The sequence below is a fragment of the Alosa alosa genome, chromosome 24 (genome assembly GCF_017589495.1).
Source record: "Alosa alosa isolate M-15738 ecotype Scorff River chromosome 24, AALO_Geno_1.1, whole genome shotgun sequence".
Classification (NCBI taxonomy): domain Eukaryota; kingdom Metazoa; phylum Chordata; class Actinopteri; order Clupeiformes; family Clupeidae; genus Alosa; species Alosa alosa.
This window is the reverse complement of record NC_063212.1, coordinates 17225546-17297634: the sequence shown is the minus strand read 5'-3', so window position 1 is coordinate 17297634 and position 72089 is coordinate 17225546. Positions and strand designations below refer to the sequence as shown.

The 72089-nt window shown below is 40.2% G+C and overlaps 2 protein-coding genes and 2 long non-coding RNA genes across 4 annotated transcripts; 1 reads left to right on the top strand and 3 right to left on the bottom strand.

The window, feature by feature from the left end:
• Positions 1-16353: 16353 nt before the first annotated feature.
• On the bottom strand, positions 16354-19939 carry LOC125289693. Its single transcript, XR_007192676.1, has 5 exons — positions 19694-19939; positions 17826-17921; positions 17492-17627; positions 16733-16863; positions 16354-16552 (listed from the first exon to the last, which is right to left on the bottom strand). It is a non-coding gene; the product is annotated as an uncharacterized LOC125289693 (long non-coding RNA).
• A 10202-nt stretch (positions 19940-30141) lies between these two features.
• On the bottom strand, positions 30142-31248 carry LOC125289754. Its single transcript, XR_007192692.1, has 4 exons — positions 31191-31248; positions 30694-30747; positions 30525-30608; positions 30142-30376 (listed from the first exon to the last, which is right to left on the bottom strand). It is a non-coding gene; the product is annotated as an uncharacterized LOC125289754 (long non-coding RNA).
• A 4096-nt stretch (positions 31249-35344) lies between these two features.
• Positions 35345-36939, top strand: LOC125289110. The gene is made up of 2 exons (XM_048235795.1): positions 35345-35671; positions 35893-36939. Exons 1-2 carry the CDS (start codon positions 35345-35347, stop codon positions 36751-36753), a joined length of 1188 nt encoding a protein of 395 aa, XP_048091752.1. The 3' UTR covers positions 36754-36939.
• Positions 36940-58404: 21465 nt separating this feature from the next.
• On the bottom strand, positions 58405-67559 carry LOC125289153. Its single transcript, XM_048235855.1, has 5 exons — positions 67386-67559; positions 66471-66522; positions 65587-65952; positions 63728-63787; positions 58405-59165 (listed from the first exon to the last, which is right to left on the bottom strand). Exons 2-5 carry the CDS (start codon positions 66520-66522, stop codon positions 58981-58983), a joined length of 663 nt encoding a protein of 220 aa, XP_048091812.1. The 5' UTR covers positions 67386-67559; the 3' UTR covers positions 58405-58980.
• Between the last annotated feature and the right edge of the window lie 4530 nt (positions 67560-72089).

The following is a 72089-nucleotide window of genomic DNA, read 5'->3' as shown; positions in this document are numbered from 1 at the left end:
AGTGCAGTTTCTTAAAACCTAACAAGAATATGCATCTACAAGCACCCCTCTTTCTTCCTTTGTCAAATCCAAATGGATCACCAAAAAAGCTTTTTAAGGCTCTCAAGGTAAATTATATTCAAATTATCTCTAATAAATCTACTAAATAGCACAATGTAAAATATGCAATACTATGGCAGGGCAGATGACTAAAATGTTTCATCATGCCTTTTAGGAAATTGTACCAGATTGTGCACTCTTTTCCACCATGTGTGACAGCAGTGAGACTGATACAGCCTCAGAGTCAGGCAGTCAGGGAGATCAAGATGTGCAGACAGCTGAAGCTGTTGTGTTCAGAAGCTTAGCTGAGCCCCACAGTGAGCATGGCAGTACTTTGAGCTGTTCTAAGTGCAAAACATTTTATGATGCCTTCATTAAAATGCGCCCAGATAAAGTGCTGGTTCTAGAGAGAAACACTAGGAGGCAGAGCCACTCTGGCATGATGCACGCAAGATCCGTGTAACAGCAAGCACAGCTGGTAAGGTGCCCCAGCGGGAAAAAAGTTTCTTGCTGAGCACCTATACCCAAAGTTCCAGGGAAGTGTGGCCACAAGGTATGGGAAGGGAAGTGAGGAACTTGCCAAGGAGCACATTAGGGAGAGGGGCTGCACAGTATTTGAAAAAGGTTTGGTGGTGTGTGCAGAATAACCATGGCTGGCAGCAAGCCCTGATGGTCTAATCATGCTGTTAGAGATTAAATGTCCCATCACCCTCAGTGGTTGCCGTTCTCTTACTGATGCATTCACAGCAAAAGCAAAAAACCAAGACATTACAATGGAAGGAGGGCAGTACATTTTAAACCCAAAAGGCCCCAAAGGCTATTACAGGCAGGTACAGTTAGGGATGCACTGTCTCAAACTGCACACAGCCCGTTTAGTTATCTGGACTCCAGCACAGCACCTGGAGTTGGATGTACCTTATTATGTAAATAACAGCAATCTGTAATTTACACAACAAAAAAAGTAGGCTAGTTGTTTCTCAACCAGGTTTATTTTGGGACCAGTGGCTTTCCCAAATTTGTCAGTGCAGCACACACAATCAATATTTTGTCAATGGTACAAAGAGTTGTATCATTTTTTTCGTCTAATCATACTGACTGGCAAAATGTTTTGCAAAATCCTGAAATTTTTCAGTTGGCTTATGGCCCTTTCAACATGGATTCTCAGCCTTGACATTTTCCTTGAGTGTGTGACCTCTAATCCAGAGAGTTGTTTCCGACCTTTTGTGGATGCTGGTATATGAAGGTGTACACATTTGTTGGCAAAATATTCAGGAAAATTGAATCCTCGATCAGCCATCACATGGTCGCCTTGTTCCAAAAGATCAATAAGTCCTGAATGTTTTGTTATTACTTTGTCACTAGCTCGACCATCCCAGAACTTGGACAAGCTGTTAAAATAATTTGACCTGCTTTTTTGTCTATTTGTTTATTTTCTTTAAAGTTCTCAAGAAACTTGAGGGTGGTATGAAGGAGTGTATTGTGTATGTGATCAATTTCATCGTCCTAAATCTCAATATTATGATCACAACAAGTGTGGGCAAATTATTATGACCGCCCGGCACCTTCCGGCGGTCATATATAGGTTTTAGTCAGATTTTTTTCTTTTTTTTTTTTTTTTTTTTTTTCTTTTTTTTTCCAAATTTCCGTCAATGATTCCCGGGACACTGAAAGACCGGGGTACCGCGAAACTTGGTGGGCATGTAACCCCATATGGATAGCATGGAACCATCGTTTTTCGTTTTGATCTGTAGCCCCCAGCTGGACTGGACCCCGAAGGAGGAGGGTAGGGCGAACACAGTTTTCTGTGAACATCTCGAAAACCGTAAGGTTTAGGAGGACCACCTTTTTTTTGTATGTTGATCTCAAGGGGCCATGTCAGCCCATTCCATAACCACTCATTTCATGTATAGCGCCACCTAGTTAAACACAAAAAGTAAAAATGAGGTGTTGTAATTGAAGGTATCTGTGACCTAACATAGTCAAAACTGCACGAAATTGGAAGTGTAGGATCATTATGACACCCTCTGTATGCACGCCAAGTTTTGTGGAATTCCGTTCATGGGGGGCCACACAATAAATTAATTTATGTTACTATACACCAACTGGCCTGTAGGTGGCGGAGACAGTTTTCTGTGAATATCTCGAGAACCGTAGGGCCTAGGAGGTCCACCTTTTTTTTATGTATGTTGGTCTTAAGGGGGCATGTCAGCCCATCCCATTACCACTTATTTCATGTATAGCGCCACCTAGTTAAAATTAAAAAGCAAAAAATTAGGTGTTTTTTCATCACAATATCTCTGGCTGACAAGGTCAAAACTGCACGAAATTAAAAGTGTAGGATCATTATGACACCCTCGAATGCATGCCAAGTTTTGTGTACTTTCGTTCATGGGGGCCTTACAATAAAATAATTTATGTGTACATTTAGTGGCGATACACCAACAAAAGGATTCCCGGACACTGAAAGACCGGGGTACACAAAACTTGGTGGGCATGTACCCCCACATGGATAGCATGGAACCGTCATTCTTAGTTTTGATCTGTAGCCCCCCCCCTGGACATGGACCCGAAGGAGGGTAGGGCAGACACAGTTCTCTGTGAATATCTTGAGAACTGTAGGGCCTAGGATGACCAATTTTTTCCGTATGTTTGCCTCCAGGGTCATGTTAGCCCATTCCATGTGCACACATGTGCATAAACAGATACACACGCACACACATACATTTACAGTAATCATCATTATGACACATACTCACACAGTAGACATATGTGCGCATGCATGCACATGCACAAACACATCATGCAGGCAAACACACAAGCAACGCACATACACACACACACACACACCCACACACATAAACATAAATTTGTACACGCACACATGCACACAATTCAAGAATTTTTCCGTCATCTACTCCCTGAATTTTTGGTCATTGATACCGGGACACCCGAACCACGGGGTACATGAAATTTGGTGGGTATGTAGCCCACTAGACTTTTCTGGGAAAAATTTAATTTAAGTCCCCAGCTGGGCCCCTGAACCGCAAAAAAAAAAACAGTTTTTCCTAAATAAATACCTGAACCGTGGCACTGAGGGATGAAGAATCTTTTATGGTATGTTGGTCTCAAGGGCCCACATCAACCTGGCTCATAATCACTCATGTGATTTGCACCCCACCCGGTAAAAATGAAAATGCAATATTATTCTGCTTTAATCGCCCCTATCTTCAGTTAAGATGTTCAGAACTGCACCAAATTTTATGTGTATGATTGACCTGGCATTCTCTGGGGGTATGCCCAGTTTAAGTAGAATTTCATCCATGGGGGGTCTAATAAAATTAGGTTATGTGTACATTTAGTGACTGTACACTCATTGGCCTGTAAATGGCGGTGCACACATATACACATGCACACACACAGGCACCCACATACTATCGGTATTAGAGCGGCCGATACATAATTACAAATTCAGTAGGATTAAAAAGAAAGCCAAAATAAATATTCATCATCATCATGGCTGCATTTTCAGTATTGGCGAGTAGTCGTTTGTCCACTAGATGGCGCATCGTTGCAGTGGGCGTAATTTTGTTGGAAGTTAAAAGTGGGTTGGAAAAACAATGGGCGCTTCCTACAAGGACTGTAATTTACATGAACATCTAATAAGGATAGGACGATGTTCACATGAAGTGTAATTCCCATTTCTTCTTGAAGCGAAATAAATCTGAGGATGTTTATCGGACATGCTTGGTTTTACTGCAGGTACGTTAATCTTGTAATATCAATAAGGACCTAGGTAATGTTACCGTTAGCGTTGGTTGAGTGATGGAGGCATTTGATTGATTGCATTTGTAGAAAACTATAAATGCGGTTATACCAAACAAATGTATAGCAGCACTGTTTGTATCTTTCGACTGTCATTTATTGCCGTGCTACAAAATCATTCTGTGCAATGGAAGATTTACCAACGTTACACCCGGTCTGATACAGTTTTGCCTATACATCGCGTGAGACTGAGGCGCCTGTTTATTTTTGTTTTAAGTGCGTGCAGGGGTGTGAGAGGGGAATCGATGTGCTTTGATTACAGCTTGGTAGTTGTAGTCTGTGAAATTAAAAAGCACGTGTGTGTGAAGTATCCAAACAATGACACCTTCATTTCATTATGGCTGCTTTAGCAAAACACCTTAAGCTACTGTGTAGTGGGTCCCATTTAGAAGTGGCTACTTCATTCAAGCTTTCCTTGACTCATGGAGCTGCATGAATGTTATTACAACTTTTAAGCCCGATATGACAGTTTAAGTCCGCTTGATACTGTAAAGGCGTAAACCATTGGTTTCCAAAGGAGATTTTATTTGTGTCGCCAGCATAGCCTATTGACAATTGATGTTGTAAATAGGCCTACCTTATAATCCTACCTGTAGCTTAGGGAAGCTAACAGCTTTCTATTAGGATCTAGTTTGTTAGTTACCGTTTTGTCATAACTCCCTGATGCATTTTGCATTTAGAATAGCCAGGCGTGTATATCTCAATCGGAAAATTAAACAATATCGGTGCCTATGGACTAGGCTGGGTGAACCCAGCCTGATCTGCCCGCTATTTATTTTTTGATTTCTTAAAAGATTGAGCTTGGTCTGATGAAAGCCAGACTAGCCATGGACCTCAGTTAAACAATGCAAGGGAACATGAATCAGCCTATATTTACACGAACAATAACGGACAAAAAGCTCTTCAACTTTGGCCCGTTAAAATGTGTATGAACAGTCTAGCGGCGCATTTCATCAAGGCCCATTTGGACATGTCAGTTATTTGCACCACTGGTTAGATGTAAAACAGCATTTCGTTTCAGACTAGGCTACTGTTACTTAATTTGTGCATTAACAATAACGTTTCAGACTACTGTTACTTAATTGGTGCATTGACAATAAAAGTATTACATGAACTAAAGATGACTAAAATCTTATGTAGAAGAAGAAACATTCACAAAAAATCCATCCATCCAAAAATGACCTTTGTTTTTGATAGCTGTTGAAAACGACATGGAACTGACAGAGATGTTTTTGTTTATAAATACACATAAAAAAAAAAAAAATAACATTATGCTGATACCTTTTGCTTTTCCCCAAATACAATGTAGCCTACAGGTGTAAGTGACCTTTCATCAATCCAGTTGCAATGGATGAACTGTGATGAACTGCCCTACTTGTGATTGTTTAGAGATTTTAAAGGTTTTATAACAATGCTACATCTTCTTTGGCTATTCTACAATCTATTCACCTTTTCAGCACCAGTAGGCTACTTTCTGTGCAGCCGCAGCACACACTCAGGCATGCCAAACAAGCATACACAAAAGTTTCAAGAGTGGGGATGGAGTAAAATATGGAGACAAATTGAAGTGTGATTTATTTTTTCGCGGAGCGGATGTACAGGACTGGCGGCGGTCATATTTTGTACCGCTATGCGGTACATCTAGTTAATTACATTTTCACGTGGGGTAACTTGTTGCAGGGCAACCACATAACCGGTTCCATGTCTTCCGATTGATTAATGATCAGTAAAGTTGGTATGAAGGAGTGTATTGTGTATGTGAGCAAACATTGTTAACGTTGCACATGGGGCAACTTGTTGCAGGGCAACCACATAACCGGTTCCATGTGTTCGAATTGGATGACTAAAGTTCTCAAGAAACTTGAGGTTGGGATGAGTGTGTGAGCAACCTACCCAGATGTTACTTATCTGCCTGAATCTCAATATTCTGATCACAACAACTGTGGGCAAATTACAAGTCAGCACCAGTGCTGCATTCATTGTTTTTCACTTTTATGATCACATCACCAAAAGTAGGTTATTGGTTTTACCAAAAGTATTTGGCAGTATTTTTAAACTACAAACCTATAAAGTATTTTGATACAAAATACGATGCCATTTTTTTCCAACTAAATAAAATACAAATTTGTATTTTAAATACATCAGACATGCCTATCCCTGGCTGTTGGCTGCAGTAACTCAAGCTAGGTAGTACTTATTGTTTTGTGTTTATGTTAGTTTTGATCCAATTTGACAGCTTTGCTATGTTGCCCACCCAAAATTTCTACCAGCCCACCCAAATATAGTAGCCTAGCCTAGGTTAGAACCAGCCCTGCCCTGCATGGAGACATATTTTCACGATAATAATGGAGAAAAAATGTAGGTTTTGTTAACGGAATCTCCCTCCCTCATTCATCTATTTGCGCAACAGCCCACATTCTTCGTTCAATCCAGAGAGACAAGTGAAATAATTTTTTTTTTTTTTTCTTTTAAGCTATGACATCGCCAGCTAAGACATCGCCATAGGCACGATATTTAGGCTACCTCTGTTAGGCCTACAAAAAGTTGCAAATTAGGCCATCCTTAAAATATTTTTTAGTTTGCCGTAACCCGACCGACCCTGTCAATTTAGAACCGACCCAAATATATTTTTTTTTTTTTTTTAGTCCGACCGACTTGCGGTTGTAAACTTGCGTTAATACCGACCGATTGTTTTTACTCTAAACAACCAATACAAATGCAATAAAATAATATTTCTTTTAGTAGGCCCAAGTATTGTGAATATAAATTGCCTACATGCAAGCGTGGCACACTTAAAAAAAAACCTGTGGCGTCATCTCTACACCATTGGTTTTACGTAATCACACTATGGCCTACGCTTCCGTTTCATTCACACAAACTGATAACGCTTTTACTTGGCGCGAAGTTCTGGAAGAACTGTGGCCAGATCTTTCTCATCCCTTCTCCCCTAGTCTAACGGTGACCGTGTCGGAGTATTGAAATTGGTTGTGGTCTATTCAGCATTTCTCAAAATATGGGTCCATAACATGGAGACTGCTGATCCGCGGAGTCGTGGAGGTGAAATTAGGCCCGGTGCTTCATCTGATAATTTGCTGCGCAGTTGATCAAGAAACCGCGGATCGACGAAAAAAAAAAAAACAAACGTTTCTGCTATCGATGTCATTAAACATGGAGCCCCTACAATTAAGTGGTGGTATGAGCATTCATTCAATGCGCGTCTGCAAACTGAAACTGAAACTAATCGATAACGTTGGTATCAAAGCTCCGCTTCAACCTGTTGGAAGGCTATTTATTTATTTAACGAAACTTAATAGAACGGCGTTGTTTTTGGAACTTCCTTAGAAACAGAGCAGAGACTGTATAATACACTGTATAACATTGAGTATTGTATACTCAAATTTCAATATAACGTGGCCAAGAGCTATCGTAGCCTTCTTTCTGGGTACATGTAGATGAGCCCTATGACCCAAAAGTCTGCCATGACCGGGCCTCAGGTCAAAGACGTTTGAGAAAGGCTGGTCTATATAACCTGCATCAGAATGAGGTTTGCAATGGTGCGCCTGAAGGCACGGGTTGAAGACCCAGTCAGTTACGTCACGATATGCACATTTGTGTAAATTCATTCCCTCGTAATCACCATGACCAAAATTGTACTTTTTTTTACTTTGAATCTTGAAAAAAAAAATATTGACCTACCTACCGACCCATTTTTTTTTTTTTTTGGCTGTTACTGCAAACAAAAATATTTTTAAGGATGGCCTTAAGGAGTATTTCCTGATCGGGGAAACCTTTCGGTCCGCGGTTCTATAATATCATTAAATTGTGCCGCAAATTAACAGACAGAAGTGGGGCGTAATTTAAATTCATGGCTCCGTAGACCAGCAATCTACTTGTCGAGGAGGCTCATAATTTGAGAAACGCTGCAGATCATAGACAGAGAAAGCTCTGGGAACAGAACGCAGGCATATGATTTTGTTGTCACGCGCTACTATGGAAAATGAACTTTATAAAGACAGGAAAAAGTATGCCAGATGGCCAGTCCAGCCCTGCGTTCAGGAATTATTTAATTATTATAAGCAAAAGTGGAACGTGCACAATGTTTCATTTATCCCTCCTGATCGGGACGAATAAAACAGGTATTGGGGACGAAATAAGCATACAGTTTAGCCTAAGCTATGTAAACTTCCAATAATTTCAATATTTTACAACAAATGCTTGACTGGTTGAATGGTCATACATGTCATCAGAATATCGCTACCTGTAGCCTAGATGCGACGAGTGTTTAGTGAGTAGGCCTAAGCTTGATGAACCATAAATGAAAAGTGTTCTTAACATTACATTAGGACATTATTACCATTAAACACTTTTACAAAAGTATAGGCCTAGCCTACAGTTAACACTTAATGATCTATCAAATGTCGGCGACTTAAGTGTGTGATTAGATAAATAGGCACTGGCAGATGCAATAGGTAAATAGATATCTTTGCGTGTTAGCACAAGCAGTAGCCTGTAGGCCAATAAAGACAAGCGTGTTTGCCACTTACATTTCTGACGTCTGATACTTCAAACTGCTGCAAGTGCATCAAGAAAGGTCCTGCCTTAGACCATGTTAATGGCCAATTGTAGACTAAGATTTGGGGGTGGCCAATCGAATTTCAAGGGTGGCCTGTGCCACCCGGAGCCGCCCCTCTGACTCCGCCCCTGCAGAGGTGGTGGCAAAATGTAATTATATGATATTTCCTGTGGGGGCGTGGGCTTCGATAATCTCACTCCTTTTTGACCATACCTCTGTTTGCATCCCTGGTAATGCCATTAGGCTACTTCTTTCTTCCGTTTATTTAAAGTAGCACAAGCCATTTGAATGATGGTAGGGTATACTCAACTAAGCTGCAGCCATGCTATCTCTTTCAGGAAATTAGCTGGCTATAGTTAAGAATATAAATCAGGGCTGTAAGGCAACAGTTGCCACTGATATCGGTAATCAAAATTATCCTTATTAAAATATGAATAGAATATTGCACGTCGTAAATAGCTAATATATAGGATCTGCTAGCTTAGCTAGCTGTTCTGCTAATTCTGCAAGTTCAACATCAGGCAAGATGCATTAAGTTAACTGATGATTATATCAACCAAAAACTCCGATATTGTTTGCACCTGAAGTGATCTGTGACGTAGTTTGTGTGAAATAATTTGTAAAGATGATAACATAATTCAATCAAACTGGTATGCAGCATGACCAGTTGTCTGCCACTATCTGAAGATATGATGACCTGATTTACCCTACTGTTATAGTTGCTGTAATGTAGAATTAATTTGGGTTACTGATCAATTTAATGATTTTCGTCATGTGACATGCATGCTATGAGGGTGAAAGAAGTAGCCTACTAAAATGATAGGCCTATTGCGTAATTTGTGTTTTACACGGTGCAGATAATTGTTACCAGAATCACGTTCATCATAAATTGTAACAGTGCAGCCTATCAACATTTGGCTACTAACTTACATCGCGGCGTTGGCTATTTAGATCTAGTCACTTTGGGGGATAGGCCTACAACATCAACTTGGGCTTGTTTATGGTCAGCTGTTTGCACTTATGTATCTGAAGAGTTTCTTACCTGACACAAAATGTGTGCTGCGTATTCTTGAATTTTTTCCGGGCTGCCATGCCTCTCTTTTTACTGCCGTAATCCAGGCTTTCCTTCTCCTCTCTTCTTTCGGGAATCGGAACATTTTAATCTTGGAAATGGCATTTGTTCCGGACGTGAGGTTGCACCCCACAGCACAGCAACCCGAGGCCAACTTCCTTCTGTTCATTAGGCTTAATTGTATTTTGCTGGTTGTAGGTGCCATTGTATATATTGTTGCCAGTGGTACAGTAAAAGATACACAAACCCAATAAAACGGAAGTTAATTTAGGGCCAGACGCATTAGCAACGCCCGAACGTTCCATAAAACTGTCTATAAAGGTAGAGTTGCGACAATGGGTGTTCAAAATTCGTTCCCGAAGTGATTGACAATGGATTAGAATGCATTAAAGGAGTACTTGGCAACTATTTCAACGTAATAAACCCGTTTAGAAATCATTTGGATGGTTAAATGACCTGTTCCGGTGAAAATTGTGACTTTCACCGCTGCGCCTAGCGTCCCCAGGCGGAAAACCAACCTTGCAACATTGAGACTACCGTCCCGGAAAGAGAAGTGAGAAACAATAAACTCGTGTTTCTTACCTTGTAACATCCACATAGTTATGCCAAACGTATGCTAGCCGTTCGCTAGGTGGGTCATTCTACGAAACCGGTGCCTTTTGACTTTGACATTTTTTTAAAAAATCATATAGGACAAGCCATATGATATAAGAGATATATGACCTGCATAAAAACATATTTTCCCACCTCAGGCATAAATCCCTATTAATATTTTCCTTTTTATTGTGGCCCAGGTGTTTTTTTTTTTTACCACCCCGTAACGGACAAGATGCGCTCCATTTTAGACATAATGCATAAATTGAATTCAGAACATTTCATGTTTTCCTGTCAAAAAAATGTCCTTAATTTGATATTAAAAGTTATAGATTTGTTTTTTAATGGATATTTGCAGAGTTTAGATTCTAATCTTCAAACTATGAATTCCGCATGCCCATTGGTTGGTGTTTTGAACAATATTGGCTATTTTACTCCCTATTGTCAAATTAAAGTTACATGTGTAAATAGGCCCACTTCATCACACTATGATCAAACATTTATTTATGGGCTATTTCACTCCCTCTCTAGTATTTTTTTTTAAAAAAACACACGTTATGGGGTGGTAAGTCATGTTACAGGGTGGTAAATCCTGTTATGGGGTGGTTCATTTTGTTTGTTTGCATAATTTAACAATAATTTGATTAATTCTGGACATATGTGTGGACAGTTAATGTAGTAATAAGGCAAGATCCAAAGTATATATAAACATATTTATTGATATAAAGTTTAAAATGCAAAATGATGTCATGAAATACTGGGTACATTCAACATGGATAGATTTAAGAAGATTGAGTACATTCAATTTTGAAATATAATGATCATACAATTGGGTACATTAAAAAAGATAAAAGTACATTTTAGTTTTGAAATGTTCATAACCATTGACAAGAAATCAATTGTATTTATCACATATCATTGCACATTTGACAATGCCAACATTTGTAGGAACAGGCTCAACATATTAAAAAACGCAAACACATGGGACATTTGAGAATCATTGAAAAAGATAAAGTACATTTTAGTTTTGAAATGTTCATAACCATTGACAAGAAAACAATTGTATTTATCACATATCATTGCACATTTGACAATGCCAACATTTGTAGGAACAGGCTCAACATATTAAAAAACGCAAACACATGGGACATTTGAGATAATTGTGTACAATAAGTTTGAAAAGTAATTCAGTAATTTGGTCATTAAGCAAAGATATGCTGTTACCTGGAATATAATTGCTGTTATTGCTGGAATATATTCAGCCAAGAGCAGCCTCACATAACTAAATGATTAGGCCTAGATCTTGGTAAGCCGCTTCCATACATCCTTCTGGATTCCAACGTGACGGGATGTCACAGGTTGTGGCGGTTCAATGATTTCCAAGACATCGTCAAAGAGGTACCAGAGAATATCATCAGTGATAGGCCAGAAAAATTTATTTTCACCACCCCTAACCTTGCACATGCATTTCACTTGGGCGTGGGTTTCATCAATGTCCAAGATGATACCTGGATACAGGTCATCGTCATATTTGATCACGCACCACTTCCCAATGAGATTTTCTTTCTCCCAATCAATGGCCTCTTGTCTCACATTTTGGGCATTTGGAGCTTTCTGGGCTGGCTTGGTAAAATTGAAATGGAGAGTTGAAAAGCACTCACAATTCAGCTGCTTTCTTGTGGAGCACATACAGCTGACCTCCCTGTACATGACCTCTCCTGGACTGATTGTCACCACTTGGTGGCACTTCATTATAGCTGGTACAGCGGGAATCTGGCCTGGCATGTTGAGTACAGCTTGGTCCACAGCTTCAGCCGGAATGTAAAACAATTTGATTTTTGTGTCTGTTTCACTCAGAGCCTGAAACAGCATTTTTGGATCCGGGATGTCACGGCCATGAGTGACCAGCTTGTCAGCTGTTCTTTTTAAGGTACCTCCAACGCCATATGGGGCCCCTTCCCGTGGCTGGCTTCAAAAAGTTCCACGCACCTTTCAGACCTCTTTCTAGCCAACTCAGTACTGAAAAGGAACAGATTCCCTTTCTGTTTGTACTGAGTAGCCGGCCCATCACTGAGAAAGTGGAGAATTGACACTTGAGGGTATGTACTCTGCAGATGATCCAGGACTGGAGCCATGTGCTCCCATATGGCTGGAGGACTCTTATGTTTGGAAGGTGACACTGTACAGAAGGGCACGACGACTACAGCCTCACCACAGTAAAGGACACCAGTGTGCAGTGTAGCTTGGTTGTGTGAGGAACCAAAGTGAACAGACTGTATCTCTGAGCTGTACTTGCAGGTGTAATTTTCAGAGAAGTCGATGTGTATGATTGCCTCTTCCTCTGATGAGTTTTTTTCAACTCTCTAATGTAAAAGAACTGCTGGGTTATGTTAAATGTATGTCGTTTAAACTTATGCAGAAGTGCATGGAACAAATCCACCAGATTCTCTTGGGTATCTTCCACCTGCTTCTTAAGTGTGTACCTAACAGTGGTGGTACCATCTTTTGCATCCTTTTTTTCTTTCAGACCTATGCCCCACTGATCGAAGGACACCATCTTTGTCTTATCATATTCTAGGAGCAGGATGAGTTGGTTCTTGCATTCTGCGCACTCATCATACATGCAGATTTTGTTGTTTGTGTCGCAAGATATCATCTTCGTTAACATCTCAAGATCTGTGGTGTTGATGAGTTTCAAGTGAAACATCTTCATGACGACGAATTCAAGGTTATCATGTGTCTTGCACAAACAAGTGTCCCGGTCAGACAGAGAGGGAAATACAACCCAAAATGGCCGCAGCCTACAGAAAAGGGAGTAGGATATCGTGTGCATTTGTTCCGAGAGGAATTTTCTGTGGATATTCTTCATGGTATCCATCAGAAACCTTTTCTGTTTTTTCACCTTGCCTCTGGTCAGTGTTTGTTTGCGACCTGTAGTGATGCGACTGACATCATCTCTGCAATAAAAGGATTGTACGTTGTTTTTTAAGGCAGGGGGCAGTCTATTGGTGGGTTTCCTTGAGGTGTTGCAAAGGCCATTATCTTGAGCCATGCCGTTTTTGAAAACCCCAGTGTTTTCTCGGCAAATCCTTGTAGCCTGTATTTCTTAATAATTCTCCCGACCAATACCTTCACAATTAGTTGTTTTTCTTTCTCTTTTCTTGTTTTCAGGTACTTGTTCTTTATCTCTTCTACCAAGGCTTCATGGTAGAGGAGTTTTCTTCTGATCATTGGGGTAACTTTTCCAGTTTTGGTAAACTTATTCACTCGAGAACGTGGAGATTCCTTTGTACGTAGGCGAGAACATCTTTTTCTGAATTTTTCAGCTCGCTTTTTTTCCTTCTCTAGCAATTTGGTTAATAGCTCAACTTCTTTCTTAAGTTTTTCTCGGTGCTTCCTGACCTGTTGCCTCCCTTGCTGAAGTTGCCTAAAACAATAGAACCCAGTGTCATAATGTATGTCATTTTGCATCAATGTTGAGCTAGCTTTATCTGAACTAGGCTCCTTCTCATTTAATTATTCCTAACTAACACTACCTTGAAGGTCCTGCCTGTTGCCTCTCTGCAGATCCTGGCTGGAAAATCTCGGGACTCTCAGGAGGGGTGTCAAAAGCCTTCATCCTAGCCTTTGCCTGCTTTCTCTTTTCATTCTGTTCCTTCCACTTTTTCCTTAACTGTCGTTGGTCCCTCTCACTCAGATCTTTGATCAACAACTTCTTCCCTCTTTCGACATCTCGTCTCCATCTTTGCTGCTCCATCTCTAGATACTGCTGCCTCCTCTCTGGGTCTGCATTGCGGCGAGCACGGAACAGTCGCAGTCGTTCAGCATTGCACATTGGAGCCATAATTGTCTGCAAATTATGACAATTATCATAATTATTTACACTGACTAGGTGTGTGTGCCAAGTTGAGAGAGACAGAGAGAGAGAGTTCATGACTGGGTTGTCACTAGATACACAAAAAAGCTAAGTACTCTCACATTTTGAAATGCATTAATTTGCTGTGATGACCGCAGAAACCTCCGTTCTGCCTGTAGTTAGCCCTTCGCAACAAGTCCATCACAACTAGTTTAGCTGTTTATAATAATAATTATTATTTCTCACCACAATAGTCTCCAGCAGGCTAACATTGGCATACAATATAGTCATAAAATATTAACAGTGACCAATGCATACTGAGGAACCAGCATTCAACAGATTAGCTGGTTGCTATGGACTCGTTGCTAAGGGCTCACTGCAGAAAGAACAGAGGTTTCCCCAGTCATCACAGTATGTAAAACTATATATAAATATAATATGAATTGTATTTATGAATTGTGTAATCTAAATGGCAATGACAACCACTCTACATTCCCCTTACCACCCCCTCTACATTCCCCTTACCACCCCATAACGATGCAAAGTGTTATGGGGTGGTATGTTACGGGGTGGTAAATTTCACCTCAGAATGTGAGTGCAGCTAGCACTGTTATTGACTAGCTAAGCTAGCAAATATACCATTAAGTTTAACATTTCCTTCACTTTACATTACAGTTGAAAAAAAACCCCTAATTTAACAGTTTCCCTATCTATTATAATGCTATGGGGTGGTAAGTTAAGCAACGGACCCTATCTAACTACCAAAAAGAGCAAATAAAGCATATCAAATTGTGTGGGAACTTGCCTGCTTGAGACCTTGGCTCCTGCAAGGGTTTGAGTGATGTCATCTGCTATCTGTGATGTCACTTAAAGAAACAGTGTCTTTGTAATAGCCAGAACATGTAAGCGTTACGGGGTGGTATGTAAAACTACGGGACCGGCATTAATCATGATTTTTGTATGGGAAATCATACTTTTATTTAAAGAAAACATATAGTATAGTATCAAGAGCATACTTTTAATCATGACATTAATGAAAATTTGGTTAAAAAATGATTTTTTTTAATTAATATGTTAGGTGCGAATTCCATGTGACTTTCCGGACATGGGGAAATTGACCATGTCCTTGGTAAAAATGATTAAAAAGTGTAGGATTTATATTTATAATGATATTGATATTGAAATATGCATTATGTAATTCATAACACTTAAATTAACAGGTTTGATCCTTTGAAATACATTTTGCCACATTTGTACATTGTTGAGAGCTCATGAAATGGACCGGACGCAAAAGGCACCGGTTTCGTAGAATGACCCAGCTTGTAAACAAATCCATGTGCTTTATCGTTACCTTTTCCCACAGTTTAAAATAGCATAATGCGCAATTTCTCCAGCAGAGGGGGAAATCCTGCCAAGTTTCCCTTTAAATAACCTAGTTCTACTGTTCAATGAGACACAGAGCCACAATTTTGGGTAATTGACAGACAATAAATGCATTGATATACAATATTTATAACACAGTGTAATTATTGTGTAAACTGTTATCCTACCATTACAACAATAGGCTATTAAATTAAATTCCAGACCGTAGCCTGCTAAATATCGGAAGCTTTTTTCTCCCTTTTTATTATGTGTCACTTAATATTCATTTCTGTACAAAACCAAGACGGGAGATTCTTTAGAAAACGCAATAGCACCCACCCCATAAGTGTAGCCTAGGCCTATCTAAATTATCGTTATAAAAAAAAATGACCTAGTACGTGACTCAAGAGCTTGAGACTGCGTGTAGCCTACAAAAGCGCATGGAGATTTTAATTTTGCAACGAGAAACTGTAACACAGCTAGTTTAAGTCTAACATTAACTTGTTTTAGTTTTCTCCCCAATGTTTTCTCTGGTAGTTCTTCACTGATCTGAGCGAACTACCTTAAGTAGCTTAAAAGTTTTCTAACATCTCTCCAGTGTAATGGTGGGCATGTTACAGTAAGTTAACCGTAGCATTACCTACACAGTAACCCCATGCACTGTAAAAAATGACACAGTAGGAATGCATGAAAAAATTGAGGCAACTTATTACACGTGAAAATATTAGGGAAAAATATAACCCTATTATTTTTAAGAATATAGACTTTAACAAATCATGGAAATTTACTTAAATTATTCATGTATACAAAAACAAATTGTGTAAAATATCTCAATGCAATTAAGCATATTCAAAATAAATCAAGGAAATTTCCCTGATTTTTTCTGGTTAATATCGCATGATAAAGTCACGTGTAATATAGTTGCCTCACTTATTTTGAGTAGTTATGCATGTTTTAAATAAGTCTATTACTATATATTTTAAAGGATGTGGTGTATATACACAATTAGAGAGTCAGTATTTCATTTAACAGCATTTATTCAGTGTAAATTAAACCTGACGTTGAGAAAAAAAAAATAGAGATATAACAAACATATCATCTTCATCAACATCTACACAAAATCCTCCAACTCTCCGCAAAAAGCAAGCCAAACTGAGTAATCCTGGGACAAAGGGGCCTTGGTCAAACAGGTAACCAAGGACCCAATTGTGACTATGAATGAGATCCAGAGTTCCTTTAAGAAGATGAGAGAAGTGTAAAGAAGGACAAACATCAGTTCAAAATTGTTTTTACACAACAATTCTACTACCAAATTTAGTTTTTTCTTGTCACGCTGCAGGCAAGTTGTGTGAGAGGCTATATGTGCACAATAATGCTTCTACTTTGTTTTTTCACATTACAAAACAAAACATACCCATGCATTTCAACAATGTGGCTGACCAGGATATGATGCCGTCTTGTGCAGTATGTCACGGGGCTCAATCTCTTATATTCCTCCATTGTTTCCTCTCCCCCTGAACTCTTCTCCAGAACCTCCTGGACCATCTATGGGTAAAAGAGAAACAATAACGGTGATACACTTGTAAAGAGAAAACTTACCTGCACCCTCTAAAAACACAGGAGATGTATTAAAGTGTAACTCAAGAGTACAAACAACCTAGGGTATATTTATGGTAGTGTGGTAGCAAAATTGTGTTAATTGGTGGAGTTTTGAGCAAGACCATAACACTGAATGGGCATAGGCTACAGTGAAAGCTAAGGGGGCAGCAAGCATGTTGAAAAAACAAACGCCATTTTAAACCACTGGCAGTGCTCAAAATATGATTACACTTGGTAGTGTGGTGAGGGTCTCTACAGACAAACTAAAGTGTTATAAACTTTTGAAAGTGTACAGGAGATTATAACAAGACCTGTATCTGAAGGAAGAAAATTGCCTAGATTAGGTGTTCCGTTAACGTCAAATGAGCGGGCGCGTTCGATCTTGCAGCACTGGATCTGCAAGCAGATCTGGCTGAATCTAAAAAACATGCCTTACGTTCAGCCAGATCTGTGTAGTGCTGCAAGATTGAACGTGCCCGTTGATTTGACACTACCGGAACACGAAGCCAGGCTTCCGCATTTGGAGGACAGACAAGGATTTCTTCTAGTGAGATTTTAATTTAAATTGCTCAACCATTTGGCCTTTTCTGCTGCATCCCCTATGGCAGAGGTGTTCTCTCCTGCACCAGGAGATTGATGTCCCTTGTTTGAAGAGGACCTCTCCATATCACTTGAAGAAATTAGAGTAGAAGAACCTGCTGGCACAAATTCTGCAAAAACACAAAATTGGAATCTTAAAGGATTGCTTTAAGAATTTAAGAAATTCAGTTTCCAATTTTAGTTCATTTAATTCAACTAAAGGGTAACAAAATCTTTTTTTTTACTTACCCACTGGCCAAGTGATCTGATATCAGATGCATGCAAACATGGATTTTAAATTTATTAGCTAAGCTCACATAAAACCTTACCTTCTTCAATGAAACTTTCATAAGAAAAACCAGGATGCAGTTTGAGGTACTTTTTTTAGTCCACGGTACTGGACTTTGATGAGCATTTTGCCAACCCTGTTAAAACAAACAAAATCCATAATTATTTAAACACAAGAACCACAATTGACTATCAGCAGTATATCAACTAACTTAACTAGCAAAGGACTTCCAAAATTAATTCTGACATCATTTACCATGTAGGCTACCAAATGTTTTAACCGCAGACAAATAGAAGTGTTTGTGTTCAAATATCTTAACATAATCGCTAAATAACACAAATAAAACCAACAGACACTTAACTAATATCAATACTATTACTGAGAATGGACAATGCACCTAACCTTAACCAACAACACTAACAGTTACCTTACACCACGTGTATGCTACAAATCGAGGCACCATTGAGAGCATCCTCTCCAGCTGTATCGCTGTGTGGGGCGGAAGCTGCACTGAATACAACAGGAAAGCCCTGCAGCGCATAGTGAACACAGCTGGAAGGATCATTGGTGCTTCACTCACTGAAGGACATTTACACCACCCACCTCACCCGCAAGGCGACCAAAATTGTGAGTGATGCAAGTCACCCCGCTCACAATCTGTTTGATCTACTGCCCTCTGGGAAGAGGTACAGAAGCCTGCGCTCCCGCACTACCAGACTCACCAACAGCTTCATACACCAAGCTGTGGGGATGCTGAACTCTCTCCCTCCTCTCCCCCCTCCACCCTCAGCTACATAACATCCTGGACATTGGACCCACAATGGCCGCCTGCACTCTCCCACTTGCACACTTGAACACTTGCACACTTGTACACTTTACAACTTGGTGTTGTTGTCCTGAAAACACAACACTTCTGCTGCTCTTACATAACTTGCACCACTATGCCACTTTCTTCATTACTCAGGTCAAACAGAACTACCCAAGCCTCTTATTGGCCTGACTTTGCACTAGTTTTTTATTGACTGTCTATGCACAATTTCAACTAAATTTTGCTGCTCTTATTTTTTCATTATTATATGTGCCCTCTTATTTACTTATTTACTTACTTTTTTGTTTACTTGAATGTTATGTTTGTCTGTGGACTTAAAATTGGTAAAATATGTCTTGTCTTCACCGTGGGATAGTGAGAAACGTAATTTCGATCTCTTTGTATGTCTGGAACATGTGAAGAAATTGACAATAAAGCTGACTTTGACTTTGACTTTGACAAATGCCTAAAAGAATGCCCTGGTGGTCTCGGCTAACGTTAGCTACGAGCAAAATATATATAACCCGAATTAAAAGCAAATAGTGTTCAGTTCAATCAAACGTCAATTAGTTGACAGACTGCTTTAATTAGTCAGTCAACAGATCCCTTAGTGCCAGACAAGCATTTGACACCACACTAGATCGCTTAGAACAGTGGAGTCCTGGCTAACTAATGTTAACCAGCATCGTTAGCATGTTAGCTATTCCCTCAGTGGCTATTAAAATTCCAACCATCTTTTCAAATTGGTTACAAAAAGATTAAGACGTCCTCGACTCCAATAATATATTAATGTCAGTTTAGAGTGTCCCAAGTATTACAAATGATTATAAACTTGGCCATTTCAAATTGATAAGGTTATAATATAACCTACGAAAGTTAAGGTTAGCTTGCTGGTTAGTTTACCAACCATCTGAGTAGCAGCTAGCTTCTACAGCTAACGTTAGCGACCTTGCTACTGTTAAGCTAACTTCACCAATATTTCCTAGTAGGTCAAACACGTTGGTATGAAAATATATACCTGTGATGTGACATTACTTAATTGTATATTTGTAGTAGTTTTCATGCTAGCTTTCACAAGTAGCAGGAACAAAATACTTTACCTTTTACTATTCCATGCTGAACTTCAATGGCGTCCGTCTTTGAGGCATTCTTTTCAAAATCTCAACTGAAGGACGTGTTTCAGATGTTCAAAATATTTGAGGAAAAGGCTGCACATTTATCAGCGAGAAATTGTGCAACTTCCCACAATTCTTTTAGGGAACATTTTCTCTGAATATTTTTCTCGCAAATGTAGTTGATTTATTTGGGGGAAAACATAATAGTTATTTTTTTAAGGCGACTGCTTCAAGAAATTAAGTCATACTTGATTTTTTGTGTGTAATTTCCTTGGCACCATGATTCATTTTTTACAGTGTGGTAATGCGATGCGAGTGATCATAATAACATATAAAACGTGAAGTCCTTGATAAATAACCAGGCTATGAACTCATAAACAACAGCATTTTGTCACCGTTTGTCATTCACCGTGCTGTGAATACGGCATTAAGATGCTAGGCTAAAGAGCTTAAGATTCAGACAACCTGCATGGTTGTGCTCATCCTGTCAGAAAATAGCAATTTGATCAGTGATCATGCATCATCAGCGCAAGCTTGGTTTGAAACTGGTTTCTGGGGATGGGGTTTACACGATCCTTCACTGGGCTAGTGCCTGCTGTGTTAATATGACCGTGCTGATGCTAAAAGCTGCAGCTCCCTCAAATCTATATAGGTTCTCATTTTATATATATTAGGCTAGCTTTTGCCAATGAAAATTAATGCAACATAAAAAAAAAAAACAGTAGGCTACTGCTAACTAAAGAAACGTTTACGTTACTGTAAGGAAATTATTATCATTGTATAACCATTTGTGTAAGCTGTAAGCAGAAATATTGTTGTGCTGAGTTCTAAGAACAGAGTTCAAGTTAAATGTTTGTTGTGCCGAGTTCTAACAGAGAGTACAAGTTAAGTGTGCACCCAGACAGACAGGAACTGCACCCTGTCTGTGTGTGTGTGTGTGTGGGTGAGATGTCACAATAAAGTCGCTATGTCTTGCTTCCTATTTTCTGTGTGCAGTACAGAAAAATAATATATTCACATATACAGTATGCAGCTTGAACATATTCCAGTATAAGCACATGTATGTTAAATAAATATATTTACATCTATGTGAAATACATATATTTCCATGTATGTATCAATATATTTCAAAATATAAGTAAATATTCAATATTGGCCACTTTCTTATATTTTATGCATATTTAAATATCTGGCACTAAGAAGCATGATCACATGACCCTTGATGAAGATTCTGATCCCATGATCTATATATTTCAGACATATATTTCTCTAATATAATTCATATTCTACTATGGTTTGATATTTTTCGCATTGATCAATACATATTTATATTATAAATATATTTATAAAACTAACCATAGTATCAGTATACAGAGGAAGAAACACACAACACTTCTGTTATCTTTTATTCTATTTTATTGAAAATCTTTGTTTTTGTTATGGAACCTCAGTTCTGTCACTTTGGCATTTATTGCCTGGCCCAGCAATCTGGAGTGAGTGTCTGGCCTGGGAACTGCTTCAGGGTGGCCTCTGAATAAGACAGAACATATACAAATAGAACATGCAAAATATTAGTGACACAAATACAGATGCTAAAGTGCAGAAACACTGTTGTGTTATCACGATAATTAGAGATAAATACAAAGTGAGTTGGAGAGAAAGACATACAAATAAAATAAACTCCCAGGCATTCCCTCCTCCTAAAAAATAGCACAATCAATTAGGACCTCAAATAGTTACAGTTTACTAACACAGAAAAGATCTATGATGGTGAGGCGAAAATGGGAAGCAGTCCACACAGACAGCCTAACACTTTTAAATGAGACAACACAACTAATATACAGTATCATATACACAGAAGAGAGAAGCACACAGATACACACTGAAAGGAAAAGTTAGTTTCATCCTCAAATTTTTATTAAACTTGTACAACCAAGAAGCTGCTATTTCATTAAAGTTAAACATGTACATTTTAATGTAAAAGTTCACATCTGTATGAAAACACTCTACAAACCTTGTTGAATAAAAGCCTTCAGACTCACAACCTCATCTTGGAGAGCCATTATTGTCACCTCTTCTTTAGGTGGTTGTCAGTTCTTGGTTATCTCCCACAGCTCACACTCATAGAGAGCTCTACCAGCCTTCTCTGAAACCTGGAAGTGAACAGAATATACAGCATGAATGAGAGTGGCGTTGGTAAAGGGTATACTCGCGTAATATGTAATGTCCTGGGATATTCCCACTCATGAAGTGTCTCCCATCCGAGACTGCTATCTGAGACTGTAGGGAAGCTGTACCAACCATCATAGAAAGATATGGTTGGAAAGGTATATTTTCAGTTCACTTTGTGTCCCCAGTAGAGCTTGAAGCTAATTTCTTGTCATTCAAAAGATCAAAACTACTCAAACAAATGTGTAAATTCTCAGATACAAAAGGTTATGTTCTGCATTCGAAAATACACCTTTAACAAAAAAGTTCTATTCATACAATATCATCCGGCTGCGGACACAAATAGGCGTTCCCGTGCTGGTGACCAAAACGCCCCCTTCTTCGTCACTATCAACAACATCCGACTCCTTTGCCTACTTCTTAGCCTCCTGAATCGACGACGGTGCGACATCTGGGTTATAGCATTAAGCTAGATATTTAACCTTTCTAAAGAAGTTGTTTTAGAATAACACTTAGAACACAAAGAGTAGTAGAACTAGGACAGGTAGCGTAGAACTAGCGTTAGCGACAATACAGAACGTTAGTCCTATTAGCCTACAGTACAAGTTTACATTTGATCTACGTGTAGGATCTGAGCTAGGGTTGCCAACCGTTCATTATATCTGGATTAGGCCCCGTATCCGAAGCTTGAAAGAGGTGTTCATTATTGAACTCTTACGGGCGCACTTTGTTCCATATTTATGAGAAACTGCTCACTGCGCACACACACTACCATGAAAAACACACACAAAAAAACTAAAAACCTCTACCATAAACGACACTTTACTGTTTCTCAAAGCAGCAGTGGCCAGCGGGTCCCTGTTGGTCTGTGTCAATATCACTTTCATACGCCGCGACCGCTTCAAGGTTCTAGAATGGCTGTTCTGCATTGTAATAGGTTGTTTCATGAATTGTTTATCATGTATCGTGGCAACGCTGTCAAAAACAGGCGCGAGATTCACAAGAAAAATTTAACAATGGCCACGTCCAAAACTCCGGTAACCAAAAGGCGTATGCAGCGATATCGTATCGAATGGGAAGCGGAATTCCCTTGGGCAGAAGGCGTGAGGGAGAACGAGTACAAGGCAAATTGCACCATCTGCCGTCGGCTCTTCTCTATTTCACATGGTGGCGTGTGTGACCTGAAACAGCACGCAGCAGGTGACAATCACCAGAAGAGCGAGAGGCAGAGGAGAGCACAGGGGGATGGAGCTCTGTCAAGGTTCCTTATCCGCCCTACCTCACCAGAGGCTGACTTGGTATGTGCAATACAATTATAATTTTCAGTTAGATTAAGTAAGAGTATGCCATAGGCCTAGAAGTTTTGTCATCATCAGTTAATTACTTCTACATAAAAACTAATACCTACATACAAGGACACAATGATATTTATTTGTCACATACAAAAAGATACACATCTGTAAGCATGTAGTGAAATTATGTTGGTTGCACAACTTTACTGTGAATTGGTGGAGATGGGGAGAATGATAATGACTATGAGGCAGAATAATTATATTAAGAAATAAATAGAATGGGGAGGGGGTTTATGTACATGGGCTATTTAAAGTCCAGTAATATCTATTAAGTTCATGTGTGCGAGTTGAGTGAGTATACTGAATAAATAGATACAAACAGTGACATTGCTTTTTTTACATGACACATATATGATAATAAATATGGTGTGAATAAATAGTAAATAAATATGGTGTGAATAAATAGTAAATAAATAGGTGTGAATAAATAGTAAATAAATAAATACATACAGTGACATTTTTTTTTCTTAACAGGTGACTGCTGCAGAACTAACTCATGTGTATCACACTGTGAAACACAACCTGAGTTATAACAGCTCGGACTGCGCTCTCAAGTTGACCCAACGGACATTATGTGATTCCAACATAGCAAAGAAAATGTCCTGTGGGAGGACAAAAGCAGAGGCCTTAGTAACTGACGTCCTTTTCCCTAAGGCAATTGAGGAGGTCATCTGCAAATTAAGTGCTCCATGTCCATGCTATTTCTCACTGCAAACAGATGCATCAAACAAGGGGAACCGGAAAATGTTTCCTCTGGCTGTGCAGTATTTCTCTCCTGAGAGCGGGGTCACAAATAAATTAATTGATTTTCTTGAAAACCCAGATGAATCAACAGAGGGGATTGTGAGTTCCATAGTTTCTTCCTTTGAAAAACTAGGACTCTCATTTAAGAATATGTCCGCATTCAGTGCAGACAACACGAATGTCAATTATGGAATTCACAAATCTGTCTACAAAAAGTTGAAGGAATCCAATTCAGAGCTCATGAAAGGAAACTGTCATGCCCACATTGTGCACAACACAATCAAACATGCACTTGACCATCTCTCTGTGGATGTTGAGAATGTGGTACTGAAAGTGTTCAGCTTCTTCTCTGTATCTGCTAAACGCAGAGAGAGCCTTAAGGACTTTTTCCAGTACTGCGATGTGGAGTTTCATGAAGTCCTGCGCCATGTGGTTACAAGATGGCTGTCATTGAATCCAGCCATCACCAGACTTCTTCAGAGCTGGACTCCATTGAAGAGGTATTTCATCAGCATGGGAGAGGACTGCCCAAGACACCTTCGATCCCTCCTCAAAATATCAGCTGATACTTCAGAAGAGGGCGAAATGGGACAAGGTGGAGGTCTATCTCCTTTTCTGCAACAACATCCTCACAATCTTTGAGGATGTGGTTAAAAGGTTGGAGAGAAATAACACCACATCTGCGGACCTCTATGAAATCATGTCATCTTTCAGAAGGAAACTGTGTCAACGTAGAGAAGACCAGTTCTATGGTTTTTTGACGAGGCAGAAGATCCAACGCCTGAATCAACAGGATGCCGATGTTGCCAGAAGCGATTTTACCGCTTTCCTCAACACCGCCATCTCATACATTGAGAAGTGGTTTGATTTTTCTGAGTCCAACTGGCTTTTCCACCTGCAGCCTCTTTGTTTAACATCAGGCAAGATCCTGTTTGAGGACATGGCAAAGATCATCGAAAACCTGAATCTTTCCAGGCTGAACCTCAACATGGACAACCTTTACGATGAATGTATTGCTGCCAACGTAATCCTTACACGTCTTGCTGCTCAGGAGGATTGGGAACCAAAGGGAACAGCTCAAAGGTGGATGGCAGTTTTACAGCCAGCATCCCTGCCTAACATGCAGGCTGTTGTCTCATTCATACTAAGCATTCCGTCATCTACTGGCTATGTAGAGAGAGTGTTCTCGCTGATGAAAAATAAGTGGTCGGATGTTAGGAACAAGTGCTCTGTTGAGCTTATTAAGAGCGAACTTGCAATCACCCTCAATTTTGACGTGGCCTGTGCTCAGTTTCACAGTGCCGTAATTCCTGACAAGCAACTACTAGCCGCTGCCAGGGAGCAAAAGAAATATAAATGGAAGAAATAAATAAATGCCGCTGTATTTTGATTAGAAGCTAAAGCAGGTTTTTCATACTGGTTCAATATCACAAGATTAGATGCTAAAGCAGATTTTTCATACTGGTTCAATATCGCAAGATTAGATGCTAAAGCAGATTTTTCATACTGGTTCAGATTTTTCACACTGGTTCAATATCGCAATTTTGTAAGATTATTATTAACGTTTTTTCTGTGCATTTTTCTATGGACTCTTCTGCTTGGTTGTTCGATCCAAGCCGAATAATAAATTGCTGTCCATCTTCACTACTGCCTCTGCTTCTTTGGCCACACCCACATTGGTTAATGGTAACTTCCGCTCGGTTCCATGACAACACGAGAATGATTTCGCTGTATTGTACAGTATAATATTTTCACTAATTGTTGTCATCTCTCACTTCTTGTTCTTCCAAAGAAATAAATGAAATAAATTGCAGACTACTATTGCAGACTACTTATTGTTCTTCCATATTAATATGAAATAAATGTTGAAATAAATTCTGTACTTCAGTAGGCTATTGACATGAAATAAATGAATAATACAAAAAAAAAACCTGGTAGGCCTAGGCATTGGCCATCTCCAAAATGCACCAGAATGCAGGAAATCACATCCACAATCCAAAATTTTGGGAACCCCAGACCCCCTGTCTGACCACCACCCGCTCCCCGCCCGGTTTCGCACGGGATGTTCCTTATTTTATTTTCTCATAGTTGGCAACCCTAATCTGAGCACAAGCAGACGTCAGCTAGCATCGAGATGCTTGTTTAGGTGTAATTTCCTGATTACAGTAGCCTAAACTACGATAATTTCAGGGAGGCTCCATGGTAGCCAAATCTAATGAGAATGTTGGGGCTGTGTAGTTATCTCGAGAGAGCATGGGACTTTGTACCGTTCTAATCCAGATACCATAGGCTACACTCCCCACATTAAATGTTTTCAATAAAGATACAAATAAAAATAATTGTTCTCAAACTATTTACTTTTAATATATTCACAGTATGGTCAGTTGTACAAGAACAGTAGTGTTGTTTTTGTACTTTTGAACAGGCAAGAACAGTATTGAAAAAACTCAGGCTATTTATTAAGAAACAGCAGTTCACTTAATGCTTTGAGCCAGAGAGCTGGCCGATAGCATCAGGGGTCAGTAAAGCATATTGAATGAATGTATTTCAGTGCGTTGTGCCCAATTCACAAATTCACAGTTACTTGCAAAGATTCAAAAATAAAAACATAATTAAATAATAATAATAATAATAAAAACACTCAAAAACCTGTTCTGCCAAAGCATCATTAATGTAAATGGAGGGGTGGAAGGGCTTTGCAAGTGTTTTGAAAGATTTAGATAGATAGATAAATAGATAGATAGATAGATACTTTATTGATTCAAGGTCTCAGTAGCATACAGACATCACACACTGCATGCACTAACAACAAAACAAGTAATAAAAGTATATAGGCCTAATATAAAAAACACAACTAAGCAATAAGGACAGTAGAAGATAAAGGGTATACTAAAATACAAATTATACTGAATAACACTAAATCTAAAACAAGTCTAAAACAGTATCCATAGTGTGCTTAGGGGTGATTAAGCATGAGGTGCTTGCAATGACTGAGGCAGGGACTGAGCCTGTGATTCTCTGTGCATAGTAAGGTAAGGTGCTCTGTGAGGCCATCCTTAAAAATATTTTTGTTTACAGTAACAGCCAAAAAAAATAAAAAATGGGTCGGTAGGTAGGTCAATATTTTTTTTTTTTCAAGATTCAAAGTAAAAAAAAAAAAATACAATTTTGGTCATGGTGATTACGTAGGAATGAATTTACACAAATGTGCATATCGTGATTGGCGAACTGACTGGGTCTTCAACCCGTGCCTTCAAGCGCACCATTGCAAACCTCATTCTGATGCAGGTTATATAGACCAGCCTTTCTCAAACTTCTTTGACCTGAGGCCCGGTCATGGCAGACTTTTGGGTCATAGGGCTCATCTACATGTACCCAGAAAGAAGGCTACAATAGCTCTCAACGTTATATTGAAATTTGACTATACAATACTCAATGCTATACAGTGTATTATAAAGTCTCTGCTCTGTTTCTAAGGAAGTTCCAAAAACAACGTCGTTCTATTAAGTTTAAGTTAAATAAATAAATAGCCTTCCAACAGGTTGAAGCGGAGCTTTGATACCAACGCTATCGATTAGTTTCAGTTTCTCTCGCGGCAGACGGCGCACTGAATGAATGCTCATACCACCACTTAATTGTAGGGCTCCATGTTTAATGACATCGATAGCAGAAACGTTTGTTTTCTTTTTTTTTAAGTCGATCCGCGGTTTCTTGATCAACTGCGCAGCAAATTATCAGATGAAGCACCGGGCCTAATTTCACCCACGACTCCGCGGACCAGCAGTCTCCATGTTGCGGACCCATATTTTGAGAAATGCTGAATAGACCACAACCAATTTCAATACTCCGACCGGGGTCACCGTTAGACTAGGGGAGGAGGGATGAGAAAAGATCTGGCCACAGTTCTTCCAGAACTTCGTGCCAAGTAAAAGCGTTATCAGTTTGTGTGAATGAAACGAAGCGTAGGCCATAGTGTGACATGCGTAAAACCAATGGTGTAGTACGGAGCCCGGGAGAGCTCACTTTCTGGTTCTGGTTCTGGTTTTTCTGGTTGTGATAATTTGTGAGCACGTTTTCCTTTAGGCTAATTAAGCCCTCGAATTAATAAAACGTGAGCACGTTTTCCTTTAATTGAGCCCTCGAATTAATACAACGTGACCCCGTTGTAGGCCTAAATTGAGCTCTCGAAATATGTATTTCGTGCTCACATTTAGTAATTCCCGACATTTTCTCACCGCTCGCTGTGCTGTGGTGGCAACTTCGTGTTACCTTGACATGGACTAGGCCTACAGCTGTCTGTAACAGTTCATATTGGTAATGTGATGATAACCGTAAGCAGCTAATTAAAGACTTTAGGTGGTCATGTTTTATAGCGGACTTCTACTCTTTGTAGCAGGGGCACTGTGGTGTCAACCACCAGCTATGGAGACCCATAATGGGGAAATTCTACTAGGCTACAAAGGCTACTCGCGGGCTCTGTTGTAGCCTAATGACCGGTTTCCACTATCTCCTGGATTGTTGACTTAACTGTGAGGTCTAGAAGTCAATCGAAGCACATCACAGCGACAAGCTCCCAAACAATTACATCGACCTACTGTTGGTACAAATAGGCTACTGCGTATTAGTAGTATCGCCTAATACCCACCCAATACAATAAGGTTCCCTCTAGCCCGATGGGCCTCACCATATAACCCACGCCAGCACACCAATGATGCACACAACGAGGTAAGCTTTGATAATGGACTATGAAACGGAGACATAAACAGTGTCGCTTCCACGATCGCGGCTTCTCAGGCTATGTAGCCCAGCTCACACCGTTCGCGATAAACACCACAGCTCTGCATACACTTGGACCTCAACAAACACTCAAAACTTCGCCAAACATTCAGCTGGACGATGTTGGCAAGGGGCCTTTACAAACACACACAATCATCTGCTCTCCCACCTACAGCCTACCTAACGGGGCTATTAACCAGGTGCACTGCAATCAATGAGATTCCCTCTCGTCACTACAAGCGACACACCTCCCGGCGCCATTCCCGGGGATATCCCTAGACACACTATGTTTTGTGCACACAATTTAATTTCTTCGAGCCCACGTTTTAATTATTCGTGGGTGCGTTTTAGTAGATCGAGATCTCGAATATACTATAACGTGCTCATGTTTACATGTGTCAAAACAATATTGAGTGCACGTTTTACAAATTGTGGCCACGTTTAGATAGATCGTGCACAAATGTTCTATAACCATGTTCACAAATTGTGCTCTCGTTTTAATAAATCGTGCCCTCGTTTTTAGTAAATCGCGGCTTGTTTTAGTAAATAGTGCACTCGTTTAATAAATTGTGCCCCTCGTTTTATGCTTAAAATGAGAGCTTCATTTAGTAAAATGAGGTCACACTATAGTAAAACGAGAGTTACAATATAGTAAATTGTGCACACGATTTAGTAAACCGAGCGCACAATTTAGTAAAAACGAGCGCAAATTTAGTAAAAACGAGTGCACAATATAGTTAAACGAGGGCACAATTTAGTTAAACAAGAGCACAATTTAGTAAAACGAAAGCACACTCTCTCAACATGCAAAACATTTTCGCGATGACCCCTCTAGGGCTCCGTGAGTGTAGAGATGACGCCACAGGTTTTTTTTAAGTGAGCCACGTTTGCATGTAGGCAATTTATATTCACAATACTTGGGCCTACTAAAAGAAATATTATTTTATTGCATTTGTATTGGTTGTTTAGAGTAAAAAACAATCGGGTCGGTATTAACGCAAGTTTACAACCCGCAAGTCGGTCGGACTAAAAGGGGAAAAAAATAAATATTTGGGTTGGTCCTAAATTGACAGGGTCGGTCGGGTTACGGCAAACGGCAAAAAAATATTTTTAAGGATGGCCTGAGAGTGAGTGTCATGGTGATGGTGCAAATTAGTAAGTCCAACAGTGCAAGAATAAAGTCTAGAGACCAGCATAAAATAAATATGGACATATAAGAGAGTAGACAAGGTAATATAAAAAAAATTCTATAGAAAAACTATATCAGTGCAAGAATGGGTTGACGTAATAGGGTTACAGCCTTTATAATGAGTATTGATTATAAAGCATTACGTATAAAGTAAAGGTATAAATGTGGCCAAATCCGCTGTGGGATTGAGGGAGGGGTTATGCATATGTGCTAATATAGCATGCAAACAGTGAAGCAGTAAGACAGTGGTAAAAAGTGGCTAGTGGACAGACAGTACAGCAAGATTTTGATACTCTGTTAAAAACACCTAGCATAGACATATCAAGACACAGTGTTTCTCCAATAATTTGTTGTAACACTTCTGGGGGGAAGATTGGCCTGTCACTTGATGTGCTTGATGGAGAGTGTGAGAATGGTCCAACAGCTTGTCCTGTAAGACTAGAGAGAGAGAGAGAGAGAGAGAGAAGGGGAGGGAGATTAGATATCATATTCATTAGCACCAAATACAAATAAATGGCCAAGTTTGTTTTTGTTTAATTTGTAGCCATGTTAGAAAATGGCAAAGTACAGAGACAGTATGTAATACCTTTCACTGCTTGCTGTCTGGAAGGTGGTGCTGAACTGGGCCGATGGAGACGATGGGAGGAGTACGCCAGCTTGTCCTGCAGGGCTAGAGAGAAAGAGTTTTTTTTTAACCATCTTCATGAGCAACAAATAAAACTAAATGGCAAAGGACTTAATATAGTAAGTGATACCTTTTACTGCTTGCTTGAGAGGGTGGGAGGGGTCCGCCAGCTTGTCCTACAGGGCTAGAGAGATTACAGAAAGATGAATAACAAACACTACTTACCCACAATTATACCTGCCACCAAAACGTAGCTTCACGTCGACCAATGTAATAGTGTGCCATTGATTGCCATGCTAGCTAGCACGTTAACTCTTACCAACGAACTCTTACCAACGATGCTAACGAACACGAACATCCAAATTAACAATGTACTCTGGTCATTTCAGTCCATATAAGTATTATCTATGATTTCAGCTACACAGGAATATACTTGGCAAAGTCTTCGCAGCAAAATCTAACATCTAACTACAAACAGTTTTAAGTTATACGTTGCTCTCTTCTGGCTAGCTGCTAAATATGAACAAGATAGCATGAGATTACCGAACCACACTTGTTGCTTTTACTATCAGATTCTGATACGACGAAACAACAGCTTAGTGATGTAGGGTAAATGGAAATACTTACCCAATGTTGTCAAAACAAACAATAGTCAACTTACTGACATCTCTCATTGAATGACCGCGAACCGGGAAATTATCTTATTAATGGAAAATACCGAAAAACTTCTCTGTGCACACCATAGACAGTGGTGCACACACGGGATGAAATTGAGGAAAAGGAAGAAGAAATGACATCATACCCAGAGTCACTTGAAGCTCTTCGTGATTGGCCGATGCTGCAGTACCAGGAACGCCCAATGGGAGTTCTTGTTTAATGACGGACACGCCCATGCCGCAGACGGACCCTACTCTATTCATAAGTAAACATTAATTTTTGATTACCTTTGGTCTTTGTGATGATGAAGCATCATTATTTGTCAGTGAAGCATACTATGGGTTGGGCTTGGGTCGTCTTGGTCTCAGGTCTTCTGGTCCATCCTCCGGTGTCCTTGATGTAGCTTTCGAGTGTTGCCTCCCTCTCTCTAAAAAAAAAAGGGGTGTCAGTGCTCAAATGCACTACATGACCATACATGGTCCTTTTCAATACAATTCAACTTTTACATTTCCATAATTTAGCATGGGCGTGAATGGTTTTGCAAGAATGTCAGTGCACAAAGCATGACAAAGTAGTTTGATAGTGCACAAAAACAAAACACATTACTTGCAATACCATTTCCATGAAATTAAGCACAGTACTTGTGTCTTCAATTTCTACACGTCCACTCTAATACTCTCCAGCACATAACGTTACCACATTACATCCTATCTAAAAAAAAAAAAAAAAAAAAGCTAATGTTAGCTCTAAGTGTTGTCCATGATGCAACAATAGCAGCTAGCTAGCTAAACCACAGTGCATAGAATGTCTTAGGCTACAATGTTAACCGTCTTGCATGACAAATCATAAGTTAGCTTCTATCTATGCCTATCAATCTACATGTCAGAGGCAAATATACTACCAAATATGGCCGGCAGACAGGTTAAATTGTTATTTCACTCTGTCATTACAAGTCGTTTTCATTAATTGTCCAAACGTTTCTCAGTGAATTTATTTTTCAAACCCCTTTCAGGTGTAAAAAAATAAAGCTAGCGCTGGCTAATTTATGCTAACGTTAATGTTACAGAAAGTAGCAAAGGTTAGCTTCCAGCTTCCACCAATAATATCATTTTTTATTTGGACATTAACTTCTGCAAATGTTATATGAAAGCAATTTAGCATACAATGATCTACTTACCAGCAATTTTGACCACCATGGCCACGAAAACCAGCCAACTACCTCTTGGCTGCCTTCCTCCCCTCCACCACATAGTTTCTAGCAAGATGTTGTCCCATAACGTTACAGAGCCGTCTTCCTCATTAACGTCAGGTTTACTAATAGCCTGGCGGGCCATCCTTTATCATTTAAATGTATAGTCTGGAATCGAACCATTCACCTTGCTTAATCCAAGGGGCGGGCAGAGAATTGTCTTTCAAACTGCCTAGGCATGCAATAGGCCAGTGCTACGACCATATACGTATCCGGTCGGCAAAACGGCAAATACATCCTTCTTCGAAAGGAATGACTTAAGTGCATTGTGTTGCTCAACTTTCAAAGAAAAGCACAAGTCCAACTCCTCCAAAGTTGACGCCAACGCCGATTCAAACAACCGCCTCTTAAGTTAAGCATAGCCACCTTCCTTGTTGTTCACCGTTGCAGGACTGTCGTTATCCTGTTAAGCCCGCCTTAAGACTCTCTAACAAAATAGAGCGCTGTGATTGGATGACGTCCACGGTGTCAGCCAATAGAAATCCCTATGGTTTGATACTAGACGTACAGGCTGAGCAAATTACAGTAATTTGCTGCCGCTAGGGTGAGTCTAGATTTCTAGGCTAGTTTACTAATGCAGTCAGTTGGCAAAATGCTGGTTTTGCTCTCATACTCCCCGCCAATCCATTTAACCAGAGCAAACGTTTTACATTTGGACTAGTATAGTAGCTGTTAGTTATGCTTATGTAGTGAAAAAGCTGCATTAAAGATGAACTGAACTGAAAGAATCAACATTGATAATGTGTTGATTATGACAATTAAAAATAAATGACACTAAAAAAAATAATTTAAAAAATCAATATGTAGCCTTTTTTAAGGAACACCAAAATTGCGTTTGTTAGTATTAGAATGCTGCCAGTTTCAATGACGTCACTGGCATGGTCTGAGAAGTTCTATAGGCAACAGCTGCAGCATTTTATGTATACACGGAAATTTGTAATTTTAATGGCATGGGTTACAAATTTGAGCCTGTGAGGGATAGGGCTGTAGTGTCTTGACTACCACTAGATGGGTTTCAGGCTCCAGCTCAACCTTCAGTAGGATCATTTGGGTGAAAATGACTGTGTATGCTGCGAGCATGGACACTGGAATCTGTCTGTTGCAAAGCAGTGGCGAAAACGTAGGGAAAAATGTTCAAGGAAGCCAAAGTGACGGGGAAAAATATGTTTATTTATGTATGTGTTTATTTCGGGGGTATACATTTTGTGCGGCACAACATAGGCTACTGTAGACCTAGCAGGTCATGTAGAAAACTGGACGGAGGGGCTCTTGAGACAGCAACACGCACGCTGTCTCTCTGTCTCCCTCCATCCCTCACACACACACATTGCCTACTGTACATCCTCCACACAACTGCATACTCACTCACCACCACTACTACATCACTCGTAACAGCAACTCACACGGGCTCTCTCTCCCTCCCTTGAAACAGTTAAAAACTTCCTTACCCCAAGTTGACCCCAGATACACGGAGTATACACGAGTTTGCCGTTTATTTTAGGCTAACGTTAGTGGAGAGTTTGCAGATTTTTACCTTGTGGATGTTGATATTGCACGAGTCTCTTGGATAGCAGCACTGCGAGTTAAACTCCCTCGCATCAACAATCTGCCCTGAGACGGTGAACAACTGGCTTCAGGGTGAGTAGAAAGGGACATTGGATTCTGTTTACAGACCCGCTGTGGTTTAGTTACCAGCTAGTAAAAGCATTATTATCGATCTGTGATATCGTCGGAGTCATGGTTTATACTCTCTATGGTTTGAGTGCTAGCTTGTGGAGTTTGACATAAGAGTGTTTCCAAGGTGTTAGCTGCTATTCCTAGGTTGGATCGTATGGTAGCCTATCTAACACTGGACCTCATCTGAGGCTACTTCGAGATATTATTCCAAAGGGGACAGATAGGCTACTGCACTTAAAACTTTCAACGATTGAACGAACCTTCCCAGACTTTGTAATTGCGACCAGTGACTGCATTGGGTGAACGAAGCCGAAGTTCAAACTTTTTTTTAAGTCAGGATATGGCAAGTCAATGGCATTTATTCGTCCAAAGTACAGACCAGTTTCCATAGTGGTTTGAATGTCGTGTGTGTTTCTGCTCATTGACAAAATAGCTTTCAGTATGATTCATGCCAAATTAATTTCCCCTGTTAAAGTGTTCACTAGTTTGGTTTCAGTATGAGATTTTGTGATGTAGGCTAGCCTATGATCAATGGCATTTATTATCTGCTATGGCTGCTAGTGCAGAGGCAGCTCCTGGGCCAGCTTCGTCTGTTATATCAAAACTTTAAAGGTTCTTCCTCAGTTACAGACCAGTTTCCATAGTGCACATCTTATCAATAGTTTGAATGTCGTGTGTGTTTCTGCTCATTGACAAAATAGCTTTCAGTATGATTCATGCCAAATTAATTTCCCCTGTTAAAGTGTTAGCCTTTTGTTTCACTAGTTTGGTTTCATTTTGTATGAGATTTATTTTAACCGTTATTCCAACGACCTTAGAGTACGTTGGTAGTGACGTATTTTGAAGTTGAAGGTAGCCTTTTTTGTAAACCCCACCCATCACTGCCTGTGTGCAAATAAGTTAATTGAATATATTCACCATATCCACAACTTTCCCGAACTTTGACCTTTCCATGAATCGCTATGGTAACGTAGAATGCTTAGAACAAGCCAGTAACAAACTTCCTGTTTACATTAGCCTGTAGCTGCTGCTATCAGCTAAACGCTATTAGTATTTAGGAGTATACTCTTACAACAACGCCGCTGGCAAAATGAGCACATCTCACAGATGGTCCCATGGACCTGACTATCTTACGAGTACTGGCGATAGAACAGTTAAAGTGCCCCATCCGTCTACCTTAACGGAATGGGTAGACGATATGAAATTGTGGCCAGACGTTAGCTATGTGGATATCATTAACTATTTCGTGCTTAGTGAGGGTGTTGATGGTGAGACACTACGAAATTATAAGAGCACAGAGGCTTACAACTATCTACACAGCAACAAAATTGGAAAAATACTGTGTACAAAATACAACGAGTTCATCTTCCTTAAGGCTGAGGTCGAGCCGAGTCAGAGCATCAACAAGCCCAAACAACTTGCTTGGATAATGACGAGGCCGATTGGTATAATCGAAACAGTTGGCTGTTCATGCATTGCAGGGCTAGGAAAATCTTGTAGCCATGCAGCAGCTGTCATTTGGAAGGTAGGTATAGGCTGTTAGAGCGATCTTGCAACACATTAAATCTGTATTGAAAACAATAAAGAATACCCCTTACAAAAACAGCTTAACTGCAGCTTTTATTCTAAGTAAAGTGCAGGACAATGTCTGTGTCCGAAATATTGAATTTATGCAGTAGCCTACTGTAGTGTGCAATGCCGTTAATGTACAAAAAGGTCATCAACATTATGTTATGGCTGATTCAGGTCCAGAATGCAGTGGTTAGTGGAAAGACAGGGCTTGCATGTACTGACACACAGCGGAGATGGAATGAAGGAACATCCAAGAACCTTCAGCCCAAGCGTCTGAGCCAGATTCATTTTAGGCACCACAAGGCAGAGGATGAGTATGAGGAAGAGACTAGGGCAGTTGGCAGTCAGCTCCCAAACACACCACAGTATCAGTCCCACAAAGACTTTAGAGAGAGTGTGGACAAATCTCTAACAAAACCTCTATTTCTTCTCAAGAATACACTACTGGAAAAGTGTTACAATGCCACTCCATCAGCAGAACAGCAGGGGAGATCAAAAGAACAGGGAACCATCAATGATTTAACATTTTTGTCACATCAAAATCATGACAGTGATCTGAGTTGTGTGAAATGCCAAAAATTCTACCAGGCTTATGTTAGTATGGATGGCAAACAAGCTGATACACTAGAACTTGAGACGAGGGGGCAGAGTGCATCTGATCTGTGGCACAGTTCTAGGAAACTTAGAATCACAGCCAGTTCAGCAAAGAAGGTGCCTGTACGTGAGCACTTTTACCCCAGCTTTCGTGGTAACTATGCCACTAATTATGGGAAAGAAAAAGAAGAAACAGCTTGCAACCAATTGAAAGAACAGGGAATGAACATAACACACACAGGCACAATTGTATGTGGGGCAGAGCCATGGTTATCAGCAAGTCCGGATGGAATCATCAACTCCTGTGAGCTCTTAGAGATGAAATGCCCCGTCCCAAATAAAAATCACCAGACACTCAGTGAACTGTTATCTCAGAGATTCAGTGATTTTAAGGTAGTGGATGGAAAACTTGAGGTTCAGAAAACTGGTAGCTGGGGCTAGTCCAACTAGGAATGTTTTGCACAGGTCTCAAGACAGCCAGACTGATGATCTGGACACCAGATGAGAGTTTGGTATTTAGTGTACCATTTGATGAGCTGTTTGTCACGGAACAGGTGAAACGGTTGAGAGCGTTCTACTTCTAATCCATGCTGCCTCAACTTGTTGATGAATTTGCTGCGGGGCGGCTTAAGTTTGATGGGAGATACACTGAAATTGTGAGGAAAATGTAAAGAGAGAGTAAGGAAAGACAAATGTGACCAAGGGCCATTGTTAGTGCCCACTGTTGAAAATGCAACAGCAATGAAATGTTAATTCATGTTTATTACAACTCACTTAATTCCATGTTGATAAAAAAATAATCAAATGTATACTGACAATGTCTGACATGGACAACATTTCAACAATTACAAATATGAAAGGAACACTCCACCCATTTGCATTAGGCTTTGCATTGTTAGAAACCCAGTCATACTTTTGAATGGTCATGCAACACTCTCTCATTTCCCCCTGAGACGGAGAAATCATTATTCACCTCTTTACACTTCCTCCCACAATGATGTAAAAATCGTAATTTTGCGTCATTGTCGGAGGAAGTGTAAGAGGGGTGGATTTCTGTTAAGACTACAAGCACTAGTTCCCACCCTTTCAACCCCGCCCATAGGGGGTTGGACCTAATGCGCTAACAGACCGATCACAGATCAGTGCCAGAAGCTTTTGAATTCACTGGCAGAGAGCTGCAGAGACCTGCAGAAAACATGGCCGAAGGTACCGAATACGCAGACGGATGCAATATGGAGGACTGGGATTTTGAAGAAGATATGGTAGAAAAGGGTGTTCGTGGCTATCTTTATGAGCCACAATATAGCGACGAGCAGCTGAGGGCTATGGAGGAACAGGAGGCTGCCTGAAGCTGCTGCCACAACAGCCGAGGCAGACGACCTGCCTGCAGCGGATTCTGAGGAGCCCGCGAATGGCTCGAGCTGGGGCTATTGGTGGTGCCTGTGCTCTAACTATGCGCCAATGGACACAGAACGAAGTCTGTCTGCTACCGAGAATTCCAGCGATGCCAATTTCTTCTGGACCGAAATCAATGGATCGAGGATGACACGGACGTGTGTTTGTTGATCACCCGAAGCTCGCGACCCCATATGGATAGTGGCGCCCTGGAGACCTACTTTAGAATACCTAAGGTCAACTGGAAACGGCAGCCAAAGCCTACAGGGCCAAATGGACGTCTTTCTGTAAAGTAAGTTTATTTTCTTTGTTACTATGTCAAGGAGTAATGTTGCTAACACGCTAACGTGGCATGTTCATTGCACAAATAGCTTGCAGTTATGCTAGCTACTGTGGCACGCCAGGCTATAAGACCATCGCTCACTTTGTGCTCAATGTTTTGTTCAGACAATTTCTTCTAACAGCCTACCGGCACTTTCTTGAGTGGGTCCTACAAGGAGAGAGATTGGGCAGAGGTCGTCATGTCGTGTTACCTGCTTGTGTCGTGCTGGCTATCCGCCAGAAATACCCAGCTCCAGACGGCCAGTACTGCGGGCACCAAGAAGCGGAGGACGTTCGAGGAGCTATAGTTTCATTGTTTGTATATAGTCATTCAACAGTTGTATTGTTTGTATATTATAGTGATTTAATTAAATGCTTAAAATGTACGTTGTTGTAGTTCTTTCTTAGTAGTGTTGCTCCAAGTGTATTCGAGTTATTGAACGACCAACATTTCAAAACTGGAACTACCTAGCTACTGTTACCTCAGCTGACAACAGAATGGTGGTCATACCTATAATTTCTATAAATTATGAAGTATTACAAGTATACATTGCATTATAAGCTTGTTGCATATCAGTTACCTCCTTCCAAGTTTATGATGCTAAACTTTGTTGAAGGCAGACAGGAGAGCACGAGTGACATTTTGTTTTTAATTCACAAAGAAAGAATTGTGTCATGAACATCAAAAACACACAAACAAAATTATCCACACTATAAAAAAAGAGGTATTGACCCTGTGATTGAGTATGTATAGTAAGGTGCTCAATGGCAGTGTAAACAGGTAAGGTAGTGCAAGGATAAGGTCAAAAGACCATATAATACATAAGACATGGTAATATTACAAAATATTTGTGAGGAATGGGTTAATGTAGAGCTGACGTCTCAGAAGCGGCTCTTGAATGATGATGTTGCAGCTTGGTGGTGTGTGGCTTATAGATTTTCTTGACTATCCATTGCTTTGACTTTTGCAGAAGACCTGCTTTGACGCGTGGGTTCTCCTATAAATGACAAGGATTATAATGATTACACAGATGCCTGAATAAAGATTTGACTAGTAGATGTCTCTCCACAGGAATAGAATGAACTTATCAGCAAAGTATGCATTTTGAGTTAGCTGTTAACATGCTACTTATGGTTATTTTAGTATTTAGAGTACATGAAAATACACCTGTTGCCGTGGTCAGGGGCGGACCTGCCATTAGGCATGGTCAGGCAATTGCCTGGGGCCTCGGCCACCAGGGGGCCTCGTCATCCCCATATGTTTTTTTTTTTTTTTTTTTTAAATAAATGATCACGCATCCAAACAATATATTCTAATCCATAATAAAGATTGAAAAAAATATTTTGCCTCATGATTGCTCATAAACTCATCATAAAATGAAATGACTGCAGTGCAGGTCCGCTTCCTGTCACCATAGCAGCAACTAGCTAGTCTGAACGAGTTCTTGGTGAGGTGGAGTTGAGCGAATGACAGCAGCCATGAAACGTTTCCAGAAGTGAAAAATGAAAAAGAAAGAGGGAGGAGGAAGAATTTAGAAAGAAATTGCCTAAATTAACCAACTTCTTCCAGTCGAAGAATTCTTCCACGGAAGAAAGTAATTTGAATGCAACAACATCTGCTGAGCTAGGTGGTGTAGCTAATGCTAGCTGCAGTAGCTGTGGCACTGATGCACCACCACCGACAACTTGCACTACATATTCTTCTACTGATGATGATGATGATTATGATGTTGATCTAAGTGAAACAGTCGTGAAGGACAAGATCACTGTCACTGCCGAAGTCCGTGCTGGTGGTGCTGCTACGGACACCATTTCAGTAGCAGAAGCTTTGGGTACAACGAAACCAGTAACGTGAGTAGCCCTAACACGATACCTAGCACTACAGTGACGACCCTGCGTTATGGCAAGACACCGTAAGAGATGCAGAGCGAGTTGAAATCGTTAAAAAAGGCCCTGTGCAAATTAATAACTTTGAATTCCCCAAAAATGCAGATAAACCACCCAGAAGATTCACGGTTGAACATTATTCAATGACCATAAAAAAATATAGAAAAAATAAACAGAAAATGGCTAGTTGATTCGGTCAGTGCATACGCTGTTTATTGTTTTGGATGTCGGATGTGAGGTGGAAGATCGAACACCTCATTTAGTTTGCACGCACACACTCACTCTCACTCTCTCTCCTACACATAGCCTACACGGACAGACTCTCATACATAGCTACAAAGAGTATATTCACACACAGAGACCCCAAACCCCTAACCTACACTCTCTCTCTCTCTCTCTCTCTCTCTCTCACACACGCACACATACACAGACAGACATACACACCATTCATAATTGTAATACTTTCAAAGGTTTTTACTACTGTTTCTTGATTGTCATCTATGGCAAAAAATATTTGTTGTATTTGAGTATGCCTCAGCGTCCCATTATTACAGAATAAAGTGTGTTTTAGTTTTAGAAGGGGCCTCGGAATCCTTTACCTTGGGCCTCAAAGTGTCCAGGTCCGCCCCTGGCCGTGGTGGCTTGTTCTCGTGCCACAATGTTATCATTATGTTCCATGATGGCGAGGTAGGCCCTCTCCCTCGTAGGAGAAGGCCTGGCATTTAGGGAGGTACTTCAGGAGAGCTCTGTGAAAGATCTCCAGTGGCCCTGTGTGAAAAGGAGAATATATAGTACTAATTAAACATGTTCAATAGGATATGTTCAAAACATGTGGGTATAAAGGGTGTCAGTTCTTACCAGTATGTTTGAAGAGGGCCATCTTCTGAAGATCTTTCAAAAGCCTTTTATCAAAGACGAGTGATGTCAGGTCCTGATATGCCACCGAGTCCTTCTTCAGCCACATCCTCTTCTTCTGCTCCTCAGCTGTTAGAAGAGCATGGTCACAGTGATGCCGCTTTCCATCCGTGTCAGTCCATCGATGTTCATTGACCACATGGTGTGGAATGCACTTCCACCTGTTTTGTAGTGCCTTTCATCCGTTTCACCAACTTCAAGGGTGCTGGCACTGGTATCAAGGCCAGGTGTACTTGGGCATGGTGGCTATAAAACAAACAAGAGGTTTCTTTTCAAACAATATTCCACTAATTTAAATCAGACAGTAGTCTTCAGGGATGCAAACAGCGCGCCTTTTTCACGGCTGTCTGGGGGACTTGTGTGAATCGTGCAGATCCGACGAGTTTTTCTTTGGGGGGGGGGGAAGTGTCTGATTATAATTTAATCAAAGTTAATTCTGTATTAAAATGACTACATAAACACATAGCCTTACAGTCCATGAAACATAGGAAGTGTAAGACAACACTAAATCAAAAAGCTGCGCACGTAAAAATCCCATTTGCTGCGCACCATTATCCTACTGCTACAAGGCTGCATTCACTGCAAGGATTTAACGTTACATCTATCAGTTCGGGATCCAGTAATTTTGTGTCGCGCCTGGTCTTTTTTGCTAGAAAGGTAAGGTTAACCATATTTGATGTCTTCTAATCACATAATATCTACCATTTGCATTGTGTAATGTTTAGGTTGTCCTAATGTGTCATTACAGTCTTTACAATAACTATGCCAGGTTAGTGTTAGTTATACAACAATTGGGTTCTATGGAACTATTTATTTGTTTCTGATTGGTCGAGAGACGTTCCATGAGTTGGAATATCCCTGGACATTTAAACTCAGACTTTGCACAGTTAATAATAAATCACTCCGCGATAAAATGCGAAGATTTGACACAATGTTCTCATCCCAGCTCTCCACTATTTCAAGCAATGGGTTACTCCTTAGCAAACCATAACGAAACAGTGCTTCACCACATCTGTGGATTAAGCCACACAGTCAACTCAATTTAATTAAGATAAACGAGGATGCTAATTGTTCTTAGCATTGCCAGCATTGTGTATAATATGATTGTCACTTGGAGGAGACTAACGTTAGCATAATTAGCTAACCGCTGCTAACGTGCTAGCATCGTCACGTCAGGCTGTGCACAGTAATATAACATTTATTCACCATAAATTAATAAAGTTGAGTGGTTCTGCAATGTAGACAATGTTTCCGTTTTTTTGCAGTACCATGTCCCTTACATGACATGGCCCATTGTCCTTGTAACATGCATTCAGCAAACCTAGATATGAATGTGATTTCAGCCCGACTTTCAACATTTCTTTCAAGAAGACATGTAAACCACCAAGACCCGTAACGAGGGATCTGGAATGTTGGTTACCTAGCAACCAATATGCTGTCTATTGAAAAGGGAACTATTTTTTGATGCGTAAGAATGATGTCGAAATTAACATTTTTAAACAATAATGGGGTGTTTTCAGATTATTTAGTTTGTTGTAGAATTGTTGTATATAAGCAATATAGCACTTTCGTGATGGATTAAGGGATTGGTCATGGATATTCCCTTGGCTGTTGTTGCCTCGCCACTTTCGACCTCCGGCCTGCGTGGCTATGGCGAACAACACCCGTGGGGAATATCCATGACCAACCCCACTCACTGCTTTATATTGCTTAAAATAGCACACTAGCTTACATTTTACATGACTAGCAAAAAATACAGTTGGATTTTTTTTTTTTAACCTTGTTTGTTCGTCCAGTCAGTTTAGTTCAGTTCGGGACAGACTAGCAGTATTTTGTCCTGTAATATTTTAGTAGCAGCCTAACGTTATATCCAACTCTACCCCCTTTCCAACGTGTAGCCTAATGGTAACATACTTGTTTAGGCTAGCAGCTTGTTGACGTCTAGTAGCCTAATGAGCTGCTGGTCTAGGCTTTTTCGTAAATGCAACCCGAAGTGACAAGTGACGAACTGACTTATTTTCAATGACACCTACCACATAAGGGCGAGAAACTGATGTGTGGGCTTATCCTAACAGACAGACCGCACTACTGTTGATACATTTTAACTGTACATTTTAAAAGAATAACGTTATTTTGGGGCTCATTGAGAAAGGGGGCAAAGTGAAGTGAACTATTTTGCACTCTGTTATGATACTGTCAGGTCTAGGGTAACACTATGGCTAATATATGCAACTTTTCATTTACAGAATGAGAGAATTTGATGAGAGTGAGGCACTAACAGTTAAGAAAGTGGATGAGGGTTGTAAAACAAATTGGAACTGGTCTTGGTTACAGGTTGAAGATTGAGGTCAAGACAGCCTAACACAAATTCAAAATGTCAGACTTTTTCAAAACAATTGAAAAAAAGGGACATGCCAAATACTTTCTGCATGAAAGAGATTAATTATGCTAACAAGGGAGTGCATGCTCTGTTGAATCACTGCCAGAGTGCTATACACACAGAGAGAGTGGCTACCATCATATCTACCCAGTGTGGCCCAGCTCCTCTGTCAAGACAAGCCAAGCCAGCTACCAGCCTAAGTCAGGCCCCAGCAGACAGAATAAGGGAAGGAACTGGGACAGTGTATTTTCATATAAAGAACATTTTTGTGTGAATAGGGTGAGCCCTGGATGGCAGAGGTGCAGTGGCGATTCTAGACATTTTTAACAAGGGTGGCACTGGTGAGGCACTGATTAATTCAAGGGTGGCATGAGGCAAAACAACCAGATAAACAGAAACAGGCTCAAGATGTGAAATTAGCACAAATACATTAGGGAAACCAGACACAAACACCATACTCATAAATTGAAAGAAAAAAAAAAAAAACAAAATACCTTACTCTCACATAAAATGTCTTTGTATTTGAATAAAATAATACAAACATATTAAAGTTAATTATCTAAGTTGTCTGTCCCTGGGCTATGCTGTGCTAAAACAAATTCCATCATGGGGACATTAAAATATAATCCATTTTATTCTATTCTATTAAATGAAGATATACAAATATACTCATCCAATACATTTTCCCCCCACAATAACTTATATCTATGTGCATCTATTTTTGTAGCTGTTAAAATAATTTGACCTGCTTTTTTGTCTATTTGTTTATTTTCTTTAAAGTTCTCAAGAAACTTGAGGGTGCTATGAAGGAGTGTATTGTGTATGTGAGCAATTTCATCTTCCTAAATCTCAATATTATGATCACAACAAGTGTGGGCAAATTATTAATTACATTTTCACGTGGGGTAACTTGTTGCAGGGCAACCACATAACCGGTTCCATGTCTTCCGATTGGATGATTAATGATCAGTAAAGTTCTCAAGAAACTTGAAGTTGGTATGAAGGAGTGTATTGTGTATGTGAGCAAACATTGCAACCACATAACTGGTTCCATGTGTTCGAATTGGATGACTAAAGTTCTCAAGAAACTTGAGGTTGGGATGAGTGTGTGAGCAACCTACATGTTACTTATCTGCCTGAATCTCAATATTCTGATCACAACAACTGTGGGCAAATTACAAGTCAGCACCAGTGCTGCATTCATTGTTTTTCACTTTTATAATCACATCACCAAAAGTAGGTTATTGGTTTTACCAAAAGTATTTGGCAGTATTTTTAAACTACAAACCTATAAAGTATTTTGATACAAAATACGATGCCATTTTCTTTCCAACTAAATAAAATACAAATTTGTATTTTAAATACATCAGACATGCCCCTGGCTGCAGTAACTCAAGCTAGGTAGTACTTATTGTTTTGTGTTTATGTTAGTTTTGATCCAATTTGACAGCTTTGCTATGTTGCCCACCCAAAATTTCTACCAGCCCACCCAAATATAGTAGCCTAGCCTAGGTTAGAACCAGCCCTGCCCTGCATGGAGACATATTTTACGATAATAATGGAGAAAATGTTAGCAAAACTTTAGGTTTTTGTTAACGGAATCTCCCTCCCTCATTCATCTATTTGCGCAACAGCCCACATTCTGCGTTCAATCCAGAGAGACAAGTGAAATAAATGTTTTTTTTTTTCTTTCTTTTAAGCGGACATGGCTATAGGCACGATATTTAGGCTACCTCTGTTAGGCCTACAAAAAGTTGCAAATTAAGGAGTATTTCCTGATCGGGGAAACCTTTTGGTCCGCGGTTCTATAATATCATTCAATTGTGCCGCAAATTAACAGACCAGCAATATACTTGTCGAGGAGGCTCATAATTTGAGAAACGCTGCAGATCATAGACAGAGAAAGCTCTGGGAACAGAACGCAGACATATGATTTTGTTGTCACGCGCTACTATAGAAAATGAACTTTATAAAGACTGGCTCGCCAATAAAAAAAAAAAAGGAAAAAGTATGCCAGATGGCCAGTCCAGCCCCATGTTCAGGAATTATTTAATTATTATAAGCAAAAGTGGAACGTGCACAATGTTTCATTTATCCCTCCTGATCGGGACGAATAAAACAGGTATTGGGGACGAAATAAGCATACAGTTTAGCCTAAGCTATGTAAACTTCCAATAATTTCAATATTTTACAACAAATGCTTGACTGGTTGAATGTTCATACATGTCATCAGAATATCGCTACCTGTAGCCTAGATCGCGACGAATGTTTAGTGAGTAGGCCTAAGCTTGATGAACCATAAATGAAAAGTTTTCTTAACATTACATTAGGACATTATTACCATTAAACACTTTTACAAAAGTATAGGCCTAGCCTACAGTTAACACTTAATGACCTCTCAAATGTCGGCGACTTAAGTGTGTGATTAGATAAATAGGCACTGGCAGATGCAATAGGTAAATAGATATCTTTGCGTGTTAGCACAAGCAGGAGCCTGTAGGCCAATAAAGGCAAGCGTGTTTGCCACTTACATTTCTGACGTCTGATACTTCAAACTGCTGCAAGTGCACCAAGAAAGGTCCTGCCTTAGACCATGTTAATGGCCAATTGTAGAGATTTGGGGGTGGCCAATCGAATCTCAAGGCCTGTGCCACCCTTCTGACTCCGCCCCTGCAGAGGTAGTGGCAAAATGTAATTATATGATATTTCCTGTGGGGGCGTGGGTTTCGATAATCTCACTCCTTTTTGACCATATCTCTGTTTGCATCCCTGAGTCTTAGATATACTAAAGATAGGTGTAGTGGTGAAATAAGAGGTGGGTAGAGATAGGTGTAGTGGTGAAATAAGAGGTGGGTAGAGATAGGTGGGTGGATGACAAATAAGCCTGAAAAAAGGAATTAAAAAAAACTTCAAATATCATCCCTAAAAAGTGTTTATATGTGTTGCTGAATCTCTAAACTTGACTAATATATTTTTTTTTTTGAAAAAAAAAGTGAAATATATATTTATATGTCAATTTGTCATGTTAGTGCCTAAAATTGTCATATGGTGTGACGTGAAAATTAGATACTTTTTTCTACTTTAATTTATGTCACTGTACATTTTAATCACGTTTGCTTTGATATGCAACATTTCCTTGTGAATATTTAGAAGAAAAACCTAAAATTTAACAAGTTATTTTGTCAAGGTGGAGAATGCTCCTAAGTGTAACCAGATATTTTAGCTTAATTCTAATATTTCTTGTAAGAACTCACTCAAAGTTCTTGCAGATACCATTTCCTTTGTGTGCTATTGATGTTTTAATGATTTTTCAATTATAAAGTCTTTTTTGTGACATTTAATGTCACACCAAATGACATGGTGTCACGCCATATGATGAACTGCACCACTCCACCATGTGTCAGAGCAAAACAGGGTTTTTAATGACAATAAAATCATTAACAATGAATTTTGAAGTCACTGTATGAATGGTGTATGCGTGTAACAGCAAAAATAGATGAAAGTTTAGTATTTATTTTTAAACTTACATGGCATGGTAACATAAAAGAAAAAAGTATGAGAAATATGAATTGTACAGATACATTTTTTTCCCAATTATCACAGATTTAACAAAAACATATAATATCTGAATTTAAATAATGTTTTACAAGAACTTTTATGTAAAATGCAATTTGGTCATAGGGTGTGACAGAAATGTCATATAGTGTGACTTGAATAAAGCTGTCACACCATATGATGCAGCGGTCACACTATATGACATTTTGACAGTTAAGCTAATTTTCTAGACAGTTAAATACAGCTAACTATTATTTAGCATGCAACTGACCACATGGCAAAAGCAGTGCTTTTAAGAATTCATGAAGAATATTTGTGGAAAATAGCTACTTTTTTGGCAAATGATGTCACACCATAAGACACTAAAATTTGGCCACGATTGATGATGTCCAATTCAAAGCTTTTTTATAAAAAATCCAAAAAAAGCAGAATTCAGCCTCTTGACCATGCCAATTACTCCTGACATTCTATTGTTACTTCCTGATTAAGCAGGGTCCTCTTCCCAATAATAATGTCCAAATGAATGCCCGGTCAAAATATACTATATAGTGTCACGCCATATGACAACCATTTTATGGACAAAATATATTTGATTATAACTTAGTTGGACAGCATGCATAAACATCAAAACTTTCTGTGGATGTAAAAACATCCAATTATTTTATATGCATGGTAAAATTTTAAAAGTAATTATACTTTTTATGGATATACACTTTTTTAGGAAGTTCGCACACATGGTGGACAGTCACACCATATGACATTTTTTATGTTTGGATGATTATTTTAAGTCAAAAGTGAAATAAAAATTCAATAAATTTAATATGACAGAACTTGAACCTACCAGACCTACAACATTTCCATATCAATTCTTAACAATTGGCATTTTTTATAAGTGTGTGACACATGGACAGTCTGAATTCTGCTATTTGTCATCTACCCAGGTGTAGTGGGGAAATAAGAGGTGGGTAGGCTAAACTGCAGTAAGGAAAAGCGTTACTGGATGTTTTTTTTTTTTTTTTTTTAATTTTTAAATACATAAGACATTCAGAATATATGATAATGGTGCAGATTACGGTTTACAAGTGGTATGGCTACTAGTAGTAGATAGTTCCTTGAGTGCATACACACTATTAGGAAGTGCATTGAATGTATTGAGTGGTGGATAAACTATCAAGAGGTGGATAAACTATTTCTGAAATTCAGTGGTGGATAAACTGCGTTTACTTGCGATTAGCCTCCACTGCAGCCATGATTAGAGATATTAAATATTAATAAATATAAATACTAAATATTATTTAGGCTACTTACAAATTGTTCTTGTAAGTTCAATAACGTTAAAAACATTTGAATAACGTCAGACTAACACAGTAAAACATGGTGGATTTACATCGCTAATAGCAAACTTATGCAGCTACCCAGCAAACACACTAACGTGGCCATCACGTGGCCGCAACGTGATTTTCCAACCAATGTTTACGTTGCCGGCAACCGGAAAAGTGAAAGACGCCTTGATGTTGCCGCCACGTTATTTGACAACATTACCGCGACATGCAGGCAACCTTCCTGCAACTTAATGGCCACGTAACCGCAACGTTGAAACCCATGTTGGAGGTCGCCAGAATGTTGTCAGGATGTTAAAAAAAACAGCTCTGGGCGGATCTGCAGATGCAGTCCTCATTTGCCCACTCACTTGGTTTAAGAAGATCAGAGCGACATTTCACATTTGATTACACCATTTATTTAAATTCATTTAATTTGGGAGTTCCTGCCGATGTGCTGCTGCTGCTGCTGCTGCTGCTGCTGCTGCTCCTCCTCCTCCTCCTCCTACTGCTGCTGCTGCTCCTCCTCCCCTCCTCCTACTGCTGCTGCCGGGCCTGCAAGCAAAGAAGAAAACCTTTAGCTTTCAGGTAAGAGCTGCACTTTTTTTGAATTTGTGCAGACTGTCCCGAAGTTTTACTTACGTTTTATTGTGCTGCATACTCCGGGTTCCGAACAGTGGCAGCTTCTCCTTCCCCTTCAGGTTGCTGCCTCCAAATTTAGTAGTGTGGGCTACAGAAAACAACATTTCAATTAAGAGAGGCACAACATAGCCACGGGTTGCCAACCGTTCCGTAAAATACGGAATCGTCCCGTATTTGCAAGGAAAAAGATGTGTTCTGTATTGAACTGATACGGAACGCATTTTGTTCCGTATTATTGAGAATCAACTCGTGCAAATCCATGACAGATCAGTATTATAAGTTAGACTATGAACTACTTTGCTGCTGTCATTTATCCCTCTCAGTTTGTCTGTCATCACTATCCCAACTAAAGGTGTTTAAGTCGTGATTCACTCGGATCTTTCACCCGTGTCTTTAAATTAACCCATGAGTCGCGAGTCTCTAGTATCATTAACTCGGATCAGTTGAGTCCTACTACAATTCAATCTAAAACGATAAACAGCGCCACACACAACCCTCTTGCAACATTAGCTAGCCTCCTAGCCCTAGCCATCGTAGCTGCCAAAAATTTAACAATTTCGTAGGCAACCACAACTCCACAAATTAACTCAAGCGACTGAGTGAGCAGGCAGTCCGAGATAACTGGTTAACTTCCCGCAGAGCCGGAAACATTGCAGACTCACAGACCATGAGACTCAGATTGGAGCGGCTGAGTAGCAATCCGGGTTAGTCGGATCAGCCGGCCGGTTAGGCTACGTTGAGTACGAGTCAGTCGAATCAGCCGGCTATGTTGTCATGAGTGGATCTGCGCGAGGCGGTAGCTCCTCCTCGAGGTGAAAAAAGCAATTCCACAACAAAAGCCATTTTTCCACTTCTGAAATAACATTCAATGTTCTGCATGTAGCCTAGACATAATTAGATTTGGTGTATAGATGTAGCATATTAAAATGCAATTAGGTCGTGCAGACAGTCCGAACTGCACGCTCATGGAGCTGCTTGAGTATCTACCTGGGTCAGTCGAATCAGCGGGCGGTCGGTTACGTTGTTATGAGTGTGAGTCAGCCCGAATCAGCCGGCTACGTTGTCATGAGTGGATCTTTAGAGCAGCGAGTAGCCTAACTCCTCGTCAAGGTGAAAACAAATCCACAACAAAAGCCATGCTTTCACTTCTGAAATAACATATGTTCTGCACGCATAGCCTACTTTAAAATGCAATTAGGTCGCGAAGACAGTCCGAAACATTGCAAGCTTTGTATGGAGAGTAGGCTAGCCTACCTGGGTCAGTCGGATCAGCCAGGCGGGCCGTTGTTGTTATGAGTCGAAGTCAGCCCGAATCAGCCGACTCACGTTGTCATGAGTGGATCTTTAGAGGAGCCGGTAACTCCCCTCGTCAAGGTTAAAAGAAAATCCACAACAAAAAGCCATGCGTTCACTTTCTTAAATAACATATATTCTGCACGCATAGCCTACTTTAAAATGCAATTAGGTCGCAAGACAGTCCTAAACATTGCAAGCTCTGTATGGAGTTGCTTGAGTAGGCTAGCCTACCTGGGTCATTTGGATCAGCCGGGCGGACCGGTACTGTTATGTTGTTATGGGTGCGAAGTCAGTCGAATCAGCCCGGCTACATGAGTGGATCTGTAGACCACGAGTAGCCTAGTTTCTACTGGTGTCAAGGTGATAATAATAATAGGCCTAATGAGAATAGTAGTAGTAGTAGTAGTAATAATAATAACAATAATAATAATATATTCACTGCAGGGCATTTCTACGTTCCTGTATCAATGTCTACATTGAAAGTCAATTGCTTAGGCTAGGTTAAGACAATAAATAAACAGTCTGGCTTAAACTGCTTTCTTTCCCGTGAGTGGGTGGAGGTTTTGATGCTATTATATTAGGCTATTTTATATTATATTATATTAGGCTACCTAACAGTATAGCCATGATTAATAGTAAAATTAGTTGCCTAGTATTAGCAGCCTATAATACTTATTAGAATAGATTCCTAGTAGCCTACTATTAGTAGTAGTGGTAATAAACATTGTAGCAGAGTAGCATTAGACCTAGGCAAACTTTTCTATTGTTAACAAAACAACAACAAATAATTAAATTATTATAATATAGGCTACCCTCTCTGTCAATAAGATCAAAGTTTCTGAACATGAGCACCAAAAAGATGAACAATGTGTGGATGCACTTTGACCAGGAGAGCAAAACTCTAAAGGCTAAATGCAAGTGCTGCAAAAACCTGGTTTCAAGTCATGGAGGATCCACATCCAACATGAGAAGGCACTTAACGAAATGAAGCACCCCACGGCACTGCTTGAACGTAGGACTGAATTTCTTTGCGATTTAGCAATACTGACTCAAGTGACTCGTTCAACCCGGATCAGTTTAGTGAGTGACTCAGAATAACCCGGATCCTTAAAAGGAATCGAGTTTGACAGGCCTAATCCCAACAGAGAATGCACTTTTCGTTTGAGCCACTGCGAGTCACGTATATTACGCTGATAGCGTAGCGTGAGATGACATGTCGTCATGAGTTTTACAGTGCATCTTTGCAAGATAAACAAATAGGCTAGCCTACTTGCTGCAGAATAGCCACAAAAAAAAGCCAGAAATAAAATAAGGCTTCACCAAATTCAGAGCTTCTGGAGCTGCTTGTGATGTTCAATATATTTTTTTCTATGACAGCATATCCGCCAGTTCAGTTTTCAGAGTTATTTGGTTTGAGTATAATAGGCTACAAACAGTTATTTCTTTATCAAGTGTTTTTGCATCGAAATTATTCTTGTTTTGCACCAGATAGAAAATGAGTAGGCTAGTGGCTAGAATGTAGTATATTATGTGCGCATTTTAGTAAATAATAGCTCACAATTTTGTAAAATGATGCACTATTTAGTACAATAATACATATCGAAACATAATTTCAATACCCCCCCACACTAACTGAAGTGGATGCCGGTGTACTTACTGAAGTGTATTATCGAACCCCCCCCCCTTCCTTATTTTCATATCAGAAAGTTGGCAACCCTAGTCACCAAACATGAGAGAAAGGATTCCACTTTCATCTCACACACACAGGCTACTAGCTCGTGTCTTAGAACATGCCAAACTAACGTCTTCTCTGGGGAGTCTGTTACTGCATATATCTCATATAAAATCATAGCACACCATCTACTAATTACACTTGTCATATTCAATAACAATCACATATCATATTAATATTAAAACACTAACATTACAGTACAGTAAAGTACAGTAACAAAGCAGTACAGTAAACGTAAATATCCGATTGGTTTTTTTCATTCAATTAGCTCAAAGTTATCCTAGTATGCTACATGCTAGCCCCATTCTAATGCAATTGCTGCTACGCGATGCTAATCACTCGCTAGCCTTAACAATCTTTGCTAGCAGATAAATTACTCACCGGCGTTCAAAACAAGTGGAAGTGGATGAAGATGTCAAAACAATGAGGGAAGATTAAGGACAAAGTAGAAATAGTAAAACGACTTAAGAGGTATTAAAAATGATTCACGATAGAAAGGTGTCAAGGAGTAAAAGGTTTTGATTCAAAGTCTATTCATTCAAGTGTAACCAGAGCCCGTCTACGGAGAGCCTTGGCACTTCCTATTAAGCCTCATTGTAACGACATTGGTTGCAGTTCCATCAGAATTCCACTGGGGGTGATCGCAGGCGAGTGCAGGTTGAATGGGGGTCTATGGAGCTAGACGGTTAAATGTATCTCTTTCACCTGCTTGTCGTGGAAGAATCGTAGATTTTATTGTAATTTATGCAAGTTCAATATAGATTTTAGATCTAAAGTTGAATGAACGAGTACTTATGTCCTTTTCATTTCTTACAGGTCGGGTCGTTGTTGCCCATATCACGCTAGCATTGTGCTAATGAATGACGTCATTGACATATTTGAAAGGCTTTTTAGAAGACTTACGTGACTTCAAAAAATATAACAATCAACAGTGTGTATTTTCTTTGCCTCTCCTAGCTTAATGCAACATTCAAACTACTACTCAAAAAATTATATCCAGAGAAAAGTGGATATTGAGGGGTAAAGCTCCATAGACCTCCATGCATTCTGCACTTCGCCTCGCGGCCCTCAAGTGGAATCTGAGCAGGAACTGCAACCAGTCCAGAAACCGGAAGTAACCAGACAGTGCCAATTCTCTTCCGATTAGACATTCTCTGGTGTAACGTTATCGAGTAGAACGTAAAATAAACTAATTCTGGTATCCAAGCAACACGCTTGTCAAAATAAAAGCATTTCCCGTTGACTAAAAAATCGTATGTCCTTCTGGATTTTTAATTATTTTGTTATTTATTCAATTTATGTACCTATTTATTTAACATTGGCAACTAATTTTGGGTTTAGTAACCAATGCTTAGGTGGGTTACACCTTCACCCCTCTCCATCGACTTTGTTTGTGCATGCACATAAAAATGTCAAAGCAAAATAAGATTTAGGTAAGCATAGACAATTGACTCAACCTAATGTTACATCTAAAAGGCAAGCTCGAATTAACAATGTTTGGTCTCCTCATTGCCAATGCACAGGCTGCAGAGGGCAGCATGGTGGTACTCCTCACATCTGGTGTAGAGTAGAGTTACAGGCATAAAAACAAGATCAGTCAGAGACTTTCTAATGAGGAGACAGCACTCAAAAAATCCTCCATAGAAATGCATGGGGTACTGTTGTCTACACATATCCCACCCCTTCTTCGCCAAAATGTCGACATGTGTATACATTGAGCCAATCATGTGGTGTGATGTGACTACATTGAGCCAATTATGTGCTGTGTTGTGCAGACATCGTGCCAATCAAGTGTTGTGAACTCACCACTGGAGCACACTGGTGTCGTGAAGCCTTCTGCATGCGTATTTCTGCCGAATAGGATGCCCGATGAGTACCCAAAAAGCGTTGCAATATGACTGCCGAGTGGAGGGACTTGCCTAAAAGGACTTTGAAGCAGTCAAACTCAGCTAGCTAGACACAATTGTTCTTGTATAGCTGTCTATGCACACTTTTTCATTACAGTGCATGAAAATGCACTGTACTGTTCTTCCTAGGCAACAACTTCTTCTTATTATTATTCCGCTTACCACTTTTTCCATACGCTATTTCTCTTGAACAGTTTAACTTAGAAACTTCATTCAAACTTTGTAACGTAGGTATTCAAACGGACGAAGCTGCTATGTCTTTTCAACTTTGAAACTTTTATACTTTTTAAACTATTAAAGAAAAACTTTTTAAAAATCCCCATAGACTTAACATAGCCGATTGTGACATCATAATACGGCCGTTAAGCAATTAGAATCCTATGGCAGGTGTTCAGGCCACCTGGATCAACTGCCAGTCTCAGGCTTTAAGCATACAAACTGGCCCTACCCAGACAGCAAAATATATTTGGGCCAGATTTGGTCCAGATCTTCATTAGCATTTTAAAGAGATCCTCTAAAACGGACCTGCCCCGGGGTAATTTCTTCCAACGGGCCAATACCGGAACAGGTTGGAATTACGGATCAGAGACAGATCTGGGCCAGAACTGGCCCAGTACAGTTAATATTGCCATGGCATTTGGTGCGGATCTGGCCCAGACTCATATTCTACATCTGGGGCTCATCTGGCCCTGGTCTGTGATTCATATTTAAGCGATCAGAGAATTAAGACCCACACAATTTGTAATTTTCAAAATAGTTTATTTTAAAAACTTAAAAAGGCAAAAGAGAACACTGTGTACGCTAGCCTAAGCTTAGGCCTAGGCCTACAACATAACACAAACCAAACCAATATGTGAAATATAAGGCTTATATTGATAAACAAACTCCGCTAAACGCACTGAAAGAAAATGTCATGTTAACATAGTCTGTTGCATCTAACCGGCCTATGTCCCGATGATGATGACGGCGCTCAGCTGTGTCGGAGGAAGATTACTGGCAGTCTGGGTAGCACTGAAAGCACAGAACAGTTGGGCGATCCTGCAGATCAGCAGGTCGGTGGACTTTGACAGCGACAGTTTGTTGTTTCGTGAGAGTTCTTCGACGTTAGCTAGGCTACTCAATCCAGACTGCAGGGCAGGCTGCCATCATGGCAGCTCGCAGGTCAGCAGCAGTTCCTTGGCCACGGCAGCGGCAGATCTCTCGCAGAGGCTAGTAGCTGTCCTGAGAAATATTTTCGAGCAGACGGTGAATAGCAGCGCCGTTCACGGATGGATGTCAGAGGACCAGGGCAAAAACTAGCCCAATGGACTAACGTTAAAGTTAGGCATCAACCTGCGATTCTTCCTCACTGCTCCTGTGAGATGTACAAAAAGCACACAAAGCAAAGAAACAAAGAGTAGCAAACTCAAAATATTAGATTCAACATCCATAAGATTATTTATTTTATAACAGTATAGTATGCCAACAACGCATTGCATCCCAAACCGGATAAACTGGAGGACAGCGACAATTCTTGTGGATCTTAGATAAAAAGCCTAGTGTTTACAGCCAAGTTTTTCCACTCTAAATCCATTTGAAAACAGGCTTAAAAAACGCTGGCCGTCTATGCAATACCTGCAGTGCTACTAGCAGCAAGGCTAGCTACAGACAAAGTGGGTAATGTTAGCGCTAATGGCTACGGATTTGCAGCTAACACACAATGGACACGATATTCAGCGATTTTGGTGAATAATAAGCAAAGCTCACCAATTTAGCCTTAAAGCTCATGTTCACATAGTTGTGGATGCATGTTTAAAAGAACCTAGACTACAAGCTAACTGTAGCTACTACCCAGCTTGTCTGGCACGTTTCAGGTTGTCAGAATTTTAGAGTAAACAAAGTTTGTAAACTTTCATGTTTAATACAGGCCTAAATATTTAGCAGACTAAAATGACATCAACACCAGTTTACATTTAAAATGATACTTGTATAATGTAGTTACCAATAATCACAAAGACGGTGCAGTCTGTAGTCTTCCACTCTGCATAATCACATAACGCAGAGTTGCAGGTTTATGTGGGGGGAAAGTGTTCCGTTAGTTGTGGCGCTTCAGGTCTGCACAGCTCCTGCGGATCTGGCCCACACCCGCCGGGCGGACTCAATTCAGTTGTGGCTGTCTGGTCTGCTGGCTGCCCCGATAGCGCTGCACCCGCTGGATGGACGGTCACAGTCAGAAGCTACAGACAAGTCTGGCGCAAAGTTGGTGCAGATCTGCATAGTGAGTGCGACTGCTGCGCGAATCTGCTGATTCAAAAACGGATCTGGCGCAGATGTAAATGCTGTCTGGGAAACAATATAGGCTACAACACAAAAATCCAAAGTCTCTAGCTCACTCGTCAGTGAGATACCCCAAAAACTAAACAAAAGTTATCAGTGTGCGTGTATTTAGAACTAAACAAAGGATATCAGTGTGTTTAAACTGTGTACTGTATGTAGGCCATTTTGCGGGAGAGGGTGTCTGCGTATGTTAGCGTGCGTGCATGTGTGTGTGTGTAGGGGAGAAAAGCAGAGTAAGAGGGTGTGTGTGTGTGTGTGTGGAGGAGAGGAGCAGAGCGAGGAATTTAAGCTCCACTGCAGCGTGGAGAGTCACTCAGGGCCAGTTCAACCGAGCAGCAAGGAAAAGTAGGATTCGACTCACAGTTTCTGGAGGGGCTGTTTTGGTCTGTCTGGGAAAGGCTAGGCTACTTCGCTCGGCTCAACAACAACAGACCGGGCCATTGACTTTACTTCGTTGCTAGTGTTGCTCGTCTTGGAATCTCCCCAGAGTATTACTCCTTAAGGCTCTCAATACTCCTTTTTGCGCTGGTGCTCTCGCTACTTTTGGGCCGCGTTAATATCGCTTCTCACTGTGCTTTACTCGATACTCTCCCCCACCAACAATGCTACAAACTGGCATCTAAACCAAATGCCGGCTTACGGCCACCCTCAATCAGTCTCGCTACAGGTGCTTCTCATTCCAGAGCCGATGAAATGATTAAGTAGCGTCAATTATGTTACTTGTGTTTGTGTGTGCAGTGTATGCGTGTGCTTCTGGACAATTGAAAACAATTAACATTGAGACAGGGTGGAATGAATTCCGCCACACTTTAAATGGACTACTTTTTCTTGTACTTGAGTAATATTTCATCAAAGTATTGGTACTTTTACTTGAGTACAATATTTTCGTACTTTTTCCACCTCTGTATAAGTTATAGTGATATTTTGTAAGCATTTATTTACCAATGAGAATAGCCTAGCCTAATGTTATCCCTTTGCATCTCTCCACAGGGATACACAAAGGCTAGGGTTAAGTGATGCTTTTGTATCAATGAAGGGACACCTTAGACTTATTTTATGTGGCATTTTCAAAATGTGTTGGTTATGCAGGTCATGTGACGCCTCTTCCGAGACACAGGCTCAGTTACTTTGCCATTATTAGTTAAATCACAGTCAGTTTTCAAGGGTCAGCCCATTACCATATACACCACTCATGCATTTACTCATTCCAGTCTATTAATGCACTGAACATTCATCTCTCACGATTTCATAGAAAGACAGAGCAGGAGGTTGCATATCAGGAGCGTGAAGGAGTGAATCTTGTATTTACATGTCACCTGTACTATAGTCTTATTTAATATATGCATAGGATTAATATTCTGCTGATTTGTCTTCCCATTACCCCACAATCCCTCTGTCTTTCTAGGAAGATGTCAATGTCAACAGCAGAAGGAAAATTACTCTGCAGGCCCTTCCCATCTTCCTGTGGGAAGATGGATTTTTTAAGACCTGGAATTTGATTAAATTGTGTGTCCTCATTCACTCTTTTTTTACTTTGTCTTCTCTATATATCTCTATTTCTATTCAGCCCTCTCTGATACTACCTTGCAGCCAAAAGACAACAACCACAACCATCTTCCTAGCCACCAGAATAGCAATTAAATCATACTACAGTAATTCACCAAGAATGTCATATTTGGGAATTTTACCTGAACTTTTCATTCACTGGTATTTCATATTATATTAAATACACATGTAGTGTTTTTTTATTGACTACTCTACTTATTAACTAATTACTGTCATGTTCTTCAGGCAGAAGAAATTGACCTGCCAGACTTCTCGGATGCAGCTGTAGCTATCCCCACTGTCTCGGGTGATACAGACTCTCTTGTGAAGTTTGGTCTGGAATTGGGTCCATTGGGCCTGTAGTAGGGCAGCTACATGTTAGGAATTTGGACACCTCACTCACTCAGTGAGAGGCGAATGACGTAAATGATGTGCAATAAACTGGGGAAAGACTGAGGATATGCAGTAGGACTTCTGCCAGTTGAGACAGAGAGGGACATCTAGTAGGGCCGCTATGAATTTAAAGGTTGGTTGCAACCTTAACTAGATAAGACAGGTTGTGACTGAACGGTTTAGAGAACTGACTACTGATAGCTGACACTTTGCTGATGAAGAATGAAGCAAAGATGTTGACTGTGAGGTTGGTAGCCGGAGGAGGAAGTGGAGGGTTGAGAGTTTTAAAAAGTGGGTAATAGTTTCCAGATGTCAGTGGCGCTGTGAATTTGTATCATTGTAGAAAGGTTTTCTTTGCATTAGTCACGCTGGATAAGAAGGACAGTAACGACTGGCAGCTTGTGAGATCATTGGTGTTTTAGTATCGTGCCATTTCCTCTCAGCAGCTGAGGTTGGTGTACATTCAAAATAGCACAAAAAAGACAATTCAACTTTTATTTACATTTATTGATAATGATGGCATGCCACTGTGACACCACTGCTATAAAAATAAAAAAACTCATGGCAAGTTATAGGATACGCCTCGCTCATATTTTTTTGACAAGGTCATGTTATTTCTCAAGACAAAAAGTTCAAATAAAGTGTTATCAGTAATTCTGTTGAATTATGTGGAATGTTTGAGGCAAATAGAACATTGTGTGTGTGTATTTTAATAAAAATGCATACCTCTTTTCTTATCTTATCATTTCCAAATATAGTAAACCACTATAGAATGTCAAGTATTTTAGTAGGAAGAAGGTAAAATCTAAAATCTAGACCTAACTGAAGCAATGGCACTTTTGAAGTTTGAAGGTTACTAAACAGGTGTAAGGTTAAAACTGAAAGGTCACTTCAAAGCAAGATAGAATCCAAATCTGGACACAGATGTTTGAATGTTTACAACTTACAACCAACAGAGCTGTGTCACTTTCTTGTGCAGTTAACCTACAAACAAACACATACAATTTGATCTTTTAGAATAGACAAAAAAACTGTAAGATCGATGAGCTCTCCAACTTCTCTTTTTTATTGCTCTTTGCTGTCGTCCTCTGCAGTTGTAGTCCTCTCCATGGGACCTTCACTGGAAGCCAAGCTGCGCCTCAGGCCCTCCTCAGGGCCATCTCCAGAGCCAGACCCATCAAGGGTTGTGGCCAACTGTGTAACTCCAGTCGCTGTGTTTCCTGTGGGGTATGAACTGGTTGGTTTGGGCCCTGGTTAAAAGAGCAATAATCGTGTCAGTAATTCTATATAGGTGTATATTCTACATATCTATATAGGTATAAACATAGTTATGGTTATATTATGGTTATGTTATTTAGCTGACGCTTTTGTCCAAAGCGACAATTTTAAGCATAATAGTATTTATGTGTGTGCAGTGAATGTAGCTAACAATAGAAGCTTATAACTCTCTCTCTCTCTCTCTCTATATATATATATATATATATATATATTATATATTATGTTATTTAATCTGTTAATTTCTAAGTACCGGTACTTTGAATTACCAATACTACTAAAGTGGATACATTTGTCTTGCTATTAGATTAGACCCAGATGTTTTGCTACTGCCGTTTCCAGGCAAACCAATTATGTGCTGTTGTTGTAGTCAAAAGCACCCATGCTGCTTTACCCAGATAGCCACAAAAATGACTTTGCACCACATAGGGTGATATAATGCAAGTCTATGGATGAGTCACACTTAAACCTATCATTAGTCATACCCATGGCCATGTAGAATTTAGATTATAATGCATTTCTACTTGACCAATAGGTTTCTTTGACAAAAGACTAAAGAGATGTTGCTATACGAATGTAAATTAAAAAAAATAATTACAATTCTAGGTCAAATAATAGAGATCATATTAAATCCAAATGTTTGCATTAGTATGAATAATCATATATTGTGTACATATTGCAGTCATGGTCAGAGAGCAGAGAGTGAAGGTAAACATGCAGGGGCTCGTTTCTAGAAAGTGTCGTTTGCTAACTTGCGTCGCAACCTTGGTAGTTCGCTCCATCATTCTTGGATTTGGCGTTTCTAGAAAGGGTAGTTCGAACTTAACCTGACTTGCCAGATGAATTTCGTTCCGCCTAGCTCCGCTCATCCATCTGGGATCAATCCATTGAAGTGTTGCTTCAGAAGGCTGGGCCTAATCAAAAAATGCTTGCATATGATTGGATAAGCCACTTGTCCGTCATCTATTGACGTGCTACTTCAACCACTCACATCGAAGCCAACCCGTGACGCTGATAACAGTCTCACAGTCGCTTCTACGCTATGTCACATCTATGAAACTCCCGCCCTGCGTCCTGATTGGCTCTACCATAAAATCTGGTGCAGAAATTACTCTCAACAGAAGAGGTCCCAGATGGATGTGAGTGAAGCTAGGCGGAGCTAAGCAGAACGAAATTCATCTGGCGAGAGTCAGGTTAGTTCGAACTCTCAATCACAAACAAGGACGCAAAGTTTGGTCGTTTGAACTACTGCCCCTAAGCAGTCACACTTGTGTCGTTCCTTGGTAGTTCCTGTTGGTGTCCGGAGCGCCTAACCAAAAATCACAACCACCTAACCAAAAATTGCGAAGTGGATGTTTATCTCATTGATCTATCCTGTAGCTTAATTTTGATTAAGACACTGACTCCCCCACTTGGCTCATTCTTGCTATTTATGTTAATTCGAGTATTGCCTTGCTTTTAGTATTATAATCTTCACAGACTCTTACAACAGCAGTGATAAATGGTGTAGTGGCTAAAGCAGATGACTTTATCCCAACGTTCGATTTTCTTATGATGTGAGATTGTCCTCTTGCTTCTCGCTACCCGCAGGTGAACTAGTGTGACACGTAGATTCAATTGTTTTTGACTGATGTCTTATACCTATGGTTTCTCAACTATATACATGAATATGTATGGTCAAAACCTATTGTTGTGTCTCGTAGGCCTACTCTTACTCAGAGATGAAAAGAAGAGATAGGATGCGAACTACGACCGAGCACGTAGTTCACTGACGCGCTACCGTTAAGCCACGAGACAATTATTAACATTTGCGATACCTAGACATTCGTGCAGGCTATATATTTTCATAAATATTTAACACAAATAATGGCACATATTGGTCGGCTTCAGTAAAATGTTTTATATACTTGCAATAGGTTTAGGTTTTTGCAGATGACAATGACAATGCCAGCATTAATTACTCGGTTTAAATTAGAAAAATGTCACCATAGGCTGTGGCAGAGAATTTCTAGGGGTTGGGGTCTTACACGTTGCCACTGTTTCCACCAATGATATCTATCGCTGCATCATCAACAACGTTGTTCGAACTACAGTGTTCGAACGTCGGAGGTAGCAAATTGCAACACAGGTAGGCCTACGATGCTTTCTGGAAACAGGTGTAACAATAGGCTTGTTTGAGATGGACTGAGTCTGACTTTGTCTGGCTTTCTACGTAAACGTGATCTTCAGAGGCTAGCCGGGAGGAGCTAGCCTACAACAGAGGGCAGCTCATCCCGGACAGACAGGCTACAGTCTGCCTGACTCGCGGGAGACATCGCGGAATTTTGTTTGCAATAAATACAGCAGAACTTTCAAGGCCTGCTTTGTAGCACATAAATTCAATATCAAGTGTTTTCCCTATATGTGTATCTATCTATTTAACCAACAGCAGGAAATAACAGAATATCCAAACGTTTTCAGTAGGCTAGCCTACTATTGTTGCAGAAATCACGTATAAGAAGGTATCCCTTCGATTTCTGTTTATTTTTGCATATTCCAGCATAAGGAAGCAGCATGAAACTCACGTCAAAATCCCTATGGCCCTAAAATGGCCCTATCACGTCTTTGAACTAACGTCATGAGGGCGTGTTTCAGCTCGTGCAGCTCGTGGAAGGCAACTGCAAGATCTGTCTGCAGGCTAAGGGCTTCTACATACTCGACGCACCCGACCGGTAGCGCAACGTAGATCTTGCTGGCGCGCCAGGATTTTAGCCAGGTAGCGTGAGGTAGCGCACCACTCATTTTTTTTCAGACGAGCGCGACAAAGCGGAAACAGGAAGATGGACTAGTTCGAGGGCAAGCGAGAGTTGCAGTGTTTTGATACAGGTCGTGAATTTTTAATAGTTTGCTGGATAAGTTAACAAAGTTACCAGCGAGAGTTGCAACACATGGAATTAAGAGGAAAGAATAGAAACGATTTATTTTCAAACAAAGGATATCTATTAAGGCCTGAACAAAATCTCTTTCCACTTCAGAAAATTACACAAACTCAGCCAGCTGCTAGCTAGCTAGCCAGCTAACTAAACTGTTTAAATTATTAAAATTTCCCTCGGGATGACTAAAGTATCTATCTATATATCCATCTATCTATCTACCTGTGCGCACACCTTGGAAACTAGATGATAATGATGGTGGTAGTGGTGTGAATAGTAGCAACCAAAGTCTGAAGTACCATCACAGAGGCTAGCTAATAGCAGAGCCGGTTTACATTCTCTGCTACTAGTGTTTCTTAATGCAGCTTCTTCTGCTGTGTAACATAGTTAGCGTTAATCTTTTCACAACAGCGACACCTCTGTTCAGGAGAATATTGCAACTAGTGTCGTGACCACGACGTGCGAGTATAAATGGTTACGGCGCTTCTGTGATGTCACATTGTCGCGCTACCGGTCGGGTGCGTCGAGTATGTGGAACGTTTAAGACTCCCGCAATATTTTAAGGTCATGTGACATGGTGTCACGGTGGAAAGTCCCTCCCCGGCTGACAGAAGTCGTACAGAATTTCTAACCAGTAAGCATTGCGTCCATCCCAGTATGCATTGTGTTTAACCCAGCATGCATCACATCAAGTCAGATCTGCACAGATCTGCCTCAAGTCAAACAAGCCTAATGTTGTTGTTTGGTCGCAAGTTGCGTCATACCATGGTGGTTGAGCAACGTTGTTGACCTGCGTGAAGCTGGCCCCCATGTTATTCAAAAATTATTAAAAACACTGCTATTCGTTTGTGCTACGTTTGTGCCGGTTTGTGCCGTAAAAATAATCGTTTGTGCTGTTAAGGGTTTTAAGTAATTAAACTTTACATTTTCTGGCCAGTGACGTCGCTCAGCCCCCCATACTTGTTAAAATTTCCCCAAAATAGTCTCAATCGTTTGTGCTATGTTTGTGCTCATTTGTGCCATTAAAAGTAACATTTGTGCTACTATGTTTTTTAAGATATTCCACGTTATTTGTTACGCGTGTGACGTCATCCAGCCCCCCATCAATGTCCAAATCTTTCCAAAATGGTCTCAATCGTTTGTGCTAGGTTTGTTCTGATTTGTGCCGTCAAAAGAAACATTTGTGCTACTATGTTTTCTAAGTTACGTCGACGCGTTGTCCCAGCCCTAATAGGCACTGAACAAAAAGTGGCAGATGACTCAAAAAGCATTGAGTGGCTGATAAAAAAAATGGTTTGTAATACAAATAGACACAAAACAGGGCTTTGTATAAACAAAACACACAAAACTAATAACGCTCTAATGAAATACTTATCCTGTAAGTATAATTAAATAAAATAAAATGATGAATGAAATGGAAAAAAAAGTAACAAAGCATTACAAAATGTCAAAACTACAGTATGATCCCTTGGTCTCCAATGTTAAACATTCAACCAGCTCCCTTTGTGTTTCAAAGATTAATTTACATATTAAAAAATCCCTTTGTTAAATCAGTTGGTGTTCATGTGTGTGTCTTGATGGCCAGTCTTTTTAAAAACAAGTGAAGTCTCTTAAGTGATACATACCAATACTAGCCTGCTCTGTAGGTGTGGAATGAGGCTTTAGTGTCTCAAATACAGATAATCCTGCAAAAAAACACAGATAGGTACACAAACATCTCTGTGACTCAAACACAACCCATTGCCCTCAACTGTTTTGTTTAAATTGATTTGATTGGTTGTTGGAATGCTTTAAAGTACTTGGTAAATCTTTTTGTCCAAAGAGAATAACAAAAGATTTGAAACAACATAACTCATGTATGCTTATTCAGATGTGTGAAGCAACTCTTAAAGGAACATGCCACCCAATGTCAGTAGTAATATATGTTCTTACCTTAACTTTCACGAGTTGAGTCATACCTCTCCTGTGTCGGTACGTGCACTCAAACGCTCTGGTGCACGGCTGGACTGTGTTAGCATGTTGCTATGCTAGGGGGCTTTGCCGTAACTAACCGTAGAAGTAATCAAAAACATCCACGTTTTCCCGACTTAAATACAGTTGCACGAGTAGTTGATAGAAATGTCTGACCCCGCGCAACATGAAATGTGGCGATTTTCCAAAGCGAATAAACAGGAGAACTACAATGTGTGGCGCAATAGCACTTGGGAGTGCCGACCTAGCGTAGTAGTATTGTTAACACCTAATTGTAGATCCTATCCACCACAGAGTTTAGAATCCATGCTGGATCGACCCTCAGCCTCTCCCTCCCCTCTGAGGCGAGAGAGGCACACACACTAGAGATGCGCTGATGGGCTATTATTTCAACCATAACTGCATAGCAAAACTTATCATCCATCAGCCATCCATCAGCACCAAAGTTTTTTGACCAATTTTCAAAACCGCACCCGCCCACCATCCGCTGGTTGTTTTAATGTAGGCTATATGGGTGATGCAGCGCTGCTGACGTGAGGCTAGAAAGCTATTGTAAAGCAATTTACAAAAGATTCATGGAACAAAAATGCTGATGTGGTACATGTAAATTTAGCTAAAAATGTGGAGAATGCAATGCAATCAAGCATTTTGGGCGATATATTGTCACAAGCTGGCAGAATAGGCAACAGGCCGATGTGCGTTTTTATTTGGAGACTGTTTTCGCGAGACAGAGACTGAGTTTGCTGCTGATATTCTAGGGATAGGCTACAACATAGCCAATGTACGACTTTTTTTAGCCTTTAATATGTTTGCTGCATTGGATCAGTCTTTCTAGAACAGGCAAGGGCTTTCTAGCCTCACGCCAGCAGCTGCATCACCCATATAGCCTACATTAAAACAACCAGCGGATGGTGGGCGGGTGCGGTTTTGAAAATTGGTCAAAAAACTTTGGTGCTGATGGATGATAAGTTTTGCTATGCAGTTATGGTTGAAATAATAGCCCATCAGCGCATCTCTAGTGTGTGTGCCTCTCTCTGCTCTCAGAGGGGAGGGAGAGGCTGAGGGTCGATCCAGCATGGATTCTAAACTCTAGGGTGTTAACAATACTACTACGCTAGGTGAAGTACTCCCAAGTGCTATTAAGCCACACATTGTAGTTCTCCTGTTTATTCGGCGGAAAATCGCCACATTTCATGTTGCGTGGCCGTAGACATTTCTATCAACTACTCGTGCAACTGTATTTAAGTCGGGAAAACGTGGATGTTTTTGATTACTTCTACGGTTAGTTACGGCAAAGCCCGCTAGCATAGCAACATGCTAACACAGTCCAGCCGCGCACCAGAGCATTTGAGTGCACATACCGACACGGGAGAGGTATGACTCAACTCGTGAAAGTTAAGGTAAGAACATATATTACTACAGACATTGGGTGGCGTGTTCCTTTAACATATAGCCTGATATGTATAAGAGAAATTGGTTGCCTAAACTTGATATGGCTACAACGTAGCAGTACTTTCACGAGATGCAAGTTTTCCTTGAGATTCTCCAGCTTGGTCTCTTGAACCGACAGGCCGTGAAGAACGTTCTCCGGGTGTTCCAGAAGCAGGGCTTTCCCCTGCGGCTTGGCCTTCTTTCGAGGCCATTCCTTCCTGGGAACCTGGCGAGGGTATTGTAGAGGTCATCACGTCCGTGTAAAGAGCTTGCTTTACTGTAGGAGCTGTCCCTTCCAGAGGGGTCAGAGGATCTGACTGCGTAACGGTAGGGGAACCCTGCTCGCTGTCTATTGGGGAGACCGGGGTGGTCTCCAGGTCTTTGCCTAGTTCAGCCTGAGCTTGGTTAAATGAATGCTGAGGGATAGTAACAGATAATGCAAAAAGGCCTAAAAGAGAGAGACAAAAGTTAGAGAGAGTATAATGATGGAAGAAACAGGTGAAGCAAAATATCTGCATCAAAGTTAATTTTGGAGTACTTGGCAGCACTTTGAGTGTCACTATAGACCGTTTCAATGTGTTCCAGAAGGGTTTCCGGTTTAAACACTCAAAACCAACGCAAATACTTTGAAGTGAAAATGAATCAGACTTAATGTTCTACAAAACGTCAACTCTGAAACATGTTTTTTAAGATTTTGTTTGGGACTTGTCCCCAAGTTACCTTAAGGTCAATGTTGTTTTCTGTACCACCGGAAAAGCCTTAGGAATGCACCTGTTTGAAAGGGTCTATACACTTTTGCACGATTCTATGCAGAACCTATATCTTTTGGGTGTGCGTCCTTTCTGTCTTTTTTCCATTCATCAGGGGCAACTATAAGATTTATTTACATCAAAAAACATGAAAATCTTACACAGAGCACAAAATGGTCAAAGTGAAAGAGAAATTGTACATAAGAAAGCTACTAACCTAGAAAGAGTAGGTGCGAAAGCAGGTTTGCCAGTGGATGAATGTTTGCCATCTGAATGAAGTAATAAGACATGAATTAGAGGGGATAGAAAAGCTTGTGAGGCTACATCAAAGTCTCAGTGTATTGGGATAATGAAACAAACAAACAAGACCTTGTACATAATATTTCAACTTTTTGGATGTAATCAAATTATAATGTATCTTCCTCAAATGTTCATTTGCTAATTCACTTCTCAAACTTGGGACATTGCATACATCAATCAGATACAGAATCATTGCAGACATGATGTGCACTATGTTTTTTTTTTACTAAATGCTTGTAGGTATGACGGTATCAAAACCTTGTAAACGATTAAGTAAGGGATAATGTATAGAACGCCAGTCATTATTGGGAAAATAAGTCCCGACAGGGCGAACCGGACCCCGACGTGCAGCGGAGGGGTCTTGTTCCGCCCTGAAGGGACTTATTTTCCCAATAATGACCGGCGTTCTATACATTATCCCGCTTATTACACGGCTACTTGCCAAAACGAACTAATAAACTCCCCACGATGACTTTAGCCTACATAGCCTAGCCTATTTGTTACTGTTCATTGTGGCATCTGCTGAGAAACAAATACAGTAGTTCGCAACAACACACGCTGAACTTGAATCAAACATTCTTTAGAACACAGCTGATCAACCGTCTGCTTTCACTTTTAAATGAAGTTCCAGTCCTTGCGTAGTGATATGAAAGACGTATCAGAAGCACAAAACCCGTTGCCATTAACAGCGGTAATTATATATTTGCAGCGGTAATTACATGAAAATATTTTACTGTAGAACTTCAAGCCAATGGAGCACTCTACTTGCCTTGTGAAGAGCCGTGTAATAATGCTGAATAACTCACCTTTTGCAGACTACGTGGTATCCTACCTGAATAGTGAAGAATGAGGTGTGTCAATGGAAACGGAGGGGACACAAATGCACTCTTTATTCTCTGGTCTGTTCAAAGGCTTTGTCCTGATTTCCTTCCAGCTCTTTTACGCCGTTCCGTTATCAGAGAAACACGGAGAACAAACCAGCAAATTTTATCCTGTGTATGCAGAAACCAGATATGACAAATTCCTCTGAATCCGGGCATGTTCATACACACACACACACACACACACATGCACGCACGCACACACCAGCAAAAACTTCTCACACTGTTTGGTACGTGTACCATTTTACCATACAATAATAATAATAATGCATATTTATTAGTATTTATAAATGTTAACTTTCTTGCTATTCAGTGGTATCATATTGCAGTGCATGTAAAACATTGCTCTTTACAGTTATTCAGCATCTTCTACTTGGACAAGGTATGAGCCTTCTTCTGTGATGATGGTGGGAATATACAACCCAGTCTCCTACTGAAAATGTAACAGTCTTACAAAATAGCATGGCGAAAAAAATGTAATGGTGCTTTCTATTTGTCTTGTAAGTCATCGTACACCCACTCGTACAACATGTACGAATGAGTGGCTATAGGAACGCGTTTCTCTCGAGCCACGAGGGGCATTAGCAGGAGGCTAGTCATTGTTATTGTTTTGTGCTACATGTAGCCTCTAGCTAAACGGCTGGAAAACAAATTGTTACATTGTATTGCAGGCACAGCAAAACCGTGCAATGCATGAATTGGTGACCGGATTGAAGCAGCAATGTAATCTAGTGTGTAAGAGCATTACATCAACATTAACATGACCAACACAGTACATATGCAAAAAAAATACATGTCATCTCATCTCAACTATGGGCACAGCCATGTTTGTTGTAAGGTCGTACGTCCACCTCGGGGTACCCTCAAGTACTCCGAGGTAAAGTGGGCGTGCCTGCCCAAAATGCCGCAAGAAAGCTGGGTAATTTACACTTTCCAACTCGGGTGGCGGATTTACGAGACAAATAGAAAGCACGGTAAGGCTGTTACATTATTTTGAAGCTGAAACAACGTGATATCTCGTAGCTCGCGAGACCCTATACAGTATATGTTTGTTTATACAGAATGTAATCGATATGTGCTTTCACAACTGATCAACAAATGTACCATTAGTGATGTTACGGTTGATACCGAGGCTCCGAAGCGTGTGTCGAGAACGTCAAGCCATTTCCAGCAAAGCCCCGTATCGAGGCTTGAGTTGTATTGGTAATTTATTGGCATGACGTTCGAGGCCTCGTTTGGCTCCACTGCTTCGAGTTGTGGTTCACTTTAGGCAGGACGCTTCGACTAAGGGTGGATTCAGGGCACCTTGGAATGACAAGGACCGCCCCCATGGCTACTTGTTTTTCCGACAGCAAGTGTGTGCTTTGCCATCGGAATGTGTGACAAACACGGATGCCACAACAAAAGTTAAAACATACACTCACTAATCCTAAACAACTGCTTAAAATATAGTGTAAGATGCTTGTGAAAGAAAGATATGCAGCTTTCAAGTGACAAAAACGGCAAATTCCCAAGTTCACATGAAAACTGTTGGACATGAAAGGCCACATGGACTACAAACGAACTTCTAGCGTGGCGACAAAAAGTGATGACGAGCCCCTAACTGGGCAACTCTGTTAGCAAAATCTAGCCCCAGTTTCCGACCTCTGACTCACACATTAAGTGACGTGAATGACGCGGAATGATGATGTTTTCACTCAGAGAAAGATTTTTCCGAAGCCCTTGAACGCTAGGTAAGATGCCCCATACTCGAATACGTAGCCTACTCGTAGTTGTCATTCGTTGGTTGGTTGTAGGCCTACCCAGTTACCAAAGCACTTTCACTGCCCTCTGTAGGTACTACCCAGTTACCAAAGCACTTTCACTGCCCTCTGTTCTTCAAACATACACAGTTACAAAAGCACTTTGCTCTCTTCTGTGTCATTTTACCCAACGTCAGCCTACAATTTAATATAGATTTATTTCTCTGGAAGAAGGCTGATTGTAGGATAGGACACTGGGTAAGACGTTGGAATAGAAATCGCGCGTCCTGGGTTCAATCCTTCCTCGAGATTATATATTCTCGCGGATCACCTTCTACTTCATTTGTTACAAAAAGAGAAAATATTTCACTACAATGAAGTCACTCTTTGGGACACTGGGCAAGGCGTTAGGTTAGGGATCTTGCAACTTGGGTTCGATCGTTGTCTCGATTTTCATGAACTTTCGGAGATCGCCTATAGCTACTACTTTAATTGTTAGGCTACAAAGAGAGGAAATATTTCAACATGGGAATCGGTTGTATTCCCCAATGCCTGTACTTATGAATGTATCAAGCATTTGCAGACCAAATGGCGCTTTTTGTATTGCTCTTGTGTGTGGAATTTTTATGTGTTGTATTTTTATTGACCATTAGGTGTCCTAGGGTGCATTCGAAGCCTCGAAATGAACCACTTTTCAACACTTTGGCTGGAAAGCTTCAAGGGTTCAAGAAGCTTCATCTCACCATCACTATGTACCATTTTCTTGTGTTTGCACTAGCTAGCTAAGATACTTGACAGCAGTAGCGAGATATGTAAACATCCGGTAACGGCGAAGCTGGTTACGGTCATGTGACACACGCAACCACAAGAAAGCGGAAACGCGAATAGAGTGAGCCATGTGGAAAAAGTTAAGTGAAGTTAATTTTGCAAACAATAATGCTGTTTTTTGTTGTTGTTTTCGAACAAAATATAGGCCTAGTTATCCTGAACAACACTCCTTGATGGTGTACAAAGCCTACAATCGTGCGATTTTAGTGCAATTTTTCGTTACAGTTCAAAGTCTTGTAAATGTAAAAGACGTGGTCAAATTATAGGCCTACATGAATTAGCTAAATAAATCATTGTTCACCACACGTAATCCTTAAATGTTCGAAATGAGTGCAATGATTTAATTTGACATTAAATTGCCTAGTTTTAAGCAGGTCAGTCTCACAATAAGCTATTTATCCTTGGGTCTGGGTAACTCATGGGACAAAACATGTTATTTTATAGGCTATTACCGTTTTTACCTGAAAAAAGCCAATAACATTTCTGTGTCCAAAGTATTGCATTTCTGCAGTGTAGGCTACTATGTAGTGCAGCTTTTAATGTCCAAAGTACTAGAGATGCACCGATATGGAATTTTAGGGCCGATAACGATAACCGATATTTATTGGTTTGTTGTGGCCAATACCGATACGATAACCAATAATATTACTCTTGAAAAAAAATTGTGAAAAGTGATTTGGGGAAAGCATTTAATAAGCATAATTGTATTGCAGTAATTTTACCTACCACCAAATGATGGACAGAACTCATAATAGTCCTCAATACAGCAGTCAACATAACAGTAGCCTAGCCCTACAGTATGTGTGGCTCCTTTAAGTGAACCTGATGTCAGTGAATTGCGAGTGAGTGGGTGAGTATGAATCGTTTTCATTTAGGACTAAACACTCATAAACGGCTCAGCTGGGAATAAGCTACAGTATAGCGACCAAATCAGAGTTTGTGAGCGAAAACTCCTCAGACTGTATCTTGTCCGTCTACTCTGTTGCGCACAACCTGCTGCAGCAGAAATGAAAGGGGTTAGCCCCGAAGGTTTTAATAACTTATTATGATGACCTGTCTGGAACTGAAGCAGGAATGTTTAGCATATTTATAGGTAATTATACAAAACCCAAGCTAAAGTAATGCAAATATAATATTAAAACACAACTTAGAACTAGGCCTACTCGTCCACTAACGAGTTTGTTTATTTGTTTCCTCGACCAGCGCGGTAAAGTGCATACACATCAGCACAAGACGACTCTAGATAGGGCTGAGCTCCGCTCTGGTAAGGTTAAATGGTGGATCATTCACGAGAGGATTTTGAGATGCACAGATTCCCAAATGAACGCATATCCACAGATTTTGTTAGAGTGGTGAAATACATTCACAACACTGACATTATATTGAGGCAAAAGTATAGCCAACCAAGCTCAAGTATCTCAGTGTAGCCAGACGGACCTTACGTAGGCCTAAATTAGGACTTAAAAAAATATCTGCGCAAATTATCGGCCAGAGTTCTGTTATCGGACCGATAATAATATTTTCATTTTTTCACTTATCGGCCAATAATATATCGGCCGCCGATATATCGTGCATCCCTACAAAGTACTGTATTGTCCTGCATATGAACTACAAATATTCCTCCAAAACCAGTGTTGACATTTGAAGTAGGCCTAGGGGAGTTGTTTTTTTAGTAACTAGTATTTTAATATTTACCCACAACAGTTTTATGTAGGCCTAATGTATTCTCAAGGCCATTTTTGCATAGGCTCTTCCATTTTCATGTTAGAGATCTATTAACCATTGGCCATTTCATGTTTCAAACCTTTGGAATGATTTTACTGATGTTTGCTGTTACACCTTAATTGTTCTTCAGCAATGCCAAGACACAATATGTGGAGCCTGGCCCTGAAGAAGAGGAGGCATGGTCTGTCCCAATGCATGCAGGGCAAAACAAACATACATTTTGTGAGTATTGCTAATATTAAATGACATCCAGGTATACACAACTCTGTATAGGCTTGTTGCACGAGTGGCTCTTGGTGGGCTTGTTTGTTTCCGATGGAGCCAGGTGTGTTTGAACCTGTCGCTATTGTTAATGTAATT

Bases quoted from the DNA above. Each gene is read 5' to 3' on its own strand.
- LOC125289153 (XM_048235855.1), bottom strand. From the start codon at position 66,522: ATGGCAAACATTCATCCACTGGCAAACCTGCTTTCGCACCTACTCTTT. The intron at 65,953-66,470 runs GTTAGTAGCTTT...TCTCTCTTTTAG, and splicing joins TTCGCACCTACTCTTTCTAG to GCCTTTTTGCATTATCTGTT. The intron at 59,166-63,727 runs GTATGTATCACT...TCTTTTAACCAG, and splicing joins TACAGAGCAGGCTAGTATTG to GGCCCAAACCAACCAGTTCA.
- LOC125289110 (XM_048235795.1), top strand. From the start codon at position 35,345: ATGAAATTGTGGCCAGACGTTAGCTATGTGGATATCATTAACTATTTC. The intron at 35,672-35,892 runs GTAGGTATAGGC...TGGCTGATTCAG, and splicing joins CAGCAGCTGTCATTTGGAAG to GTCCAGAATGCAGTGGTTAG.